Raw genomic sequence first — 72,089 nt, 5'->3', positions numbered from 1 at the left:
GGGTACTGAAGATTATACCACTACGTGGCCTATTGTAGGAGAGGGATTGCATCAGCAGCCTGCTGTTGGTGAAGAAGGATCTTCATTTAGGCAAGACTGTTGCTGAGAGGAGGATGAAGTCTGATGCTGCAGACTGAGAGGCCTGGCAATGAGAGAGAGCTGTTTCTCAGAATGAGGCATGAGCTGGGGCTCATGTTCTGGAGTCTTTTCAATATTCAAAAATACCCTCCAGAGACATTCCTTTTCTACGGAAGGGAGGTAGATAGGAGCCAGGGGAGGGTATTAATATTTGACACTGTTGGTACTGCCACTGAAGTTAAGAGCAGCTATTTGAGGGGAGTGCACAGGGAATAATGGTTGCATTAGTAGTTGTCCTCTTTGGCGGGGAGTAAGGGGAAAGAGAAGATGCTAGCAATTTATACTATAATTGAGTTGGACACACTGTCTGCCAGTGGCTGGGTGTACCATGGAAAAACGCAGCTGGTGAAGGAGCCTGGAAGATGGAGGTGGGCTGTGATATTTTCTGCATCTTTTCAGCAATCGTCATGGTTGTGTCCTTCTGCAGCATCCAGTTTACATTTTGAAGGCTATCTCCCCAAGGAAAAAGGTGAGAGCCAGATTTACTTTCTTTTTAAATAAAAGCTTAGATTCCCATCACTCATTTGATGGACTCATTCTCTTTCAAAATTGGCCCTTTGCACTAGATCTCTCTAAAATTTTTTGAATAAGCCTCATCAGAAGTTTCTAGGAGAAACACTTTTTTGAAATAAGACCTGGGGGGAAAGTGTTAGAAGAATTTTAAAAAACCATGATTAATACTCCTCCCCTCCTCCCTGAGTCCAGAATCAATCATTTTTTTGGCAGAAAGTTATGAACTGGCAACAAACTGCAAAACTTGAAGTGGAAAAGGACCCTTTTGTGAGGATTTGAGAGGGTTAGCCATGGGAGACATTGTGGCTTATAAACTGGAACCATAGTTATATTGGGAAGAAAGTCTCAACCTTAATTATGGAGAGATACAGTCTCTGCATAATAATGTTTTACTTAATTTACCAACTTACTTCAGAGCTCCATAAAATCACCTTGGTTAAAGCACAAATACTTTTGAGTCTATAGGACATGTTACATGGAAAAGCGGCGTCGGCTGCTGTTCACGAACACTTAACATACCCAGATAATTGTACAGGTACTTAATATTCTTTATTCATAAACAGCAAGTCATTAAATCTCCACTCTGGACTTTGGATCCTATGAATCATTTAATATTCACACAGGAGAGCTGAGACGTCTCTCACAAAAAAATAAACATACAAAACGAAAGAGAGTTAAAGGCAGTCTGTAAGATACACAGTGTCTGCAGTTTTGTACAGAAAGTATCTGAACTTTCTATAACTATTTTACGAAAAAGAATTTTCTGTCCTAAAATATAAACTCTTGATTTCCCACCCACCAAGCAGAACACCACAGTAGGATAACAGAAATAATACTTTTCATAGAAGTAATGGAGTTGAAGGCCAGAGTGGACCACATGACCATCTAATCTGCCCTGCATAACACAGGCCATAGAGTTTTACCAACCGATTCCTGCATCAAGATGGTAACATTTTGTTGAGCTAGCGCATATTTTTTAGAAAGAGATCCAGTCTTGATTTAATGACTTCAAATGATGGAGAATCCACCACATCCCAAGGTAAATTGTTTCAATGGTTAATTACGTTCATTGTTAAAAATTGTGCTTTATTTCTAGACTGGATTTGTCTAGCTTCAGCTTCCAATCATCAGCTGCTAAATTACAGAGCCCTCTACTTTATTGATCAGAATATTTTCATTGGAAAAAGGGGCAAATGTTTTTTAACTGTGCATTTTCTTTGCTTTCTTTGGTTTTGTTTTTGATTTCTATAACTATGGGGATGGTAGATCCCTAATAAGGCTTGCTGCTCAAAAATATTGCAACAACTAGATAGTCCAGTGAAAAGTTACATGGACAAAGATGTGAAATAAAGTAGCCTGATGTCTTAAAAATCACCTGGCAGATTCTGAGAGGCGAATGACTTCCATTGAATTCACTGGAAGTCACAGCTGCTCAACATGTTTCAGCACTTAAGCCAATAACTCTAACAGAAATAAACATGAAAATCGAATGCAATGAATCCTCAAGGAAGAGGTGGCTCTGAGGCATAGCAAATACATGCCCTTTTTTACTTTATAGGTCAGTCGTAAAGACAGGTCTCATGGCTGAAAGTGTGTCATTGTTAAATTTTCTATTTTCAGCCTGTTTCAAATAAATGCTCCATTACACTAGTAGCTCACAAGCTGATACTGCAGTGCTTCTCTAGCTTACTTGTTTGCTCCTCTATATTAAATAAAATGGTGATTCTTTAATCTTCTTGTATTAAAAAATACAAAGAGCAATGAATGCAACAATGTATATACTAACTCTTTTGTCTCAACATGTTAGAGACATACCCACACACTAATCCCCTGATGCTGGAGTGAAAGGGCCAAATTCAACCTTGGTGCTGGAGATAAATTTGGCCCAGAACTCTTTTACTGGTTAATTGCAAGATGCAAATGTATTGTGACAAGCAAATAAACCGAATGCATCCGACAATGTGAATCATTAAAATACCCTCACATGCCTTTTGGCTCTCTCTGAGTGAAGAACTTTTCAGACTGGAATAATACATACTTTAAATACTTTAAAAGCTGGAAACAAAGAAACCTGCAAGGTTACTATAGGAATGGAAAATAAAATGGGGCACAGCTTTGAAACTGTCTCTGAATCACTGCAGTTCACCTGTTTCCTTGCAAGCTTGAGCAACAGAACATTAGTTTAGATTTTTATCAGATACTCTAAAGTGAGTTTACCCTTCTCTTTTTGATAACATCAGCGTCACCTCGCTCTTTTCAGAGGAGAATTTGCAAACTTTGAAACCATGACAGTTCAGTATGTCTGAAATTCATATGGAATAGCACATTTAATTAACTAAGTTGGCAGGCTTGGTTTCTGATTTTCTGTTCTGTCCCCTAGTGCATGCAAATATGACAATAGGCTGTTATTATAGGGCTCCTCTAACTTAGCCACACTGATTTCCTAGCTGTGACAGTAGGTCTTGTGCTTAAGGCACAGGTACGGAAGTCAGGAGAGCTGGGGTCAAGCCCTTGGATCCCCTTCTAGCTGCTTTGCATTGCTCATGTAGCACAAAGCAGCCAAAACTGTCCCCTAACAGAATGGCTTTTGTACACTGGCATAAAACGGGTATAGCCAGTTCTGGTACCCAATTTTGGGCTTTTCAGCATAGGTGGCATGCTGGGAGTCAGAGGTGGCATACCTGGAGTGTCTTATACCCTACTGATCCTCGTCTGATGGAATGGTCCCTTCAGAGACCATAATAGAGTAGAACTCAGGCTGGTCTAAGTTACTCCAGGGGCCAGATTGGTCCACAGCTTGTCTCAGACTTAGGTGGCGGTGTGTGGAAATATGGTGGAGAGCCACCTGTGCTTCCCTTCACCCCCGGTGCCCCATGTGCACCACACATACCTCAGGCACACCTGAGGATCTATCAGATTGACTCTATTCTCCATGACTTACTAGGGGATAATGCAATAACTTTATTGAAGATAATGGTGTTTCAATTATGTCATCAGTGAGTTAAGAATTGGGACCCTAGTTTCTATTCCTGGCTCTGTCACAGACTTCCAGCATGATGCTGAGAACTCACCCAAGGTTGGATTTTCAAAAGCACCTCAGGAAGTTAGAAGCCTAACTCCTATTAAAAACTCAGTAGTAGTCGGACACCTAACTCCTTAAGATGCTTTTGAAAACCCCAGCCTTAATATGTGCCTCAGTTTCCCTAGCTGTAAAATGGGAATAATAATAATAATACTTGTCCGGATCAGTAAGAGAGCTAGGTGAATGTTTAAAACAAATCACATAAAGTATTCAATTAAAATGGTGAAATTCACTAAATAATGTATTCAGCCTGCACTACTGATTAATGTTTGTACAGTGCTCTGAGATTCTCCAGTGGTAGGGGCTATCTACATGTAAACGATTGGTATGTTATAGTATATTCCTTGGGAGGAAAATTGCTTAAGAGCATGTCACATTTCACAACAGAGACAGTATCTTTTTGCTTTAATTACATCTACACTTCAGTAGGTGGCACTCTTCCCTCACAGTAAACAAGACCCCAGCATATCAGGCCCTCTGGCTGCCAGAGATGCCATTGTTCAGAGGACACATAAGACCTGGGTCCTGCCCTCTTGTGATCTTTAACAATCCCATGATGCTTAGTGTGTTGGCCAAATTCCAGGGTGGGTCACTACAGTCTGTCCCCCTGCAATTTTAATTTGATACAGTGTTCTTTTTCTCTTCCTGTCCTATATTGTTTTGGATCATTTCTGTGCACTGGGTAACAGCTGCCATACTCCACCCAACATGGCCGCATTTCATCAGTGGGTGAAACGAGCGCTGTCTGTGAAATCTGTGGAATGCTTTTAGATGAAGCTTGTTAGAAAATGGAAGATAGGGTTAGTATGATTATGCCAATATTTATCTGGAGAGACTCCACTTTTTTGGCTCCCTTCTAGTATGATATTCTCATTAGACCTTGTGTTTAATTATCAAAAGAAAAAGTCCAGTTCATGGGCAAACCACCATCCTCTTCCACAAGGTCATAGACTTTGGGTCTGAAGGTTGGAAAGCCTGGTCAGGCAGAACGAAAGGCACTGCCTTCATCTTCAGCCCATGAGTACATGAGTTCCTGCAGTAAGTCTTCAACCTCCTGTTCCCTTGTTACTACTGGGTTCGACTGTAGCATTTAGCCATAGACTTGAATAGATGAAGGGCAGAGCTGCTCTACCCCAGCCGGAGCTCAGAGAGATTGTGTTATGCTGCCTTTGCACCCCTTTTAGGTCAATTTGCACTCCCATGGCAAACAGAGGGAGCAGGCTCTTGGGTCCCTGAGTGTAGAGACTGATTGTCTCGCCTCCTTGTCCAGTCTGTACTGCTGGGGGGGGAGGGCGCAGGAAGGAGTCCTTGTGTACTACTTCCCTGACACACCCATGCACTGACCATGATCAACCTGGCTTATCGTGAGCTAGAAATGAGGTTAATGTTAGTTGGCTGCTGGAGTAGGTTAGGTTATTAAATAACTGGTGAGCTTCTGGTTTGTTTAAGTTTATCTTGGTTCTGTATATTCCCAGCGAGGCATTGCAGAATATTTAATCATATCAGCATAGATGCCAATATTTCTGTAAACATCTGTCTGTGCTGGCTCTTAGTCACTCCTTGTTTAGGGATAGTGGGACTAACATTGTGCAGCCTCCTGTACCCCTGGGGTCCCATCGCTGATGAGAGCTTGAGTCTCATCCTCAGCACTGGAGAGTTGGCTGAGGTGGGATTGGAAGTGGTCATATATGCTGAGTGTGACTTGAAACAGCTCGCTGTTTCCTTGGGGGCTCTGATAAAAAGGAAAATTGATGCAGAAGGCAGGTGCTTTGGAACCATGCCCACCTGAGCTGCTGAGGAGAAGGAGCATCAGAGATATTGGCTAACATTGAAGAAGGAAAAGCAACAACACAACCTGAGAGCTCCTGGTATGCTAGGAGTGCTAGCAGCTCTGGGAGAAGCCAGACAGCAGCAGCACTGAAAGTGAGAGTTGTTGGTTTTGCTGGGGATCCTGGGAAAAGTAGCCAGAATTCATGTGCCAGGGAGTTGCAAGATTCACAATTTCATGACTGAAGAAGAGCTCAGAGAGCCACCAGGGAGATTGTCACCTAATGTGGCCACTGGCATGAAAGAACCACCATAGAAACCCAATCTCCATCTCCTATAGACACAGATCAGGAGGTGCTGCCTATAGCAGCCAGATGTTAGTGACTGTGTATTATGTGAGTGACTGTGGTGCTGTGAGGGGCACCAGTCTGCCCATGGCAACAGAACCCCAAGGTATTTATGACAATTCTGCTGAGTAATAAGAATTTGAGAGGAAGTCTGGTGAGTTGCCCATTGAAAGGGTTTATATAGGAGTTTTTTGGCACCCAGGAGAGCTAGCCTGGTTTAGGCATATAAACAGAGGTGGAACTCTAAACCCTCCTTAAAACACTGTCAGAGATTCATAGCAATGGCTGTAACAAAAGAAAAATATACACTGGTATGCCTTGCTGGTTCACCAATAGTGGCAACTGCTGGTTAGTGAATGACAGAGGTCGCAGAGGTTAAACTTTTCCACAGGCCACTCTTCCCTTGAATATTCTCTTCACTCTGGAAAATAGTTATATATAGGAGACTCTCCTTAACATGGAGCACTTCTCATGCACTTTGTACTGGAGACATGTCATGGGCCATACTCCTGAGCTGGTGTAAATCAGGGTACACTAGTTGGGAGCTGGCCCATATTTGTAGATTTGAAACTAAAAATCTGAGACGCACTCCATGTGTACAAGAAGCAGAGGCAGAAGAGAAGCAGGCTATATATGATGCTTATAGTCTATGGCTTTGAAGTTCTTAAAATCTGTAGCACAGTGAGGATACTCTCATTCAAGCAAAGTCCTGAATTTTAACCTAAAGAAACTATCATGAGCCCAAATCCTCAGCTGGTGTAATTCAGCATAGCTCTGTTGACTTCAGAGTTACATTTGTCCGACTGATCTTAACGGTTAACAAGCTGTTTCCAATGTTTTGTGTCGTCTTTTATCATGTCACTGACTTGGGGCTTTTAGGATTTCCAAAATTTCTGTTTGGTTGCTGCTGTTGCTTTTGTTTTTTTAAGGCATTTTCTAATTGTACATCTGCTCAACCTTAACTCCGCCTTCATGGAGATATTTTGCCTGGGAAAATAACAAGAAGTTTGGACCCTGAACTGCCACTATTTGCTCTTTAATGGTTATATCCAGTCCCATTAACAATGAGAGCCTTTCTTAAACAATCAGTGGGAGCTGAATCATGCCTTCAGTTCGACTTGCCGTGAACTCTGCTCTCATCTTTCTATTAAACATTGGATAATTCCTTTATTCGTCACAGTTAACGTTTCCCAACAGTGTCAAATCAAACATTGACAGACCCTCCATCTTATGGACCATTCCTTTTTACTATATCACTGTTGTTGTTTACCTGGTACATACTAGACTATGTGTGTTCTTTCTTGGCATGCTACTGGATTTGGATCAAATTGCGACTGAAGTCTTATTTGTCAAGTATCTGTGGGGGTTTTGAGCTGCCAAGTACATTGCTGTTTACAGAGCTATCCTTAGTATAACCCTCATCAAAAATCCCTGTGGTACTAGGTTTTGAGGTGGGAAACAAAAAGAATCCGACAGTTTAACAAAAAAACCCAAATAAAACACGATTGGTAGAAAGTGGAGAGTAAATAATTGAAGAAACCTGCCTTGAGTAGTATTAGTAGCAAAAAAAGACACAGATGGGTTTTAAACTTGCATGAAGTTGCTCATAAACTGATGGCCTGAGGGGCTTTGATCGACGAAAATCTCCATTCAAGGAATGGTAAGTGTGAAAGAGAAAAATTGCTAAGGTGACATCCTACCCAGGATGGGTCACTTTGCCCTCTAATGAGGACATGGTAGATCTATTTTCCTTTCACAATGTAGCACAAAGACAGAATTTCTCAACTCCGAGAGTTCACCTCTGAGACTTAGATGTTTTGTTTTTTCTTTACTTCGAAACACTTTTATAATCTCACTGCAACAGTGAAAGGCATCCCCATGTATTATAACAGTCATTTCTGGTTTTAGCCTCACATGCTAAAAATATTTTGCTGGTTTACACTGAGATATATAGCAGGGGTGTCCAACCCCTTCATCTCTAAACTCTGAGATACCAAAAGGTAAAATACAATATATATGAGACTCTAGGCAATTACTGCTCCAGTTTCAAGTGTACTTATATCATGTTAGATAAAATTAAAAAAAAAAACAGGATTCTAACAGATCATAATGCAAGCTATTTCTGATAAAAGTAAATAGTTATTTCTTCTGACAAATTGTTCTAGATTGTATGGTTATGTTTTAGGATCTTTTCTTTTTTATTGTCTATTCTATTCACTACTATAATCCAGCACAGAAGTTTTAGTACTCCAGAACACATGAGCCTGAATGAAAGTGAGCAGGAATTCAAGTGAATGTTCAAAGCTGAGGTTTGACAACACAGAGGTTATGGAATTGTGTCCCACATTCTGAACTCAGTGATACTTCCTAGGGGATCGCAGGAGGCCTGAATCCCATCATAGTGAGATAATGAGTGGTAACATCATCTCATAGACTGCTGCAGGGATAGTAGGCTGACTCTTGCAAGCCTGAGAGGTCACTCAGACTGGATTCAGGAAAACAGCCAAATCTCCTGGACCAGTTTGGCAATTACTTATGCTTGGTTAGCTGAGCAGAATGGGGCTAGTGTGATCCTTACTTTGAAAGGCATGCCATGAACTCTCTTCCATGACAGTGTCTCATAGGATGGTTGCAGCATCCATTCTGGATACAGGCAGGTCAGATAATGCAGCAATCAATGCTCCCTAGTCACAACTGATGGAGTATGAAACCAAACCCTTCTTTTTTGCCCTTTCCCGCAAAGGAAACAGCAGATTATTTCCCACCGCTGCTTCCCAACCTGTCCATTTATGTTGACCCTCCTGATTCTGCCACACGTCAATGACTGGCCAACAAACAATGATTGGTTGATACAGCCTGAAGTCAATAGTAGGTGGGGGAGAGAGGTGCTTAACACATTTGAAAAAAGATCAGGCTATACACTTTTTGCTAGCAAAGTTCATATTGGATTCAGCAACACTCAGTGGGAAAAATGATTCAAGGCACTTTTAGGACAATTCCTATTTTTGCTTTTGTTTATGTGGCCAGTTGCAATAACTGTGTGTTGCAGTTGCACACCTACATTTATTTGGAAATCTTGCCCTTATGGTATCGCCCTTAGGTTCAGAGTTAATACCATTCACGATTAACGGGGCAGTTTACATCTTCCAAAATTGTTGTTTCAGTCTAAGACCGTGCTACATCAATTCACACACAGAAGTTTTTTTCTAGGAAACCATGAAGACTAGATGTTTAAAAAAAAATCTTGCTTTCTGCATAATCTGTACCTTACATGGGGAACGGATACAAGCATCAGAGACTCGATTCCCATGCTGGTTTGGAGCTTCTCTTGCACAATAGAACTTATGGCCTTGTTCATAGGCGTGTGCAGCACATTTCATTAGGGTGTGCACCCAGGGAATTTTATTTATTTTATTTTTTTAAAGGCGAACATTTATTAAATACTTAATCATAAAGGACATTATTTTTATTCATCAAACAAACTAAAGAAACTAAAACTTAACTAAACTTAATTTTTTTTAAATTAACAACTAAACTTTACTTAAAAAATGAGACACAAAATACCAAATATTTGCTGTAGCAATAACCAGGCGTATACAAAGATATAGTCATTTTTCATGATCTTTATCTTTAATCAGATAATGAGCTAACCCAAATTGACCAAAACAGATTAAGGTTTCTTCATCTTCCTGTCCTAGAGAATGAGACGTCGCTCACCAGGTGTAATGGACTTAAATTCCTCAATCATATCATTGTAATTAACTGACAAAAGCCAATTCTTGTTCAATGTACCAAATCTTGAGTGAGTCGAGGCGCTGTTTGGACATTGTACTTCTTAGTTTGGTTTTTACATGTGCTAGTTTCAAAAAGACTCTTTCCCATGACCAGCTTGTAGCAGGTAAGACTGCAAAGCACTGAATAGATTTGTAAAAGGCCTGGAACATGGAAGACCAATCTGATTCCTTTAGCCAATCAAGCCACTCTCTGGTGGTGTTTGTAGTGCTACCTTTAGGAACAGACCCGTCATAACCCCGAAGCAATCTGACTTCAGCTTCCAACTCATCCAAGGACACTTTAAATTTGTTGGCAATCATTCTCATATCGTCCCTGCCAGTGCCTAAGCTCAGCAGTTTTCCCATTGCAGGCACAATTTTACAAGTCTCCTGTTCAAATCGCTGGTCAATGCCGGTAATCATTGAGTCTAGGAGTGGGTAAAATGAAGTTATTCTCTCCTGCTCCTCTTTTGTATCAAAGTGATGCTGGGACTCAAACGCGGCATCAATACGAGTGGACGTTTTTCTCTTCTTAACTGGGAGAATCGATATATCATTCTCTACACACATTTTCACACTGTCATTGAAAATAAATTGAAAATATTATGGACCACTTCTCATCGCAGCCAAAGAGTTATGCAAGCTTTTCACCCCTCTCATTGCAGTAAGTAAGTTGAGATCTGGAGCTTGAAGAGCCTTACTCATTTTTACCACCATCTGGAGAATAGGGTACATCATGTGAAGGGCAAAGACGAACTTGAATGAATTTAGTTCATGGATAAGGCCCCTGCCTTTTATTTTAGCATCAGCAAGGCGAGTTGTTTCAATAAGCTCTTGTAACGCTTGTAAAATGATGGAGTAGCTTTGTTTTACAGCAGCCACTGCTTCTGCTCTGCATGCCCGTCTTGTGTTTGATAGTGACTTCAAAGTCTTCAACTGGGATCCTACTTCTTGTGAAATCTTCTCCATTACTGCATGTTGCACAGGACACTCCTCCATGAAGGCATAAAGAGTCTGAATAACATCAAAAAAATCAAACACAGTTCTGTTTTGTTTACTTGAAGTGCATGCATCTACTAGGACGACGTTCAAACAGTGTGCATAGCAGTGTACATAGGTTATTTCACTGTTTCTTTCTTTACATTTCATTTGAACTCCTGCAGTACATCCAGACACAGTAGATGCACCATCAAAACAGACAGACATCACTGATGACCAGTCAATTTTAAGAATGCCAAGGACGTCATTTAACTGGTCAAAAATAGACTGAGCATCAACTGTTAATAGTCTCTGGACAGACACAAAATGTTCCACTGGACTATGTTTTTCATTGTCAAAATACCCGCACCACAATGGACATCTGTTCCTGGTGTCCACAGTCAGTAGTGTCGCTGGCAATTATTGAGACCATTTTTACATTTAGTGAAGACACAATCTTTTGTTGCATAACATTGTGCAAGGCCACAATTAAATCATTTTGGATGTGATTACTCAGATAGGTATTGTTTCGAGGAGATTGTTGCACATGCTTTGCCATTATGGGATCATATTTTTGGAGCATATTGACAAGATTTAGAAATCTTTCTCAAAACTGTCAGCTTTTTCATTGTGACCCCTGAATGGTCTCCCACCTTTCGCCAAACACAGAACAATGTCAATCAGTCGCTCCATTACACTTCGGTTATGGCATCATTCTTCTTCTTGTTTACACAGATAAGCCTGCTTGCCCTCATCCAACAATACATCAATAGGTTTCCCTTCATTAAAACTTGACCATGAAGAACAGCTCAACACATGAGATTTTGACAGTTGGTGGTTTTTTAAAACATTCGTTAGCCATGTTAGCCTATGCCAATTTCTGAATACCTTATCAATAAATGCTGGATTAGTGTGACCTTTGTTTGCTGCATCATTAGAGGAGAAGAAACGGCAGTAAAGGCAAAATGCTGTGTCCTTTGATGGGCTACATTCTAACCACCTATACTTTTCATACTTGTCGGACTGAAAACTTCTTTGTTTATTCCCTATCTTACTTCTAGGAAACATGCTCAATCTAAGCTGATAAGGACCTCTCGATAATCGAGACTGGTGTTCTAATCTATTTTTTGGAATATCACAGACCGGGCCTCAGATGGAATGTTTGATGGCTTTGAATAGGAACTACACTGATCTGAACTAAGAGACAAAGTCTGTTTCTGTTGGTCATTACTCAGTTTATTGCACGAACTGGAACTGGTGGCTGCATTATCTTCATGCAAGTTCTTAACCGAGGAGTCCGAGGTATTTGCACTACTATCAGCACATTGATTATAATTCAGTTTGTCTGCTCCTTTTCTTATCTTAACAACGAACCGATCCATATTTTAAAATTAAAAGGGGGTATCACATGATTGAATTAAAACATAAAGTCATGGGCTTGTTATGCTATTTCAGTAGAGTACACGCGACAGAGATTACAGACACTGTAGACACTGCGCTGGGCATGCCTGACGCGGCCACTTATGTAGGTCAAAGAATTTTCTAGAATAGTAGTTGGAAGGGGAGGGGAGGACCAATGGTAATGCGGGGCCGCAGTAGTGGGGACTGCAAGCGAACATGGGCTTTCTATACATTTCTACAACATCTATATTTTACAATTTGGTGCTTATTGCATAAGACAACAATCCATACTTTAAAACTAAAAGAGCATATCATACAATTAAATTAAAACGCAAAGCCACTTTTTTTTTTTGAGATATTAGGGCAGGGGTGGGCAAACGTTTTGGCCTGAGAGCCACATCAGGGTTCCAGAACTGTATGGAGGGCCGGGTAGGGAAGGCTGTTCCCCCCCAAACAGCCTGGACCCCACTCCCTATCTGCCCCCTCCCACTTCCTCCCCCCTGACTGCCCCACGCAGAACCCCTGAGCCATCCAACCTCCCCTGCTCCTTGTCCCCTGACCACCCCCCCCTCCAGGGACCCCCTGCCCCTAACCGCCCCACCCCCCGGATCTCACCCCCTATCCAACGCCCCCCCCACACCCCTTTTAGAATGTGGCCCTACGAACATGGGTGGAGGACTCAGGAGGAGCAAGGGCAATCCCGCAGTCAGAGAGAAGTGGCGGTTTCCCTTTCAAAGCGCCGCTTCTCTCCGGCCGGCTGCGCGGCCGCCCTGTGCTCCTCCTGAGTCCTCCGGCTGGCGTTGGGAGCACTCCCGCCACCCACACCTCCCACCTGCTCCCCTGAAGCTGCAGGTGAGTCTCCCTTCCTGCTCTCCCCTGCCCCCTCAGTGCAGCCTCCCCCGTGGGGTGGCGCCAGTCCTGAGCTGCCAGAATGCCTGGCCCTGAGGGCCCCTGTTGCTGGGAGGCCCTGTGCCAGGGCACGCTGTGTTTACTGGTAAATCTGTCCCTGAGCTGCGCTGCCTGGCCGGAGCCAGCCACGCCGCCCAGAGCACTGGCAGCACGGCAAGCTGAGGCTGCGGGGGGGGTGGGGGACGACAGCAGGGGAGGGGCCGGGGGCTAGCCTCCCTGCTGGGAGCTCAAGGGCCGGGCAGGACGGTCCTGCGGGCCAGATGTGGCCCACGGGCCATAGTTTGCCCACCTCTGCATTAGGGTGTGCCTGGGCACAGCCGTACGCATGCCTGTGGCCTTGTTAGCAACTGAGCTGTGAGGGCTCCCACCTAGTGGATGGAGAAAGAGTCTGGCCTACCAGTTAGAGATGAATCCAGACAGGATGGGTCTAGAAGCAAAGCCAAGGGCTGGCACCGGGGGTCAGAAACTAAAGCTTAACCAGAGTCACAGTCAGAAGGTAGAGCCAAAGGTCTGAGCTGGGAGTCAGAGGATAGGAGCAAACTGGGGCACATCTAGAGAAGACAGTGGAGGCAGGGACAGGCCCAAGCATGGCTACAGGCTAGGAATGCATTGAGCAGCCACGGTTCTGCTGCTGCTATTGAGCTTAAGTATCAGCCTGCTGACTCCTCTAGCTAATCAGGTGGCACAGTCAATCAGCTTTGATCAGGGCCAGCTGTGCTCACTAGCGTTGGGGATACTGGGGCATGGCCACTAGGTAACTCGAGGGGATGGAAGACCACGAGTGTCGATGAAGCCCCCCCGCCTGGAGGCACTCACAGCAGTTATGCTGAGGATCTGCAACAATATGTTGCAGAGTCAGACTGCCTGAAACTAAACAAGGCCAAACAGGGCAGATATGGAAGAACAATGCTGAATAAAGCAGCTTTATGTATAGTTTAACAAATGATACAAAAAACAAGGGAACTAGCTGGTAACTGGATTGGCTGGCTATATGGATACTTAGGGCAGCTTGCTATTGGATAAGTATGCTGAAGAAAGGATGTATAAAAGCCTGTGTAACTTCCTGCTCTGTGTGCAGGATTTGAGATTCTAATCTCCCTGTACCTTCTTTGAAGCTTCAAATAAACTTTTCTGCTTCTCCGCCCTGTTGTGATTATTGGGTGAAGCATACCGGGTAGCGAACCCCCCCACCCCCGCTGTTGCTCGCCTCTGGCACTGGGTGCCGGCAACACTAGCTTGCCAGAAGTCTGGCTCTGCTGCAGGCTAGGCCCCTGATGGACCCTTAGCTCCATGAAACACTCTTCAACCACTTGAGCTAAAGAGGACTCTATATTAGGGCCAACTGTACTTTAATCCTCTTTTCAGGCCAAGCAGGGCTTTTATTATTTTTTTCAGACCATCTATTGGAAAGTTAATTGATTGAAACAATGTTCAGGTACTAACAATACATATGATATGACAGACATCGATAACAATGCCTTTTATCCAAAAGAAATGAAAAGTATTCTACAAATCTTACAATCTGATCCTCCCCCCTCAAAGACTTACCTGATTAGCTTTATACATGCAAGCAGTTCCACTGAAGCCAAAGGACTACGCACAGATTTAACGTTAAGCATATGTGTAAATTTTTGCACGATCAGGGCCTATATAGGTCAGTGTATAGGGATCACTCCACTCACTACTGAAATACAAAAGATCTTTATTTATAGCAATATTACACAGCCACTTAGGTCAAAATGAAAAAGAAAAAAAAAAGAAAAAGGCAATTGAAATTGCTGGAGAAATTAGGTAGGGCGTGCAAAATTGTCTGTGTTGGAATTTGCCCAGAACACCAAGACCATCATCCCTCTTCTGGCCAAAAATGTCATGGGATTTTTAATAACAATGAATAAACAGGACATTGGCTTTGTGCCGGACCTCAACAGTGAGGGCCTCTGTTGTTGGGAGGCCCCATGCCAGGACACCCTGTGTTTACTGGTAAAGGCAGAACAGCTGATGGTGGTGCAGTATATGCTAGGGTAAACTGGGTTTATAATGGGCTACTTCACTTTGGAGAAACTTCAAAGAAAGCAGGAGTGGGAGAAAGACAACAATTTATTCAGGAAATCTGAAAAGAGGAGTGTTATGGGTGAGGTACAAGACTGCGAGAAAGAGATAATCAGGGACACCCAACCTTTTGGTGGATCCATGTCCCATTGAGCCTTAGAATCTCCACCATCCTGTAGGCAGAAAACCATTTATTGAATTACACATGAAATTATATCAAAACAACCCATTTAATTAACATGCTGGGTCTCAATATCTGTGCTAATAAAGATGAAAGCACAATAAATATATATACCATTTGTGGTTTTATTAGAAAAGAAAAAAGGTAAATTCTTTTGTAGACAAATTGATAATGAAAGTATTTTGAATCACATTCTCATATAGGTTGTCATTGTTGGATGGACCTGATCATAAAGTTTTAATTCCCTCAAATCGATACCTAAACTTCCAAAATACACAAGTTTCTTGACTGCATTACTTGTCCCATTACAGAGAGGATTTAGATCTGGATCTGAATTTCATCAGAATTCACAGATGCGATAGGATCCAGTGTTTCAGTTTGGGCCTAGCTCTTCTTTTAAATGGAGAAGGGCCAATCCCAAATAGTTCAGAATTCCCATTCATTTTAGATGCTGGTAAGTGCTGCGTATGTAAACTCCTCCCACATACACAAAGAGCATTCCCTCTATGTATGGCAAAGTTGTGGATGCTTTGCAGAAGTGACTGTTTTACATTTGCTGTGATATTGTGAAATCCCATTGGTTCTAGGATACCCAGAGAAGAGATGATACATTAAAATAAGGTAGGGAAAAAGGAACTGGTCTCTTTTGTATACCAGTCTTTTTAGTAAAGGAAGTGACTACCTGAGGAGATTTGCAATGCTCTAGAATTAGGACCTGTAGTGTACCTGTAGGTATCCCAAGAGCAGTGTCCCATCACACCATTTACTGTGGTCTGCCCTTTAACCCATTCTCTAACCCACAACAATCTGTTATCATATTTGTTGTGTTTTCTCTGTAATTTATATTGTAAGTCGAGATAGGTGAAAAACCAAACCCCAGATCTAAACACCTCAGGACTTTGGGGAAGTTCAGTTCTACCTCTTTATTTGAACTTAGTGGTGACCCCTAACTTGGTAAAACTTCATATCCAGGCACCCTGGAGCTTTGGGGAAATCTGGATCCAGATGTAGTTCTGAACTCTGCAATTTGGGCCCTCCTCTGATCGTAACTTAGGGACCTTGTTTTATTGATCTACGCATTAAGCACCATACAGCTGCATAAAAATAATAATAAATACCTTATAAAAATAAGGCTGGCAATGCACAACCTCTTTCTCCTTCCATGCTTGCAACTGACAACCTTGCTTGCCAGAAGCACAAGAAACTTGTAGAGTGCCAGCATGATTTCATACTCAGATTGGTGTGTTACATTCTTTTCAATATAAATCCAAAGGACATTCAGGTATAAAGCTTGTTCTTTATGCTCTGTCCATACATGAGGAGAAGTGCTTGGTAAGACCTCATTTAACCTGCATAAGCATCGCCTGTTAAATGATGCACATCCCTTCCCTAAAGGGAGCCATTTATCAACGTTATCTGGTAACGGCTTATTTTTAGCACTTAGTGGAAATATTGCTGTCTGTGGAGTGGGCTATAGCTCCCATTTTCCAGGGGGGTAGAATGCAGATAATCAAAGTCTGGCGGGAGAGGCCCAGCCTGGGGCACTTTCACATGCCCAAAGAAGACTTTTGATTATGCCATTTAGCACTCCAGTTTATGAGGAGTGGAAGGCAAAAATTCAGCCTTTAAAAGTAACAAAAGAGCTATGGAACAAACCCAAACTCTGCTTTAGCTCATGTATATAGTTTACATACAGAAAACGGGGTGTTTACATGGAGATCAAGATAATGCTTGAACTGCAAAGCTAGCATCCTTAAAACCTAAGCTTAGAAGTATGTACCCATTTTATGAATTACTTAATGACACAATTTACTTTGATTTTAAAGAGCTGGGGCAGGTGAAATGAGTGGGTCATTATTTGATCTTATTCCCGTGTATCTAATTGCTTTTCAGTCGATTAAATGGCATTGTTTTATTTAGCTGACTTTTTCATACTTGTATATAACTCAGAGCTGGCAGTTCAACTCCTGGAGCAGAGCAGGCTAGTGCCCAAAGCAGCTGTAGAGCAGTGAGCGAAGGAGAAGCAAGCTTTTTTACTATGGAATCTTCCAAAGGATGCTTGCCGAAGAGATATCGCTATTATGGTTCTGCCCTAGGGAGACTTGTACACTCCTGTCTTTGCTTGCGAATGGCAATATTGCAAGTAACAACACAAGCACATCAGAAACAGAATGCTGTTTCGTAGGGTTTTGGGCTTGGATTTTCAAAGGCATCTAAGGGAATTAGGCACACAGCTCCTATTGAAATGCAATGGGAAGTGGATGCCTAATAGCACTGTTCAAACATTTTCTGTCTAAATTTAGGTGGAAAATTAAACATTCCTTAAACACCCCAAAACGGAAACATTGTCAGCAAATGTTTTTGCCTGAAAACCAAAAAGTTTTCAGGTTTTTAATGAAGAGTCAAAATTTTCAGTGGGGAAAAACACATTGTCTAACCAGCTCTAGTGCTTAACTCCTTTAGGCCCATTTGAAGATGCCAGCCTAAAAGTTTGGAGTTGACACTCTGTGTACTTGTCTGTACCTTTTGTGGTCCTTTACAAGTGTGCAGAGTCAGTATAAAATATAACCATTCTGATCTGGCAGAATTTTCCACCCACTTTGCACAGGTGACCTCACAAGATACACGGTCCTGGAAAATCAAGTCATTTGTATTTTGTTTCCACTCACCATAAAATCTTTAAAATTGCATGGCTTTTAATAATCTAAATCCCTGTCTTGTGTTCCTCTTTGAGACTTAATTTCTTTGGTAGATAAATGTCTGTCAGAGCGCAAGATGAGCCTTGAGAACTTTTAACAAAATTGATATGAAATATGCTCAGCATTATCAGTGAGCTGGAAAACCTGCTTTGTCTTCTTCCTGGAGAACATGTACATTTTGATTTTCCTTTTAGCTTTCAAAATTATTTCTTGTCTTCTAGTCTTGATGGTTTTACTTTGTCAGCCTGGCTGATGTTACCTGGATGAGAGAAATGTACTTGGGGTGGATGACACTTAGCAAGGAACATGGGAGAGAACTGGAGAAAATTATGGTAATTTTTCATCTCATTGTAAAGACATGACATGGGTATTTGCATATTCTGTCTGGGAAGCAAATGGAGCTATAATCACATGACATGGCAAGAAAGGCTTGAATTGACATGTAAGGTTTAAGATTTTAAGTGTTTATAAAATAACAAATCCTCCCACAAAGGATGGCTCAAAGGAAAACATCATAGTAAGCAACTTGCTTGATAATTCAAACTTATTCTCACATGATGGAAAAGGACAAAATGCTGCACATGCGACATTTTAATACATACATGTATATATTGTTCACCTTGTAGTCAATTTACATATTGATTTAGTACATTGTCCCCTGAAATAAAAAGCCCCCTCCTGGTGAGATGGTAGAGTGCTGAAAATGCTCCTTTCAGAAGGTAGTCCAACACAGGCTGTTCATCTTTGGGCATGAGAATGGAAGGGAAACTCTGAGGTGCAAAGAGACAGAACCACTACAATAACCGCAACAACCATAAAACTAAACTCTTTTCACCCCAAACAGAGTCCTTACAGTCTGCTTGACTTCTTGTGACTCCAGCTGAAGAAGGCTGGAGACTCTAAGTTCTTTACATTTTATAATACAACTGAAACTTTCCCTTCAGCTTGATTTAATGTCTGGACAAACTCCTGGGCATCATACCGGTGGCCCCAATTTAATATAAAATTCTGTTTATGGAGATTCATGGACATGTGCATTACTGCTTTAAAAAGGTTAATAATTTGGCAGAAATCTGTAGAAATCTCCATTAGAATTAGAGATGGACCAGAACAAAAACCATGAATCTGAATAGTTGCAAACTCTGAGGAGTTTTGGATCTTGGTCTGAACTTCGTGGCTCAGGTTCTCCTCTTATTACAGGAGTCTTCCATTGATTCAGAGCCTGATGAAAACCTATGGAAAACACTGAAAAAAGCAGATTTCTTCCATTGAGATTAACAACTAATCTTAATCAGTAGAAGTTTGAGAAACTTTAATATAATAACCTTACCCAATATAATGCCTTTCATCCCACAAGATCTCAAAGTATTTTACCATTTTAATGAAGTGATATACATGGCTCACTTCATTCACTGCTGAACTGCAGCCATCTCTGTGGCGGACTATAAGAACTATTTAATAGTGCCCTGCAACCCTACATAAATGTTTAGGAAAGGAATTGAAGTATATGTTTTCCAGTTGAAATGTCAGGGGAATGTAGGTAGACAGAACATAATTATCTGAACTGCATTGTGACATGGGCATTTTATCACCCTTTCTATTAATGACTGAATTAGTACATCTAGCATACAGTCAGGGCTTAAAATACAACCGAACCTGCACAGTTTCCTGCCTTGCAAAGTGATTTCTACTGAATAATGCTGGAATTCCCATAAAAAGACATTTTTCCTGAAGGGCAGGTGAAATGTGAAAGCTCCAGGACTGTAGGTGAAATGGGTCAGTGGTCTAGGTCCACTTTTCAGTGTCCATATCACAAAATCACTCATATAACTGGCTTTATTTGGCCCCTTCGTTGGCAGCCTCAGAGAAGCCAAGAAGTAAATGGGCATGGAGATTAACTGCATTTGCACTTGCAGAGGGCTCTCTGGATCACAGTTAAGTTACACTGAAGCAAAACTACCATTCCTGTACCTGTTGCAAACAGTGTTCAAAGCTGTCACTCTGGCACCTTTCACAAACACTAATCTCTTTTTTTAAAGCATATCCCAGAAATGCTACTGGAAACATTCCCAGCCAGCAATCGGAACACAGCTATAGTGCTGGTAATTAAATTAGTTATAACATTCCTTTAAGAGGAAGGGGGTGCATAGGATTCCTTGGGACTGGAATTGGGTAGGGGCACAAGTGGGAGAAAGGTTGTGCTCGGAAGGGAGAGCAAGATAGGAGGGTAGCCACTGTGTGTGGCAAAGACATTGAGTCATTTGCAAATGGTGTTTTGTATAGTTAAATGAAGGTGTATTTGTGAGGAGTAAGCCTGGGGAAACCCTGATTAGGGAGGGTGCACTCACTGAGAGTAATAGAGTTGTCTCACAGACTCGATAGGTACAGTTCCCCCTAATATAGTAGCAGTGCCCTCAGGAGGAATGCAATATTGAGTCAGTTCCTCACACACATACTGTTACTTACTGCGTTGTTGCTCCCTGCACAGACACATTGGTGTAACACATACGATTCCTCCAAACACCTTCCCCTACTGCAACAACATGCAACTCCACTACATAAAATATATTTGCAAATACAATGTCCTGAGTCAGCTGAGAGCAGGGTATTATGCAGAAGCTAATGCAGTCTCCTCCGGATGTAACAAGCTGGTATCAGTTGACACAGAGAGGGAAACCAAAGTCATAGGGATGTACAAATGAACAGCCTATGCTACTTAATGATGACACATATCTCCCAGCAGGTGCCAGAGGTAAGTAACCCACTGAACATAGAGCTGAGAGTGCTCATAAAATACAGCCTTTATCTCCTTGCTTCCAGCCCACTTCCAGTGATGTATAATTTAAACAGTATCTGCAGAGACTGGTAGGGCTGGGAGGTGCATTGTGTGCATGTCTTGTGAAATATGGATTCTGCTGCAATAATTTAGATGTGCTATCGTCATGAGAAGGGGAGATCTCCACTGTTGTTAAGAAAACCCCTCAGCTCAGTCAATATGATGTGCTGTCTATGTCACACTTGCTTATTAGCTAGGAAGGGTCAGGTACTCAAAGACTTTCTAAAATTTCTATGTAGACAAACAATCTTCAAATGGGGTTTAATTATTCTTTAACAAGAAGGTGTTCTTTTTAAGTCCACGTGACACTGGCAGACTAGGTGCCAGCTCATGCCAAAGCCCCGGGGCTTACTGAATGCTTACAAATGCATAGCCAGAAGCTAGGCCAATTCACTTGTGTAGCAGTATACAGCAAAGTGATTGTTAAAGGTATGCATGTATTTGGTGTGTAAACTTCATGAAAATGAATGGGATGTTATATGCATTGTTTTCACTTATCTGTATCCCATTATAATGCAGTGGCAAACCTTTAGATTGTTTATACCCCTGTAACTAAATAACCCATCAGATGAGAAAGAAGCCTTGTGGAATGCACATGAAGAACTTGAACAGAAAAGTGATAATTTCAAAGCAAGTAGTCCTTGTGTGTGATGACTGGAAGTCAAAGCCTCTAAGTGCATCCCTCACTCTTCATCATCATAGGAAAAGACTGAGTGGAGACGGACCCTGTCAGTTTATTTTCTGTGAGAAGCTGCTATACGTATGGATTCAGGAAAAGGTCCTTCATCTCTGGACTGTTTGACTTCTTATAGGGAAGAGTACCAGATGCAAAGCAGAGATCCACAGAAACAATCTGGGTACCTTGAAAAGACTTTTGGGAAACTGGCAGTTTATTACATCACTGCCACCACTTGGAATTACAAACTGTGACTCACCTGTATATATATTTTACCTTATTTAACCTCTCAATAACTCTAATTTCCTTTTCTTAGCTAATAAACCTTCAGTTAGTTTACAATAGAATTAGCTACTTGGGTGTAAGATCCAGGATACCAATTGATCTGGGGTAAGTGACTGGTTTCTTGGGACTGGGAGCAACCTGAATGTGGTGTGAATTTTGGCGTACTTGACCTTTTACCACAAAGTCCAGTTTGTTTGGCAAGTTAGACATTCTGAGGTAGTGGTGGGCAACACTAGACAGTGATGGGCAACACTAGACAGTCTAAGGCAGTGGTGGGCAGGGCGGGCTCCAGGCACCAGCAAAACAAGCAGGTGCTTGGGGCAGCACATTTCTAGGGACGGCATTCCGGCGCCGGCCATGCCACCCCTAGAAATGTGCCCCCGCTGACCCAACTCACCTCCACTCTGCCTCCGCCTGCTCGCCTGAGTGCGCCGCTGCCGCTCCGCTTCTCCCCCCTCCCAGGCTTGCCGCACGCCAAACAGCTGTTTCACGCGGCAAGCCTGGGAGAGAGGCAGGGAGGGAGGAGAAGCCAAGCGGCGGCACGCTCGGGGGAGGCAGCGGCGGTAGAGCGGAGGTGAGCTGGGGTGGGGAGCAGTTCCTCTACCCCACCCATTACTTCCTGCGCTCCCCCCCTGCCCTAGCTCACCTTGCTCTGCCTGCTCCCCTGAACGCGCTGCCTCTCCCTCTCCTGAGAGGGACGGGGGAGAAGTGGAGCAGCAGCGTGTTCAGGGGAGCAGGCAGAGCGGAGGTGAGTTAGGGCGGGGGGCTGCGAGGGGAGGAAGCCGCAGGAAGCAATGGGGGGAATGCGGCATACCCAGGGGAGGAGGCGGGGCCAGGGATTTGGGGAAGGGGTTGGGAAGGGGCGGAGTTGGGGTGGAGCCAGGGGCGGGGGGCATACAAAAAAGCAGGGGCAGCCACAAATTTTTTTGCTGGGGGGTGCAAAAATCCCAGAGCCGGCCCTGGTGGTGGGCAAAATAGTCTAAGGCAGTGGTGGGCAACCTACGGCTCGCGGGCTGCAGGTTGCCCACCACTGGTCTAAGGGAACTGTCTGTGACTCCATGGTAAGGCTGTTAGGAGTTCACATTTGTTACAGGCTTGGTGAAATCTAATTATAGAACACACCACCATTTTGAGATGTCTACCATGTTTTCTGACAGTCTGTCCTGAGGTAGGCACTCATGGTTGTGAGCTACTCCAGATAGTGTGACAATAGGTATTTATGTTTCTACATATAAGCATGATTTTGTTGTGCTAGGTCACAGCCATCTTGACACGCGATATCATGTGGCATGCCCTGAAGTAGGCTGACGTGCAAAAAGGTAGTAGTAAAGAATGTGACCAACAGATCAAAATTAGCCTTTGCTGCATGTTTGTCAGTTTCTCACATAAAGACCTATGTGCTTTCTTCCACATGGCCCTTTATACATAGTAGGGCCTCCCTGAGTGTCCACAAGACAGCTATCCTGACCCCGCTGAAGTCTCTCTGCTGTGCTGCCACCAGTGATTTGTATATATAAATTATCTGTTGTTGTTCCCCTTCCCCTAGCCTCCATCTGCTCTTAGTCAGTGAGCTCCTTGTAGGGGCTGTCCTTCTTATTCAGAATGCACTAGCACAACATGAATGCTATTAAGTAAATAACCACATTCTTGATGAAAGGGAATGGAGGAATGGGGGCAAGGGGACAGGCTCTGCAGATGAGGGAAACTTCACCAGAAGAGGAAGATGTTGGGGAGAAACAAGAGCTCATTATACTTTCTAAGGATAAAGTCACACATGAAAATATGAATGAATATAACTCTTTGTTATGTTTTGGCTTTGTTCTTCAAAGACATCTCGGCTTATCAAAATGAGAACAGTGGTGTGCATACGAGACAGTGCTGCAAGTCAAAGAAGCACCAGTTTATGATAAAGTAAATCCAATTTATGGAGATGTTTTAGGTGCATTGAGATAAATCATATTATTGTAGTTTATCAACAGAAGGATATACAGTGTAACGGGCTTACAACTGGCAGCAAAATTGAAAAAGTTCCTATTATCTATAGAGAATCCATTATTTTGTGTCAGCTTTGGAAAGGGCAGAGAGATATGTGCACTGAATACCAAAATGAAGTAAAAGGAGCAGAGCAAAATATTTAAATGGGGAATAGCTGATGGAGTTCAATCAAGAAAATGATCTTTCAATTGGTTGCCATGATTTCTAAGGCTTGTATTTGTAATGGAAATGGAGGTAGTGGGTATGTTCGCCTCTTGCCTTTGAATGCCTTGATTTACATTTTGCTGAGGTCACACATGAAATGAGTTCAGGGATATTGGATCAGTTAGTGTAAGCCACAGTACCTCTGTTTACTTCAGTGATGCTACGCCCAGTTACAACAGTTGAACAACTGGCCCCCTTCTATTTAGTCCGTTTATACGCATCAAAACTCATGAAACAGAGTTTTGTGTTACACACTGAAAATCTTATTTGTAATGGATCAAAACATCACTTCCCATAACCATCTGGGTTTTCCCATGTGATTTTCCATCCAAATACATTCTGTCCCAAAGTGGAATGGTAAATAGCTTGCTGGCTCTTTGATCTATGGTTTACTTACAAGTTAAGATTTTGGTTATGTGACTCCACCGATGAGTAACTAAGAAAGCAGCATAGTTAAATGCCATCTCTAACTATACTTTAATTGATTTTTAGCTGTCTTGCTTCTTGGTATCAGATTGGTTAAAAAGCAAACAGTATGTCATACTAGTATCTGTAAAATTTATACACAGAATTAGACAAGACCAAATGTCAACATATTGGAGAACATAATGAGTTGTTTGGGACACAAACAACTGTTCTAAAATCTATTTATATATCTCTGTTTAAGGTTTTATTGTTCTATGTCTAGGAAAAGAAGGTTAAAATTATAAATGACATAGTGGATTACAAAAGAAGTAGTGTCATCTGATTACCCCATGTGATATGGCAATTACATATCTTAGAGCACTTTTCATATGTAATAATCAAGTGATGGATGAGATCCACACAGATATCATGCCCATTCTAGTCAGAACTGGTAAACATGATAATTTGATCCTTTAAAGCAGAACAAGTTGATTGGAACAGAATACGTATTGATAAGATATTCATGCTAAGCAGAAAGGGAGAAAGGACTAATTAAAAGCATTCAGTACTTACGAGGTCTGTAAAATTCATCTTGCAATTGAACAGGGACTGGATGTCCTAGAGAAAGGGCAGTGGGATAAGAAGTCTTTTGTCCCACATTATTTTTTCGTATCTGACACAAGTGAATAGGGACCTGATGGCTGTTCAACAGTTTATGTGAAATGAAATGCTAATCTCAGTTCAGTTCCTAGTGGACAGGCATCAACATTAAAACCTCCACCCTTATTGGCATTCTGCCAAAATCAGCCGAGAAGCTAAACACTGAAATAGGCATTGGATATGAACAACCCACAAACCCCTAGAGGTGGTCCCTCCAGAAAAGAATTGAGGCTCATTGGTGATGCAGTCCAGGAAACACTTGTACATGTTCTCTGGATATAGGGCTTGAGTTTCCAGGGCTGTCAATTTGGATCCTTTTACTAGCATTATTTTCACTTGTTAAAACTATCTGTAAGCCAACAAAGCTTTCCAGCACCAAGGCCAGCATCTTCTCCCAGGCAGTGTGAACATTAAAAAGGAAATGTCTGAAAGTAAATACCGGTGTCAGCTAGTTAGGCCCTTGCCAAAATATGCTTTCAGTCTTCAGAGAATGCAGAGCATACATTATTGAAAAGCTTTGTTTCTGTATGTTCTTCCAAGTTAGATGTAATGCAAATTTAAAATTTAGAAGCTACTGCTAGGGCCCTGGACAAGAAGACTGTGTGGAAAGGGAGTGTCCCCCCCACACCCTCTTTTTGGAAAGTACAGTATTGAGCTATTTTTCTTTATATGACCATCCTCTCATTTATCTGCCTTCCTTGGCCAGCATACAAGGGGAAGTTGTATTTGTGAATCATCCTTGCAAATAAATATATGTATGCCAGGTAGCATTAGCAGCTATAAATGAGTATTAACTCCCTCCATATTATAAGATGATGCAATAATTTATCTCCCTTCCTGTAGGTGGTCATTGAGCATCTAGTTTCCTCCTCACAAGCCAGGGCCACAGGAATTCAGAGCTCAATAGTACTTTTTTGCTTTTCAGTAGTTTTTGTTCCAAGAGCCAGTACTGAATGTGGAGTTGGGAAAACAGCTTGAACAACCATGCAGTAATCTTCCTACATAGATGAAAGGATCCCTGCATTCCATGTGGTTTTTTTTAATCACTCACCTGGGATCAAGGATTGCATTTTAAACATTCAGGCTGTTTGTAAGGAGAAATGGGAAATGATAGGAGGCATCTTATTTGATTATTTCTTGGCCGAGTGCACATTGACTCAAATTCATCTCTGGGGTGAGTTCACTGAAGTCAAAGGAGTGATGCCAGGGATACATCTGGCCCTCTCTCACCATTCTTATCATATGGGGCTGGATTGTAACCCTACCCCTTTCTGGGGCTGAACTGAAGGATGTAGCTACACTGCCCGGTAGGAGGGCAGGAACCAGATTAGGATATGGGTCTACACTTAAAACACTGCATTGGCGCAGCTGCACTCAGTGTGTGTGGGTTTCTTTGCCTCAGGCATTCCCAGTTACCTAAGTTTAGCCAGCTGGAGTAAACAGTAGGAGGCTTTTTGTTTTTACAGATCTTTATCCAATTTTATTTTCAATTATTAGTTAATATCAGTCTGAAGCCTCCAAAAATACAAGTATAAATTTTATTGGGAAAGGCTTTTTTAAAGTTAAACTGTCAGTCTGTTTTCTTTAAATTTTGTTAAATGTCTAGCTAGTAAGGCTATAAACCAGGACATATATTTGTAATAAACACAATACAATACACACCACATTTTTCAAGATTGATTGGATTATATAATTCTCACACTTCAAATGAAGGAAGAATAAAAAAGAGCCACAACAGTTTGATTAAGAAGAGATGGATCAATTCCAGACATCTACTAATATCCCATGACCTGATGTTTAAGCACCTAATTACATGTTCAGTTTTTGACACATGAAGAGCAAAACTCAAGAAACAGGAAGCGAATTGCCCCAGCATCACTACGATTTCTTTTCTGAATGCTTTCTCACTTGACTGCTCAAGGTCTGGTTGTCTGGATGTGTACCTGAGACAGCCACATTTAAAGGTGTCTCCCAGTACACCTGAAAAGACAGACAAGTGAAATATTAAACAGCTACAGAATCCAAAAGCAAAGCAGCTGTTCAGTTAGCTCTTTTTTTTTTTTTTTAAGCTCTGCTTGTAGGACAAAACTGATGAGAATGTCTGATGACTATGCGGGGGAGCGGGGAGAAGAGAAAAAAAAAGAAACCTGTCCAACAACAGCACAGCTAAAGGCCCAATTTATTTGTGTAGTAAAATACAGGCAAAACTGCTGTTAATATAGAAAGTCTTGGCTGATCTATCACCAGGGGACAAGCTGCTGTTCTGGCACCATGAGTGCCTTTCAAACTAAAGTAGAGCTTCATATCAAACCGCCAGACTGGCACCTGCCTTCTGCTTTTTGTCAAGTGAGCATTCATCAGCATCCTTATCACACACCAACATCTGACACACTGGAGAGGAGCAGTCTCTTTTTTTAAAAGGGACTGAGCTGCTTTACAAGACCATCACCCCCTCTCCCTCTCACTAGTGAGTGGAATGCAAAGTTTATTGTATTATGGAAATACATAGGGATGTGATCATTCCCCTCTATTCGACATTGGTGAGGCCTCATCTGGAGTACTTTGTCCAGTTTTGGGCCCCACACTACAAGAAGGATGTGGAAAAATTGGAAAGAGTCCAGCGGAGGGCAACAAAAATGATTAGGGGACTGGAACACATGACTTATGAGGAGAGGCTGAGGGAACTGGGGATGTTTAGTCTACGGAAGAGAAGAATGAGGGGGGATTTGATAGCTGCTTTCAACTACCTGAAAGGGGGTTCCAAAGAGGATGGCTCTAGACTGTTCTCAGTGGTAGCAGATGACAGAACAAGGAGTAATGGTCTCAAGTTGCAGTGGGGGAGGTTTAGGTTGGATATTAGGAAAAACTTTTTCACTAGGAGGGTGGTGAAACACTGGAATGCGTTACCTAGGGAGGTGGTGGAATCTTCTTCCTTAGAAGTTTTTAAGGTCAGGCTTGACAAAGCCCTGGCTGGGGTGATTTAATTGGGGATCGGTCCTGCTTTGAGCAGGGGGTTGGTCTAGATGACTTCCTGAGGTCCCTTCCAACCCTGATATTCTATGATTCTATGAAATAGGGAAGGGTAAAACAAAACGAAACCCAGAGCAGCATTTCCTTGCCAGTTTGGCTAAGTGATCATATGGTGGAGCTGTACAGCTGGCTGAGATCAAGGCTTATTGTCGCATTGAGCTTGATGGTTCAAGAGGAAATCTTTACAAGGCTTCTCAGCCAGAGAAGATCAAGTCTTTGAGATTCTCACAACCTACTTTTTTGTTGTCCTGTTTTACCCTAGTTGAGTATATGACATTAAGACTCAGACCCACATGCATAACTACACTTAGTTCCACTAAGCAAGAGAGGGGGCTGCCAGGGAACATGTTTTTGGTTTCTGCTTCTGGAGTGATTCCATGTCAGCCCTGGATGCTGCTGTAAGTCACCGGGGCTGGTTCTGGCTCCCAAGGGGCTGTCTACCAGGTGGAGATTGCCAGGGCACACTATATTCCAGACAGGATCACTCCACACCCAACATGCTTCCTAAACCAGGGGTTACAGGTGATGTAAGAACCGGTTAGGAATCCCTCCACACCAGGGTAATCCCCAGCTGGGGAAGTGTCTGCTTTCTGGCCTCTTTATGTTACCTAACTGATGCAAAGTGGGTGGGCCATGCCAGAGAACCCATTCCTCTCTCTTCTGGCTGATCTCTAAAGGAATAAGCATGAAAACAACCCATCAAGCATGGGATGGTTCATGATCCTGTCACTGGAGGCCAGGCCAGCCTCAATCTGTGAGGAATCTACTTTAAAAACAATATCAGAACCAAAGAGCAGTCAGCATTTATGGCAATGGGGTGAAGCACATTTTAGGGAGCCGGCCTATCAGCCTCTCTGCTGCTGACATTGTGGGTAGGTGCACTGTCACATGCAGAAGGGGCATCAAGCTTAAAGACAGCTTTCTAGCTTAGCCTTCATCTTCTGGAGCACTTTGGTGGCTCTCTCCAGGATCTGTAACAGCTGTCATGAGCTGTCACCTGCAGGCCATGGAAGGTTCATGGCCTCTTGGAAGAGGAGGGCAAGGTGAAGGGGGTCCCAGCACAGATGGGGAGATGCTGATGTTGCTGGGTGATCACTGCAGTGGCAGACATTCTGCATCAAGAGAGCTTTTAAAGCGATGGCATCGGACATCTTGTTTCAGTATGTAGCTACTTAACATCTTAAACCCAAAGTGTTTCCAGCTCTTTGCTATGCACTGTTCCAGTTAAACATTTACGTCGGCTGCTCCTTCTTAGTCCCGACAGGCTGTTCCACTTTTTTAAACAGGACATCCTGGGAGTGCTTGAAAAGACTGGATGGCCACCACCTGAAGTCAAGTCTAGCTCTGCACTTCTGTGGAGAAGTGAATGGCTCTCTCCCCTTTCCTTATCACCCCTCCTCTCCCAGGGCTTTATGCTAAAACACAATTACATGCAGTATTTAACAACAGAGCTGATAATTTATGCGCTACTTGAATAGAAAATGTGAAGGATAATAGGGATGAATATCAATGCATTCACAGATGACATGGACTCATTTCCTCACTTACAAATGCTTTTTGGTTGTGCTCAGGAATGAGTTGCATGAGCTAATTCCTCAGTGCATTATCTCAAAAATCCTGGGGCGGGGGTGGGGGGGACCAGACTTTGCATAAAAGCTTTGATTGCTGGGGATTCATTTCAAGGACATGAAAATCTCTTGATTGGGAAGTGGTTGGAAACTGTCTGGTTTCACTGAAACTGAGGTTTAGGCCTAGCTTTCAGATAACAACACATTCCCATCTGACTGAGATTTATGTGCTGCTCAAAGCATTTTCTTATGACTTATCTACAATAATTACAGGTGAAAGCACCTACAGAACAAAACAAGAAGCGTCATTGTCAGTTTTCTATTAAACAAGGAGGCTCAGTGATCTAAAAATTACGATAGACTGCTATTCTAGTAGACACTGTCATTTCTGAAGGAATGACAGCTTGGGCAATTCATATCCCTTTGTTAAAATCTCAAACGTAGCTTTATTGTCATCCTCTTGTATTAAGCCTGTAATTTCCCCTGAGATAACTATAGTGTAAGGAACAGACTGAAATCTGAATGAACTATATATGAGTTCTTAAGGAAAAACCTCAATGAACAAACATACTGGCCTAGGATTCCTCTCTGATCGCAGATCTCATGCTTATAGAGAGGTCTCATCAAAATTTCAAGTTCAGAACTGTGTGCCCTTTGCCTTTGTTTCTGAATGGAGAGCTCTCTCTGATGCTCCTCTGGCTTTCACAGGCTACTCCACTACTCCTCGGGCCCTCAGACGTTATACCAACCCTCTTTGAAATTAGAAGACTAGCAAAGTATCAAAGAGAAGCAGTGCATAACTAGCATCAGAGGTTTCTTTCCAACTTCCTGTGAAGCACTGAGTCTGAGACACTGCCCATGGTAGAATGCCAGAGTTGATGGATCCTTTATACTAACTGCTATGGGCCAGATCTCCCAGTATGTACATGTAAGGGGACTGTTGCCCCTTAATAACATTCAGTTTTAGTTGCTAGCTCCCAGTACTAAAAGGGGGAATGGTCGATGGGGAATCAGGACCGTGAGACTGACAGTTCCTTGGAACAATGGGGAGAGGCCAATGCTCCAGGTCAGCCTGAATGACAGGGTGGGCAGGCTAATCAGGGAGTCAGGAGGCCAGAGAGGTCCCGTCCTCCATGTGACCTGGAATTGCCTGGGTCAGACAGAGTGGGGCCAAGCTAAGGAGAAAGCAGGGTCCCAAGTTGAGCTGGGGAGCAGAGCTGTGCCAGATCCAGAGGGACCAGAAAAGCAGCCCAGAGAGAGCAGACCCTGTCCTGGGAGCAGAGCTGCAGCCTCAAAGCTAGAAGCACAGCCCAGAGAGAGCAGACCCTGTCCTGGGAGCAGAGCTACAGCAACCAGAGCCAGAGGGGCCAGAAAAGCAGCCCACAAAGCAGGTCAGTGCTGGGAGCAGAGTCACAGAAGCAGCCTGCAGAGCAGACCTGTCCTGGGAGCAGAGCTGTAGCAACCAGAGGCAGAGGGGCCAGAGAAGCAGTCCAGGGAGCCGGAGGCAGAGCAGCAGCAGTGCTGAGACAGAGTGGTGGAGCTGGAGCAGTCCGGAGCTGGGTGCGGTGAGCAGCTGGGGAGAGTAAGGGGGACCCTGGGCAGCGGGCCCAGCACAGGGAGACTCCTCAGCCAAGAGGCTCTGCAGGCCAGGCTTGGATCGTAACCCCAACAGGGCGGGGGCAACACTGGGAAGAAGTGTCCTACCACTTAGCGCCTGAGAGCATGTGGTCACCACAAGAGCAAGTGTCCAACCCACAGCATCCCTACAGAACAGCCAGGGCCTGAGAAGGCGGCCTGGGACTTACAAGGAACAGACTGTGAACTGCCCTGACGTTCCAGAGACACTGTTTGTGATGTTCCCTGCCACAGAGCGGGTTGATGTGTTTCCTTTAAGCTTTCCCATTTTTCCTTATTCTTTTTAAAATTAATTGTTGATTAAATAACTCGCATTTGTTTTAAATTGTATGTAATGGTCAGTGGATCAGAGAAGTACCCAGTGCAGAGAGAGTACCCTGGAGTGGGGACATCCTAGCCCCTGTCCTAGGTGATCACAGGGTTGGGGGTCGAGCCCTCCAGGAATCCTGGGCCCAGCCTTGTTGGGGTTATGAGGACTCTGCCAGACAGGAGAGTGGAAGGGGAGTCCTCAAGGGCAGGGAGGCCACTGGGTAAAGGAAGTGGGAGCGAGGACTCAGATCCTTTCGCTAGTTCACTTAACCGGGGTAGTACAGAAGCCAGGAAAGTTCCCCACAATAGAGGGACTATTCCCCCGCTTACATACAGCCCTTTGCACTGTCCTGCTAGAGTAACCTGAGCATACAGATGTCAGTCAGTCAGGGAGGATCACCTCAGTCCATGGATGATCCTTTGATGACACCACGGAATCTTATGTCAGTTGGCCTCCCAGCTGTCAGCAGAGCAGGGAAATGGGATTCATGGTCAGGGGAGATGGGGAAGTCCCTGCACTACATCAATCCTGGTTTGTGTTTTTGTCATTGCCGTAGTCACTGAAGCCACATGTAAGCTAAAGAAGCCCTCAGGCTGTTCTAGTACAGTGAAGGGAGGACCAGCTCCGCACAGAGCAGGTGTACGATCAAGGAAGTGGGAAGATGACCTTTAAGCTATCTTTACATCCTTCCATTCATTTGTGCCCTGCACACTTTGTCTGCACTGCATGATTTGGCTTAATTCTCTTATATGTTGCATGCCCCTTTGTGGCTTCTTTATCCGTTTAGTAGGCCTTTGGATCCTCTGCTACACTTCAGGGCCCCCCAGTAGCCCTGCTTCTTTCTTCCAAGTTCCATTCTGAACTCTGATACTATTCAATACTCCCCTGTGCTTCCTTTTACCATGTGGGACTGGCAGCAGTAGTGGTGAATTAGTGAGAGAGGCGTTCCTAAGGTATTTATGACTCAACCAGATGCAGGCTCTTTACACAGGACTGCAAGCCCAATTGTGCAGTCTCAAGGAATTCAGATAAGACTCCATAGATTTAGATGCACATCTAGACTGAACTGCAAAATCGTTTTAGGTTTACCTATCGCTGGTTTGATGGATCCCTAATCTTGCATGGAAAGTGGAATAAAATGAACAACTATCAGTAGATTGATTTCAAAGGCAGAATCAATCCTTTTATTCTGAGAGATCCCTAGACTTATTCCATAGCTTCTCATTTTCACTGTCTTTCTCTCTCCCCAGGACAAATTCACTGATTGTGAGATGACATTAATTTAGCTCAGAATTTCCTGACTGGTCTATGGCTATTATAAAGTGCTAAAATCTTGGGTTAAAGATAAAACCCAAAGAGAAACAGTATTACTGGTGCCCCACTAATGATCTCACAGAACTATTTTCCTTGGACATGCTTGCTGGGCCTTCTGCCTGGTTCCTCAGCTAGGGCTGAGGCCTCATATAGGGCCAGATTCTCATTCCCTTGCTTCTGCTTAGTAGCACTTTATCGCATGAGAGTCCACGGGGCTCATCATAACTCCATGGAAGTATTTCTTTGTGAGGAAGGGTATCAGAACCTTGCCCAGAGTTACTTGTCTGGGCCCCAAAGTTTCAAAAGTAGTTCATATTTGAATTAGATTCGTGTGTTTTAAATCCAACATTCATAGGGTCAAAATTCCAAGAAATAAAATTGTATTTGGACTCCAATACATAGCTCAGTTCTATAAATAATACTTGGATTCTGAAGGTGCACCAATGATGTAGGAAAGACAGGGTAACTATTCTTCACTCAGCAATAGCACCCAACACTTTTTAGAATGTACAATGAGCTTTTTAATTTTCTCTGTGAAGGCCACTGGATGCAGGAAGAAGGAATCTCTCTTTAACGTCTCAGCCAAGGGGAGCACAACAACCCCATCTCCAATACTGTACTGCAGGGTCAGCAGTTAAAGTCTGTTTGGGACTTGAACCTCCAGGTCCTCTCCTTGTGGAAAAGTCCGGGAGAACAAGGTTGCGGGGGGGGAGGGGGGGGATTTCCAAAGGCACAAAGTGCCATTAAGCACCCAACTCCCACTGAAAGGCAATGGAGCTGGATACTTAACTCCCACTTGTACTTTTGAAAGTCTCCCTCTAACTTTCCTAAAGGCTTTTTTTAAACTCTCCTATTGAGTTTAATAGACAATTATATCCCTGTTATAGAATAAGATATCTGAAAATAGAAACCTATCGAAAGTGTATCCTACTATCCTACAAAGGTATTTTAGAAAAATTTATGTGGAACCTTACAGTTTAATCCTTGTCATAGTTTGGGGTTATTTCAGAAGGAAAAGGATAGAATGCTATTATCTGATCCAGACTATCCCATAAAACAATGGTAAGTGATCAGATAATGTTTGGTTTTAGTTTTCACTGTCTTGTTATTGGGCGATTTCTACTGAAAGTGCACGCATAACGATCACTGTACCAGGAATCCTCTGCTTGTTATAAGACTTTGGAGAGGTGCCTGTGAACATTACAGATTAGACAAGGCCCAACTCAAAAACAGTTCCTCTGCCCTTGAGGCACACCTGCCCTTGAGGCACACCTGAACCAAACATTTCTCATGTTAGAAAAAGTTCATTTAATTCTCTGCAACATACATCCTATTATTTTCAATTTACATGCTCCTTTGTGCCCATTTTAGTTCTGGATGGGACCCTAAAATACCACAACAAAGGCTTTTCACACACACACACACACACACACACAATGGGCCAAGTTCTCCGTTAGTGTGCCTTCAATAATGTTTTGCCCATTTATACTAATAGAGAATTTGGCTCTGTATTTTCAACCAGTGCAGGAGCAGCAATCTGAGCAATCTACATGAGATCTCCAGTCCACTTTTGCAGATGAGAGAGGTTTAAAGAAATATCCAAGGTGAAACCTTAGCTCCACTGAAGTTAAAGGGAGTTTTGTCATTGACTTCAGTGGGGCCAGGATTTCACCCCCAGATTTTAGGCTACTGATCTGAATCAAAGCAAACCGTGAATCTGTTTGAGATTCACCATTCACTAGGAAATACAAGTTTGTGTTCCTCTCATCCATGCCTCTTACAAAATCGTAGTTACGCAGGTACAGGTTTAAAATCCTATTCTGTAAATACTTTAAGCAAGATATGCTGGAATTTAAAACAAAGTAGCTGAGAAATCATGCAAAACACCAGTGTCTTCTCTCATTTTCCAGCTGCTGCATAAGCCATCAGGCAAATGAAACAAACCACGAAGGGTTAAACAGAAATGAACCACATGTCTCATAAGCACCCCAACAAGCAGTCATCTTCCAGGCTCTATATGCAGCCAATTATCTGATTCACCTTCCTGTTCAGGTGCAAGCGGCTTTGATCCAGTTTTTAACAGCTTTACTGTTGCTGTCAGTAGCATGCTTGTAAAGCAAGTGACCCCAGAACCAGCTATGGACAAGATATACAGAAGTAAAGAATGCTTGTGGCTTTTACGAGTTAAGTAATATAGTCAGGCACGGAGCTGGTGATAGTACTTCAGTGAGGAAGATCAGAAAGCAATTATGCATGGGATGAAATTTTTTCAGCAATGATCCATCATGCTGTCTCAGGCTGCTTTATATGCAGAAAGATCATCTGCTTTAATCTCCCTAGTTCCAAAATCCAAGCAGCGCATCATATATTATGCAAAAAGATACTCTGGGTGGCAGCATTGAATTCACCATTGTGGTCTTTTCTTTTTTTTTAGGTCTATGATAGGCATTCCTTTGTAGAAAAAAATCTTTACGCCCCCATATCTCAAAGGGAGAGGTCATTGCTCCTAGCTGCCCTATGCCTGTGTTCGCCTCACACACAGATCCACACAGCTCTACAGTCACATACACAGTCCTGTACAGCATACCTTCTTTGTGAAATGCTGCAGGATCAGCAAGACACTTCTCTGCAGAAAGTCAGCTGGTGTGATGCAAATTTCCCTCCTTGCAGGATTTTATAAATTCTTCCCTGGAGGGACTATCATTTTTTTCTAAAAGCCTCCACTGTATGTATTCCCCCCCCCCTTCCAGCAGAACTTGGAAAAAGCTCTGGGTTACTCACGGTAGACTGGAATGCATTTTGTGTAAGTAATCATGTGCTCCTGGAGACACTCTTGCTGAAAAAAATAAAAATAAATAATGGCAGAGTCTTTGTTAGGAATTGTTCATTAAGGACTCAGCTCTCGTCAACTACAGTGAAGCTATGCCAATTTATACTCACTGAAGATCTCTCAGAGTCTTGTTACCTTGGAAAATCCCTAAAAGGAAGAGCATGGCTGTGAGAGGGAAGGGGAGCGGTGCAGAGACTACTGAGCGTTACCTTGATTTACTTCAATGGAGTCATTCCAGATTTTCACTGATGTATCAGGAATCAGAGTGTAGATCTTCACTGCCTTGACTTTGTTTAGTGCAAAGTGGGTGTGAAATGCTACCACCAGTCTAGTTCTAACTTGATGGCATTTCACACCCACTTTGCACAAGGGGAAGTGACCTAACAAGAGGCAAGGCCATGGAGAATGAACCCCAGGGTCTCCAAGGGGTGGTCTACACTAGGAACTTACATCAGTATAACTTATGTCTCTTGGGTGTGAATAATCCACGCCCCTGAGAGAAGTAGCTATACTGACCTACTCCTCGGTGGAGACAATGCTAGGTCAATGGAAGAATTCTCCAATCGACCTAGCTACTGCCTCTCGGAGAGGTGGAATAACTACTCCGACAGGAGATGCCCTCTCATCAGCATCTTCACTCAAATGCTATAGTGGGTGCTGCTGTAGTGTTTTAAGTGTAGACATACCCTAAGTATGATGCAATCCTCCTGCAAGCTTTCTACCAGCCTCCTTGAACAAGGACAGCCTGACTCAGTAGTTGTATGTTTGATATTCGCAGCAAGTTAAGGGCTCCAGAGAGACTGTTTATAGAAAGTGCTTTGGAATATATGCTTCAATATAGATACATTTCATTTAAAACTGGAGATGGACTTTCTATCAAAAAATGTGACAGGCTATCTTAAGTGTAACTGTCATCTGCTTAGCTATAAAAAGAAGAAAAAAATCCTTCTTTCCATTGTTTTGGAGGTTTTTTTCATAACTTTCCCAGCATTTAGAGGATGAAATAATGTCAAATCTATTTATCTTTGGCATTTCTTAGGCATGTATCACCTTGGTATCAAAGTGCGGGGATGATATGTGATAACACTCAAAAAATACTTCAATTTCCTCTGGTTTCTTGCTCATCCTTCTTTGCCTTCATTTAAAAGAAGTTCAGATTGGCTCAGATTTTTGCATTTTTCCAAATCTGAGGTACAGATGAAAATTCAGCGCCTATAATTCAACCGTTGATAACAATCATACCAGTATAGTTAAACCTGGATTTTATGATCAACACTGATTTAAAAGGCAAGGAATAGAAATCCATTGTTTTGTTAGGATAAAACCTATTCAGACTGTCATTTCCGTGACTCACACTACTCATTTATTTATTTGCATATGCATTTGTATTCTCTATCCATCACTGTAGCAGCATCTGGAAGTTTTACAGTACTTTGAACTATACATAATAACAATTCCATCTGCTTATGGTGATCAAACCCCACTATTGCTTGCTATGAAAAGGTGAAACTACTCACATGAGGAGTCATCCCACTGCTATATGAAAGGGACAGTTAAATGCTTCAGTTAAAAGACAGTTCAAAACCTGCTGGAACAAATGTGCATTACACTGTGCCCTGAAGCCCCCAAAATTCTGGCAATGATGAACTACCAAAGGGAGCAAGTTTTAGAGGTTTAGAGAGGATCCTAACCACATGACACAGCATAGCCGGAGGAGAGGCAGCTTATATTTTAGATGGAGACAGACCAGACCTCAGATACTATAGTGATGAGTGCCATACAAGAGTAGATAAAACAGATGCAATGTTTCAATCCAGATTTGAACTTCCCCCACAAATTTGGGAGTATTTACATTCAAGGCTTTAGATTGGCTGGTTGAGAGACAGGAAGCCACTGGGAAGTTTAGGTTTAGAGCTGAACTATGACAATGTCTAAGGATTGGGATTTTTATTTGGGATTCCTGTCACACTTCAGGGCAACCACACCTGCTATCCCCCTTCATGGTCCAACCAAGACAACCACTCTTAGGTTTCCGGTTCTCCAGCTTTCCCCTCTCTTGGGCAGAGACCTGTGTCTGTCTCTCTTTTGACCAGGATATTTCCAAGGCTGCACAGTTCCCTGCCTTCACTGTGACTTCCCCGCCTTCACTGTGACTTCCCCAGCAAGTCACACTGCCTAAGTAGGCCTGCTTTGCCTTCTCCTCAGTGGCTGTAAACAGCACATTTGTCCACAGTTATGTTTGTGCCCAGCTCTTCCTAACCGAGCAAATTTACTTGTAGGGTAAAAGCATGAAAGAGAAAAAATACTTAAAACAATAGAAGAACCTACGCATATACTAATAAGCTTACTGGAGATGAACCCAGCCCCAACCAGGGCTCTGGCATGTGAACAGTTCTTCAAACCCCATCAAAGGCTTTTTTCTGTGGTTACAAGCTCATAACACCTTTTGCTCAGAATAGGAACTCCCAGGAAGAGGTCAACTCCTTCCAAAACTTCCAACTTCCAAAACTCCCAGGAGGGATTGTGGGGCCTCCTTTGAACAAAAAGTCCTGTCTGTTGCTGGATCAGAAAGCAGGCCCTGAGGCAGTTTAAACTCAGGCTATTTATTCAAAAGTCCTTTATTTGCCATCTGGTCTCTAGACAATCCAGTTTGAACCAGTATATGTGAGCTTCTAGGTGGTGGTAATACAACCTAAGTGAATTTGCCTAATGACCTCCAGTGATGGGTTTGGTCACAGAGACCCCCTTGGGACTGTTACCTGATGTGTGGAGATTACCTCTGAGCCCGTTTTCCCTGCCAGCTTGGGACTCCAGAACCCTGCCTTGTTGAGCCAGACATGCTAGCCTGCTGCAACACAGACCCAGGGTCTGTGCCATGCCCAGAAAGCTGCAGACTTAACAGAAAACAGCTTAGCAGGTTACCTGCCTCCAGCACCCAGACACCCAGCTCCCAGTGGGATCCAAACCCTAAATAAATCTGATATAGGGTAAACTCATAAACTGTCCACCCTCTATAACACTGATAGAGAGATATGCACAGCTGTTTGCTCCTCCGGGTATTAATCACTTATTCTAGGTTCATTAATAAACAAAAGTGATTTTATTAAGTATAAAAAGTAGGATTTAAGTGGTTTCAAGTAATAACAGACAGAACAAAGTAAGTCACCAAGCAAAATAAAACAAAACACGCACGTCTAAGCCTAATACATTAAGAAACTGACTACAGGTAGTGTCTTACCCTCACAGATGTTCCAATAAGCGTCTTTCACAGACTAGAATCCTTCCTAGTCTGGGCCCAGTTCTTTCCCTGGTGCAGTCCTTGTTAGTTCCAGCAGACATCTTAGGTGTAAAGCAGGGGCTCTCTCATGACTGGCTGCCTCAGAGATGTTCCAATAAGCTTCTTTCACAGACTAGACTTCTTCCTAGTCTGGGCCCAATCCTTTCCCCTGGTACGGTCCTTATTAGTTCCAGCAGACATCTTAGGTGGAAAGCAGGGGCTTTCTCATGACTGGCCACCCCCTTTGTTCCGTTCCTCCCCCTTTTATAGCTTTAGCACAAGGTGGGAATCTTTTGTCTCCCTTGGTCTCCACCCCTCCTTCAAATGGGAAAAGTACCAGATTAAAGGTGGATTTCAGTATCATGTGACATGGTCACATGTCCTGTGAGATCTCATTCTTCATTACCCACGGGCTGGCCTGCACCTACACAGGAAGGCTTGCAGGTAAATAAACCATCTACAACCAGTTGTCCTAGTCAATGGGAGCCATCAAGATTCTAAACCACCATTAATGGCCCACACTTTGCATAATTACAATAGGACCTCAGAGTTATACTTCATATTTCTAGCTTCAGATATAAGAATGATACCTGCATACAAATAGGACGAACACACTCAGTAGATTATAAGCTTTGTAATGATACCTTACAAGAGACCTTTTGCATAAAGCATATTCCAGTTACATCATAGTCATAAGCATATTTCCATATGTTTCAGAGTAGCAGCCGTGTTAGTCTGTATTTGCAAAAAGAAAAGGAGTACTTGTGGCACCTTAGAGACTAAAATTTATTTGAGCATAAGCTTTCGTGAGCTACAGCTCACTTCATTGGATGCATTCAGTGGAAAATACAGTGGGGAGATTTATATACATAGAGAACATGAAACAATGGGTGTTACCATACACACTGTAACGAGAGTGATCACTTAAGGTGAGATATTACCACGGGGGCGGACAGGGGACCTTTTGTAGTGATAATCAAGGTGGGCCATTTCCAGCAGTTGACAAGAACGTCTGAGGAACAGTAGGGGGTGGGGGTGGAATAAACATGGGGAAATAGTTTTACTTTGTGTAATGACCCATCCACTCCCAGTCTCTATTCAAGCCTAAGTCAATCCAGTTTGCAAATTAATTCCAATTCAGCAATCTCTCGTTGGACTCTGTTTTTGAAGTTTTTTTCTTGAAGAATTGCAACTTTTAGGTCTGTAATCGAGTGACCAAAGAGATTGAAGTGTTCTCCAACTGTTTTTTCTCGTTACAGTGTGTATGGTAACACCCATTGTTTCATGTTCTCTATGTATATAAATCTCCCCACTGTATTTTCCACTGAATGCATCCGATGAAGTGAGCTGTAGCTCATGAAAGCTTATGCTCAAATAAATTTGTTAGTCTCTAAGGTGCCACAAGTACTCCTTTTCTTTTTGCATATTTCTATAAAGCATATGGAGTGCAACGTCACATCTCCCCACTGTTCTTAATTTTTGGAAGAGCTGCGGTCACCTTCCCCCATGGCATTATATACAATCCCTGACCCACAATGGCACATAAACTTAATTCAATAAGGTTTATTCAGGATATTGTAGGACATTGCCATATCTGTCACAGTTCCACCTAATTGTAAGGCTTCCTCTTATTACGCTTTATGCGGTTACTCGATTATGCTCCAGCACGAAGCTATATATACATATATATTTCATTTCACGCACCCCAGGTGCTTGGTTAATATCCATGGTCTCACCACTTCTTTACTGTTGCTTGATTCACAGGGTTGGAAAAATGGCTGTTTTCATATTGAAGGAATGTTCAAAAATCACACATTTTTTTCACATTTGATGCCAAAGCTATCATCATTTGAATGATGGGCCCATTGTCAACTATTTTTTGCAAACAGATAGCCCTGATTTTATTGTAAAAAATCATACCACTTTATTCTGCAAAGATAGGCCTATTTTTGAGTTTGTAATGAAATGTAAAAATCTCACAATTTTCAGAAGGCACAATTCACCCTCTGCCATCTCCATATTGCTTCACTTCTTTAAAACTGATGAGTGACAGTCCAGAATTTCAAATGGAGTCCTGTATCATAAGGATGCGGGCTGGAGTCAAAGAACTATAATCTATAACAACACTGCATAATCACATATAGTCCATTGGTATGGTTTTGTCTGTCATTCAACATGATGACAATGGGTAGGGGACTGTGTACTATAGAAATGGGAATACAGGAAGGCTTTGATGTTGCATTCAGTTGGACTATGTTATAAATGATACATTGTAAGTTCCTTATTTTATATAGTTCAAACATGCAGGCAGGTACATTTAAAAGGAGTCACAAGACATGAAAATGTGTAACAAGATACATCTCAAAATCCTGAGTACCTCCCTGCAGGGAGCAAATCAAACTTAAAAAAATCAGAAAGAGTGCAATAAAAGCATATTCTAATGAGGGGAAAGTCACCATATCATTAAAGAAGTGAAATCCCAGCTACAATATCATGCAAATTTAAAAATTAATATACACTGTGCCTGGAGACTGCTCGTGCAGTGGGCTAATGCATGAGCTGTCACCTTGGGAGGGACAGATTCATAGTTTCAGCTCATCACATCTATATTTGAAGTGGAAATTCTTATCTAGTTCCCATGTGTTTACAAACTGCAACACTAACTGGCTAGCCTGGCAATGTCTACTTCAGAGGAGCCCATGGGGGGAGGGATAGCTCAGTGGTTTGAGCATTGGCCTGCTAAACCCTGGGTTGTGAGTTCAATCCTTGAGGGGGCCATTTAGGGATCTGGGGCAAAAATTGGGGGATTGGTCCTGCTTTGAGCAGGGGGTTGGACTAGATGACCTCCTGAGGTTCTTTCCAATCCTGATATTCTGTGATTCTATGATGGCTGCAATACAGAGGGGTCACAGGTCAGGAGTGAGAATCACTGGCAAAGCTGTGTGGGTGGATTTTGCAGGCATAGTACAAGTATATATTTTGCCTCAATCCAGCCTCTTTACATTGGCTTGATACATTTAAAAGGGGGAGGGGGGGGACAAACAAAAGACTTGACTATCTTGCAGGGGGAATTATGTCTAAGTTCTTTCAGTATCTGGACTAATGTGTTGCCATCAGTATGGGTCAATTCCTATTGACAAGCTGTAATAAATGTATACTCCCTTAAACAATTCATCAGTGATTAATAGGAATTAATGACCCATAGTGAGTTAATAACCCACTTAATATAAAGGATATAGCATAGCGTTCAGTATTATAGAAAAAAATTGGTTACTAAACAGCTTGTGATTTATGTCCAGTACCACTGGAAGAAGAAAATATAGTTATGTGTTACATACATGGGCCCTGATTTTGATCTCAGGTACCCCAATTTGACACCATTAGACCTCTGACTTAGTGGAGTTACTCCTGATTTAGAGGCTGGAGCAAGAGAGATCAGAATCTAGCTGGGAAATACATGAACCTAGAGTAACACAGAATTATTAAACCTTGTGTTTGTTTAGAGAGCCATGCAGGTTCCATTTGCAGTGCAATAAAAAACAGCAATGAGTAGGCTTGTGTTTAACTGAATGGCTGTTTGTAAATATTATTTTTGCAATATTTACTTTGCTGCAATTAATGGAGTACAGATAAGCATATCCTGTCTCCTATCTGACACCCTGTTGGAAGTTGTTCTCCTTAGGGTCAATTGGCAAGATTATTTCTCCATCTTACAGTTTTTGAACATACAGAGGCAGCTGTTACCTCATGTTGTGGAATTAGGCTCACACAGCACATTCCTTATGGATACCAGGTGTTAACCTATGATCAACTGAACATGTTGGTGGAAAGCTAGTTACGCTTACGAACACTTTGTTGTTTCTCTTTACTACCTAGAGTTACTTCAGACACAGAGTTTTACAACAGAGTCATTTATCTTGAGATGCAATACTTTATTTGCTAGGAGGCTGGAACTCTCCTTCAGTACTATAGCTCTGCAAATCCATCTTTATTGTGAAGAGAGAAAACATGCTACTGGTAAAGCACCACATTTCCCCACATAGGACCTGATCCAAAGCCCATTAAACCCAATGGGGAATCTCCCAGTGATTGCAGCAGGCTTTGGAGCAGGTTCATAGTGCAGCTGAGCATTGCATTTTGAGGTACAATATAAAAAAATAAATGCAGTAATCTAAATTGTAAAAATAAAAACATAAGAGTTGAAACATAAGAGTGATTTATGAGAGCCAATATTTAAAAATAATCACCTTACTAGGACAACAAAATCCCCCAACTGGATCCTCAGATTGCTAGTTAGGTCCATTAATCCCCATTTCGTGTATATCAGTGCTGATTTAATTCTCCAGATGTGGTCTGTGGGTGCCCTATTAAGGTGCCCAGATTTGAAAATATAGATAATTTTCTGTTTTAATTAAAGAACAGCTTACATACAAAGGACCCCTTTTCAAATAGTGGACTCTATTTGCACATAAATCTACACCCACACAAATCTGTACTTTTCAAGCATGTTCGCTTGTGCACCCAGATGAAGAGATTTGCACATGCAAATTCTATTTAGACAATCACTGATGCACACAAGTGTCAGAATCTATCATCTGTATGCACAAGTGACAGTGCTTTAAAGGTACTCGTACAAAGTAATGCTCATGTATCTGGCCCCATTCGGGCCTTCGGCAGGTACTGAACTAAGGATCTCTTACACTGAAAATATTTCTCTCCACTTCTTGAGGTGATGGCCCAGATCCTCAAATATATATAGGTGCCCAATTCCCATTGATTTCAGAGGGAGTTAGAAACCTAAATACCTTTGAGTACCTGGGCCTAAGCCCTTAGTGTGGCAGCTCAGTAGACTCTTTAAAATCCTCTTATATGGCATGGTCCATAGAGGGCAACAAAGACCTGGAATCCTAGCAAGGGTTACACATGCATGGGTAGAAGTTAGATCAGCATATGAAGGTCAATATTCAAGTTAATTATAAAATAATAATATATTGTAAAATAGTGTTATGAATTTTGTAAACCCTTGTTATGGATCCGGCATAATTGCAACCTTACATTTGGGGTAAGTGTAAAGAAACCATTGTAATCAGGTGACTGAAACAGTCCGACAGCCTGCACATTCCCTCCTCCCGCCACCCCACTTGCCCATGTCTTTGGTCAAAACAAAGGCCACTCAGAGATGGGAACAACATGGACAGGGGTTTGGCAGGGCATTATTTGGGAAAGGGTATGCGTTATATATAATATATAAAAATAAAAAGAGAGAAGCAGCCAACAAGCGAAGCAGACAGCAAGGGAAGTACTGGAAATGTGGCCCCTGAGCTGCCTACTAATTTCATTTGGTGACTTCTTGTTCTTGTGTTATGAGGAGTAAATGACACTTCCTTATTTACTTTTTCCACACCCAGTCATGATTTTATAGACCTCTATCATATCCCACCTTAGTTGTCTCTTTTTCAGGTTGAAAAGTCACAGTCTTATCAATCTCTCCTCATATGGAAGCTGATCCATACCCCTAATCATTTTTGTTGCCCCTTTCTGTACCTTTTCCAATTCCAGTGTATCTTTTTTGAGATAGGTGACCAGATCTGCACACAGTATTCAAGATGTGGACGTACCATGGATTAATATAGAGGCAGTATGGTGTTTTCTATCTTATTATCTATCCCCTTCCTAATGATTACCAACATTCTGTTGGCTTTTTTGACTGCCGCTGCACAATGAGTGGATGTTTTCAGAGAAATAGCCACAAGGACTCCAACATCTCTTTCTTGAGTGATAACAGCTAATTTAGACCCCATCATTTTATATTTATAGTTGGGATTATGTTTTCCAATGCGCATTACTTTGTATTTATCAACATTTCATCTGCTATTCTGTTGCCCAGTCACCCAGTGTTGTGAGGTCCCTTTGTAACTCTTTGCAGTTTGCTTTGGACTTAACTATCTTGAGTAGTTTTGTATCCTCTGCAAATTTTGCCACCTCGCTGTTTACCCCTTTTTTCCAGATCATTTATCAAACATGTTGTCACGGAGTGTGGGGGAGTCCAGGCCCTGCACCCCTCTTCCTGGGATTCACTGAGACTCTCAGCCAGCCAGTAAAACAGAAGGTTTATTGGACAACAGGAACACAGTCCAAAACAGAGCTTGTGGGTACACCCAGGACCCCTCAGTGAAGTCCTTCTGGGGGAGCAGGGAGCTTAGACCCCAGCCCTGGGGTTCCCTGTGTTCCTCCACCCAGCCCCAACCTGAAACTAAACCCACCCAGCAGGTTCCCTGCTGCAGCCTCCGTCCACATTCCTGGGCAGAGGTGTTACCTCCCCCTCCCCCTCCTGGCTCAGGTGACAGGCTCTCAGGTCTCCCGTCCCCAGGGCTCATTCCCAGGTCAACACTCCCCCCTCCCTGCTGCGTCACATCGTCACATCTCTCCCCCCTTCGAGACTGAACTGAGCGGGGTCACTGTGACCAGTGACCTGGGGAAGTTCGGGGCCCCCTCTCCGGGACAGCGCATCCGCTATCAGGTTGGCACTTCCCTTCACATGGACCACGTCCATGTCGTAATCCTGCAGGAGCAGGCTCCACCTCAGGAGCTTGGCATTGGCTCCTTTCATCTGGTGCAGCCAGGTCAGGGGAGAGTGGTCGGTGTACACGGTGAAGTGTCGCCCGAAGAGATAGGGCTCTAGTTTCTTGAGGGCCCACACCATGGCCAGGCACTCCTTCTCGATGGCCGCGTAGTGTTGCTCCCGGGGTAGCAACTTCTTGCTCAGGTACACGATGGGGTGTCTCTCCCCCTTTTCATCCTCCTGCATTAACACCGCCCCCAGTCCCGTGTCGGAGGCGTCGGTGAACACCACAAAGGGCTTGTCAAAGTCTGGGTTTGCCAGAACTGGGCCACTGACCAGAGCCTCCTTCAGCGCCCGGAAAGCCTCCTGGCACTGCTCGGTCCAGACCACCTTGTCTGGCTTCCCCTTCTTGCATAGCTCAGTGATGGGGGTGGCTATGGCGCTAAAGTGGGGCACAAATCTTCGGTAGTATCCTGCCATCCCAATAAAGGCTTGGACCTGCTTTTTGGTGTGGGGAGTGGGCCAGTCTCTGATCACCTCCACCTTGGCCGGTTCCGGCTTTAGGCGGCTGCTCCCCACCCGATGGCCCAGGTAAGATACTTCAGCCATCCCCACCTTGCACTTCTCCGCTTTGACAGTCAGCCCAGCCCCCTGGAGTCGGTCCAGCACTTGTCTAACCTGGGACACGTGGTCCTCCCAGGTCTGGCTAAAGACACAGATGTCGTCAATATACGCCACGGCAAAACTCTCCATCCCCCTCAGGAGCTGGTCCACCAGGCGCTGGAAGGTGGCCGGCGCTCCCTTGAGGCCGAAAGGCAGGGTCAGAAACTCATAGAGCCCCAGAGGGGTGATAAAGGCCGATTTCAGCCGGGCATCTGCATCCAGCGGCACTTGCCAGTAGCCCTTTGTAAGGTCCATGGTGGTAAGGTACCGAGCTCCTCCCAGCTTGTCTAGGAGCTCGTCCGGCCTGGGCATGGGGTAGGCATCCGATACAGTGATGGCATTGAGCTTCCGATAGTCCACACAGAACCGGACTGACCCATCCTTTTTGGGGACCAGCACCACCGGCGAGGCCCAAGGGCTGGCCGATGGCTGGATCACCCCCAAAGCCAGCATGTCCCGGACCTCTCTTTCCAGGTCCTGAGCAGTTTTCCCTGTGACTCGGAAGGGGGAGCATCTTATCGGCGGGTGCGACCCTGTCTGCACCCGGTGGACAGTCAGATTAGTGCGTCCAGGCTGGTTGGAAAACAGCTGTCGGTACGGATGCAGCACCCCCCTGACCTCAGCTTGCTGGGCAGGGGTGAGCTGATCCGAGAGGGGAATTGTTTCCAGGGGGGAACCAGCTCTGGTCCCAGGGAACAGGTCTACTAAAGGGTCATCTCCCTGCTCCTCCCACTGACCACACACAGCTAACACCACATTCCCCCTGGCATAATATGGCTTCATCATATTCACATGGTACACCCGGCGGTGGTGGGCCCGGTTCGACAGCTCCACCACATAGTTTACCTCATTGAGCTGCTTGACGACCTTGAACGGGCCCTCCCAGGCGGCCTGTAGTTTGTTCTTTCTCACGGGGATGAGAACCATCACCTGATCCCCGGTGGCGTAGGCACGGGCCTGCGCCGTGCGGTCATACCAGACCTTCTGCTTCCTCTGGGCTCTGGCCAGATTCTCCCTGGCCAGGCCCATGAGTTCAGCCAGTCTCTCTCGGAAGGTCAGGACATACTCCACCACTGACTCTCCATCGGGAGTGGCCTTCCCCTCCCACTCGTCTCTCATCAGGTCCAGGGGGCCCCTCACCCTCCTTCCATATAACAGTTCGAAAGGCGAAAATCCGGTAGACTCCTGGGGCACCTCCCTGTACGCGAACAGCAGGTGAGGTAAGTACTTGTCCCAATCCTGCGGGTGCTGGTTCATAAAGGTTTTCAGCATCATCTTTAGCGTCCCGTTAAACCTCTCCACCAGCCCATTGGACTGGGGGTGATACGCTGAGGCCCAGTCGTGCCGGACCCCACATTTCTCCCACAAGCACCGGAGCAGGGCCGACATGAAGTTGGAGCCTTGGTCTGTCAAGACTTCCCTGGGGAACCCCACTCAGCTGAAAATGGTCAGGAGCGCATCTGCCACGGTGTCTGCTTCAATGGAAGCTAAGGGCACTGCCTCGGGGTAGCGGGTGGCGAAATCTACCACCACCAGAATGTATTTCTTCCCCGACCGGGTCGTCTTGCTGAGTGGCCCCACGATGTCCATGGCCACCTTCTGGAAAGGCTCCTCTATGATGGGCAAAGGTCTCAACGCCGCTTTCCCCTTGTCCCGGGCCTTCCCCACCCTCTGACAGGGGTCACAGGATCGGCAATACTGCCGGACCGTGGTAAAGACCCCGGGCCAGTAAAAGTTCTGTAGCAACCTCTGCCGGGTGCGCCGGATTCCCTGGTGCCCTGCGAGGGGGATGTCATGGGCCAGGGACAGGAGCTTGCGGCGGTACTTCTGGGGGACCACCAGCTGCCTCCTGATCCCACAGGACTCCCCTTCCCCTGGGGGAGCCCATTCTCGGTACAGGAACCCCTTCTCCCACAGGAACCTCTCCTGGCAGCCTCTCCTCATGGTCCGTCCCACACTGAGGTCGGCCAGGTCCCTGAGCTTCTGCAAGGAGGGATCTTTCCTCAACTCGGCCTGGAACTCAGTGGTTGGGGAAGGGATGGGGCCCGGTTCCCCCTCAGTGGTCAGGTCTGAGGCCTCAGCCTCTCTGAGCCGTGCCCCTCGGCGCTCCCTCCCCACCAGGGTAGGGTCCTGTGCCTCCGGTGTGGTACCCTCCCCAGGGTCAGGTCGCAGTGCCCCTCGCCGGCTCTGGCTACGGGTCACAACCAGGGCGGTCTGGGGGTCGCTTGGCCAGTCCTCTAGGTCTCCCCCCATCAAAACTTCAGTGGGCAAATGGTGGTGTACCCCCACATCCTTGGGGCCCTCCTTGGCCCCCCATTTCAGGTGTACCCTTGCCACGGGCACCTTAAATGGGGTCCCGCCCACCCCCGTCAGGGTCAGGTAGGTGTTGGGCACCACCCGATCTGGGGCCACCACCTCGGGCCGGGCCAGCGTCACCTCCGCGCCCGTATCCCAGTATCCATTGACCTTCCTCCCATCCACCTCCAGGGGAACAAGGCACTCTCTCCGGAGGGACAGCCCCGCACCCACCCTGTAAACTGAGCACCCTGAGTCCGGAGCATCCGGCCCTCTGGCGGGGCTGGCTGGGGGTACTCTTCCCTCCTGAGCAGGTGGCAAACTGGTAGCCCCCCTTTCCTGGGTCGCCTGCCCCTCGTCCAGCTGAGTCCCTACCCAGTTAACCCTGGGTAGGTTGGGTCTGCTCAGTTTGTCCCTGAGCCCGGGGCACTGGGCCCGTACGTGGCCTCTCTGGCCACAGTGATAGCAGCTCAGGTCATGTTGGTCCCCTCGAGCGGGTCGGAGGGGCCCGACACCAGGCGTTCCCCTTTGGAGGGGGTTCTCCCTATTTCCCCGCTGGGAGGCCCCATGGTGACTCTCTCTCTGCATCGGGGGGGGCCTGTTCTTTTGGGACTCCTCCCGGCTACCCCCTGACCGACTGTTCACAAACTCGTCGGCCAGCTGCCCTGCGTGCTGGGGGTTCGCGAGCTTTTTGTCCACCAGCCACAGCCTCAGGTCAGAAGGGCACTGTTCATACAGGTGCTCCAGTACGAACAGGTCAAGCAGGTCCTCTTTAGTTTGGGCCCCCGCTGTCCACTTGCGGGCATATCCCTGCATCCTGTTGACCAGTTGTAGGTAGGTGACCTCAGGCGTTTTACGCTGACCCCGGAACCTTCTCCGGTACATCTCGGGGGTCAGCCCAAACTCACGGAGCAGGGCCTGTTTGAACAGTTCATAGTCCCCTGCCTCTGCCCCTGTCATCCGGCTGTAGACCTCTACGGCTTTGGGGTCCAGTAAGGGGGTGAGGAACTGGAGCCTGTCTGCAGGGTCAACCCTGTGCAGCTCGCAGGCATTCTCAAAGGCCGTCAGGAAGCTATCTATGTCCTCCCCCTCCTTCCGCTGGGCCAGGAAGCACTTATCAAAGCTCCTTGCAGTCTTGGGTCCCCCCTCACTCACCGCAGCCGGGGCCCCACTGCTCCTCAGCCTGGCCAGCTCCAGTTCATGCTGTCTTTGTTTCTCCTTCTCCTGCTGCTCATGTTGACGTTCCCTCTCCTTCTCCTGACGCTCCCTCTCCTTCTCCTCCTGCTCATGTTGACGTTGTTTCTCCTTCTCCTCCTGCTCACGTTGACATTGTTTCTCCTTCTCCTGACGCTCCCTCTCCTTCTCCTGACGCTCCCTCTCCTTCTCCTGACGCTCCCTCTCCTTCTCCTCCTGCTCATGTTGACGTTGTTTCTCCTCATGTTGACGTTGTTTTTCATGATCCTCCAGCTCCCTCATTTTCCTCTCCCTCTCCCATTCCAGCCGCATCCGCTCCAGGGATGGGGAGCTCCGCCGGGAGGATCCCCTGCTGGCTGCTGGGGTCAGGGTGCCCTCGGTATTCGCTGGGCTTCCCCCAACCCCTCCCCCAGGCATAGGTAGGAAGGGTCTCGGGGTGTCCTGGGCAGCAGTCTGACCCCTCCCAGCCTGGTCAGGCCCCAGGGCCCACGCTGGGTCCGCCGGGCGGCTTCCCTCAGGGACAGGGATCGGGTCATCCAAGCGATCCCTCTCCTCCAGCTGGGCAATCAGCTGTTCCTTGGTGGACCTCCCGATGCGCAGCCCCCTCTGCCTGCACAGCTCCACCAGGTCGCTCTTAAGGCGTTTAGCGTACATCTCCCTGCTGGCCACTCGCAGGCCGGGCAGCTGTCCACGGTTTCCAGGAAAAGCCCCTAGTGTGCCAGTCCTTCTTGAGGTCACCACCTCTTTGCCAGGGTCGAGCTGCAGACTCCTCCGCCCCTGGGACCGCTCGCTGCAATCCCCCGGGGGACCCTGTTACTGCAAAAGTCCTTCTCTCTGGTCACACACTCCCAGGGGTTAACCGCCCCCTGAAACCGTCTCTCTCTGAATCTTCAGCACACCTGGTCCCCGTCAATCCCCCTTCGTTTTACTGTTCCCCAGTCACTTACTGCAGGAAGCGCCGTTCACGGGGTGCAGTACATCCCACCGCTGCCACCAGTTGTCACGGAGTGTGGGGGAGTCCAGGCCCTGCACCCCTCTTCCTGGGATTCACTGAGACTCTCAGCCAGCCAGTAAAACAGAAGGTTTATTGGACAACAGGAACACAGTCCAAAACAGAGCTTGTGGGTACACCCAGGACCCCTCAGTGAAGTCCTTCTGGGGGAGCAGGGAGCTTAGACCCCAGCCCTGGGGTTCCCTGTGTTCCTCCACCCAGCCCCAACCTGAAACTAAACCCACCCAGCAGGTTCCCTGCTGCAGCCTCCGTCCACATTCCTGGGCAGAGGTGTTACCTCCCCCTCCCCCTCCTGGCTCAGGTGACAGGCTCTCAGGTCTCCCGTCCCCAGGGCACATTCCCAGGTCAACACTCCCCCCTCCCTGCTGCGTCACATCGTCACACATGTTGAACAGTTCTGGTCCCAGTACTATTTACCACTATTTAACCCCTCTCCATTCTGAAAACTGCCGACCGTTGTTTCCTATCTTTTAACCAGTTACTGATCCATGAGAGAACCTTCCCTCTTATCCCATGACAGTTTAGGAACTTTGTTTATCAGGGCAGTACAACTAATGTGCTTCAGAGCTGTAGGAGGAGAAAGGAAGACTAAAGCTGAGATAAAATAAGGCTGATGTTATAATGGCTCTCTGACAGCAATGTTTGGAGGTTAATTATCTTTCCTAAAGAGTAACTATTACTCTTTTCTCCCCTACCATAGTATTCCATAATACTAATTCTCATTTTTAAGACAGGAAAATTAATAGCAGAGAAAAGGTCTAATATACCAAACTCAAAGAAGGAGTCAAATTTACCACAGTGGTACAGTAGGCACCATCAATAAAACCCCCATACCAAAAGATCACTCTCTCACAGTGTTTCCAGAACATAAATATTTTTTGGGATGTACTCAGTAGCAGACACCATCAAGCTTTTGTTTCATTTGAACACACACTAGCCATCTTGAATTGCTTCACTGGAATAGGCTTTATGATATGAAATTCTGTCTTGCATTTATTGAAGGGACAACATTCTGGGCTGGTGTCTATTAAAGCTTAAAATTTTTGTCACTTTTTAAGAAACAAAAATTGGTTTTGTCTCTTAAAAGATTGTTTAAAACGTTACTCTCAAAGTAACAGGTGTTATATGAAAGCACTTGTGCCCTGGTCCTATTTTATGCCATAAAGAACTAGACATTTTAATAAGGTCACCACATCACACCTGACTTTGAATTTGTTTTGGCTTTAGACATGGAAGCCAAAGCTAATGGTCCTATTTTCAAAGAACTGTCCTCGTTTTTTAAAATTAAAGGTGCTAATAAATGTAAGGACCTTTGCAAGAGCCAGATGGAACAGATCCTGGAGTTTGAAGTCCTGTCTTTATCTGCGGAGCAGGTACATTGCAGACATGAGCAGTGCAGGTGTAACCCACACACCTCCTGGGTGTGGTGTTCTGTACCATCTAGTGGCACCGAGACCATTTAGAGAGAGAGAGAGAAAAAATGAGTCTGCTCTACAGCTGTAGCTAACAGTCAGAAGGCTTTTAGCTCATGTAGTAGAGGCTCATGCACTAAGCTCCAGAGGTCCCCGCTTCGATCCTGCCCACCGACGACTGGGGTCTGTTGGTGTTACACAGGTCTCTCTGCTCTGCCCCATTCTTGTTCTATCAGGACCACCTTTAAAAATAGTGGGAGCATAGTTCAGTCTCCATGTCTATTCAAACCCTTGGCCTCTTTCCTGAGTCTGCTGACAAGGGGGATGCTAGCCAGCCAGAAAGGTAGTTTTGTGATGTGGGCACCTTCCCCACTAGAAGGTGAACAAAGCATGTGACCTCATTGTAGGCCACTAAGGATACATCTACACTGCAAATAAAATCTCGTGGCTGGCACATTCCAGCTGACTTGGCTTCCCGGGTCTGTGCCCCACACTGGAATCTGTTGAAGGTCGAGAGTTATGTTCAGAGCTACATTGTCGTTGCGCTGTGCAGCATGATGAGTGAAATGTGTGTTTTTAAAGATATGGCTGAGGGAGAAAGTTATCTTTCAAGCACCTTTGACATACTATCCACAGCTAACTGAAACCAGATTGGAATTGGTATTTGAGAACTACAAGCCAAGTGCTTTACCTTTTCAGATGCTGGAATAGCAGGAACAAAATGCCCCACAATTCATGTTGAAAGTGATAGAAAAATCAATGCTAACTCAGTGCAGAGAAGACAGTCCCATTACAAGAAAGTCATTTTCAGACTCCATTGTGAGGTTGCACCAGAAAGGCTAGCCGCAGTGGTTGGGTGACACTCTGCCTACTGGGAGATGTTATGCCAAACATCCCTCAGGGTGCATAGTCTATGGCACAATTTTATTTTAAGTGAGACATGTAGGAGGGGTAATAATCTTCAGATTCAAGCACCTTTATCTAGAGCTCAGTCTGCCTTTTCTTAACATGCAGATTACACCTCACTCCTGCCTGTGAGGTGAGTATGATACCCTTTTGCAAATGCAAAAATGGAGCTACAGAGAAGCTGAGCCAAACATTTCTGAAGTGGACACTAATTTTGTGTGCCTCTGTTTTTGGGGTGTAATCTGAGACATTTTGGCCTGAAAGACAATGGGAGCTGTGGGTGCTCAGCACCTTTGGGAAAAAAATTAGGCTCACAACCTCTCTGAAGTAAGGCACACAACATTTGTGGCCACTTTTAGAAAACTGGGCTAAAATTTACTGGTGCCAGGTCACACAGGGAGTTAGTGGCAGAGTTATAAATAGAGCCCATGTGTCCAGACTATAAATAACCTTTACTAGCCACTGGGTCACATTTCCTCCCACAGCTGCTGCATTGGTTCTTTCTCTGAGTCTCTCCCTCAAAGCACTTCCTTTGCAGAACACGCTTACCTCAGCGTAGTGACTGACTCTGCCTCAGATACTGCTTCCACAAAACTGCAGGATGACTTCACCCCTTCTGTGGGCTGAGCGAAGCTAATGCCCTGGCTTTCAAATTCTCTGTTCAGTGGCTTGGGGACTGACAAGCCCAGTTACCCATCAACCATCCAGCTTTAACTCTTCCAGACTTCAGACTCACTCTCCAAGGATAATGGATAGGGCCTTTCAGCCAGCACTGCAAATGGACCTTGCATGTAGCAGCTACTGAATATTTTAAAGCAATGGGATTAAACTCAGGTTAAACTCATCCCTGAAGCAAAAGCCAATAAAGATTCCTTCCTCCCTCCCCATTTCTTATTTAATTCTTCCCTTCATTCCATATTTGCCCCCTCTGTGACTGTTTCAGGCATACCGACTGGAGTTGGCAGTATAGCCTCATTTATGGATGTGCTCCTGAACTATTGCTTTTCCCTCCTATCTTCTCTTCCCTCCTTTCTCTGGAACAGAATATTGAGATATTCTACAGCTCTAGTTCAGAGTATAGCTGTTAAACAGCTGAGGAAGATGAGGCTGGTGTGGCAAACAGTGTATTGCTGAATTACTATGGAACAAGGCAGTGAGAAAACAAACCTGCTTTGAAGGGAATAGCCGTCAAGAGCTCTTGCCTGTTAACCAGGCTGGCCCAGTGACGAAGTATTGGATGCTGTGTACGGTAATTTGTAGGCCACATGGAGGGCAACAGTTTATGCCTGGAAGCTGTCACATACCTCCCTTGGTGGATTGCAGCGTGTGTTTATGTAAGAACTGAGCACATGCCGAAGAATTTACAGGCTGCATTTCTCTGGGGTTTGTTGTTTGCCTTTATTTTCTGTTAGTAAGGCAAAGCAAGCATACAGAAATGGGTCTGATTCTGCAGTTCTTCCTTGTGCTGAATCTTTGAAGTCCACAGGAGTCCTGGGTGTGAAAAGGTGGCAGGATCATTTGGCCTATTGTGTTTGTAATTGTCAGGAGCACCACTACCTCGGAAGGAGTTTGGCTACATTCCTTTGCTGGAAAGGCAAGAGTCTTGCACCTTGTGGCATGTTCAACTAGCAACGGTCAGACCTCAGAAAGTGGAACGTTCAATCTGGATAAAACACCCTGAAGTTAGGGTGCTAGCCACGCTTGCCAAACCTTCCGAGGAGACCCAAACCCCTTCTCATGCCCCCTCCTGCCTTGCAGTAGGGTAAACCTCTCTCTCTCTGGCAGCAGCATTCTGTTAGGGAAGCTTGGGGAGGCTCTGTTGTCTCTCTCCCTAATAAAACCAGGCTTAGAGAAAGATACATGCCTTTCTCTGTGATGGATGATGCCAGCTCAGGGGAATCTCTGTGACCCATCTCAACAGAAACAGTTGGCAATGGTGGGTCTTCAGTTACACACATTATTACCTGGAAGCGAAGCCTGAGGTGTCCACAAGCATGAACACCTGGTGCTTTCTACATTCAATCTGCCTGCCAGGTCATCACTGCCAGAGGTGTCTGTGTCTATGCCGAGTACCACATAGAATCATAGAATAGAATATCAGGGTTGGAAGGGACCTCAGGAGGTCATCTAGTCCAATCCTCTTCTCAAAGCAGGACCAATCCCCAAGTTTTGCCCCAGATCCCTAAGTGGGCCACTCAAGGATTGAACTCACAACCCTGGGTTTAGCAGGCCAATGCTTAAATCACTGAGTTATCCCTCCCCCCCTCCCCCATGGGCCTCCTTAAGCCCCTACAACATGCTGTCTTCCCCTGTCTCCCTATCAGCTACTGCATCCTGTGGCCCAGCAGTCAGTCAGTAGTGAGTGTCCCCCCACCACTCACATCATGTATTTAGGATGTTCCATGGCCTCTGCTAATTTCTTCATTAGCCATGGGGGTAGGAAGTGGGGGAAGGCAGTCAGAAGATTTCATCTCTTCTTTGGGCCTCTGGCACCATCAGACAAGACCAAGGGTGGGAATCAGACATTGTACTCTAGCTGAACTGCCTGATCACACACTTCCCTACAGAGCCTCCCAACCTGCAAGCAGGACTAGTAAGTCCCTCCATTCTTAAAGTGATACCTTGCAATTCCAGTACAGTCCTCAGTACATCATACCATTGACATCAATGGACTCTGGATCAGTCCCTTAGTGAAAAGTAAGTGATGTTTTAAAAATAGTTTCTTTTTCAGTAAATGGATTTTACTAGCAATGTAGAAAAGGGTTGGAGACTATCAGTGACTTTTTTATGGTGACAGTGTTCCTTTAACAGTACTGTCAACCCCCTAAGCATTCAAAAATCATGACTCAGCCCCCATAAAAATCACGAGACTAGCTTAAATATAAAGACTTTTAAAAAAATACTGGGTTCTTTTTATTGGCTGTCTGGTTTCTGGAGCCTTTAGAGTGCACTCAGGTTATGGTTTCAGGTTCTTCTATGCAACCATGAGGACTAGAAACTTACATTTTAAAAACCGTAAACTGAGATTCTCACAGAATCATCCAAGAACAGGAGCTTCAAAAAAACCAATAAGTATCATGAGATGGCTGTGTTTCTTTAAAACTAGAGTTCTTGGTGATGAAACTAGAGATGAATGAATAAGTTGAACTGGATATATTTCAACTTCATTTTTAAAAATCCTCATTCTGTACTCCTGCCCCTAACCCTCCCTCCTTCCAAAAAGTCTCAGTTGTAACAGTTTCTGGTTTATAGATGAATGCAGTAGAACAAGGTTCATGTTCTCTAGTGATGGCCCATTTAAAGTCTGCAACATTAATACAATTTAAACCCAACATGATCTCTGCTGACTGATGTCACAATTTCCTTCTGGCAAGAAGAAAAGGACTCTGGGGTCAGCTGGCAAAGGGTTATAAAAGAACCAGAAGGAATGGGAAAATACCTCTGAACTACACTGCCTAATGACCACAAAATGAAGTCTTGGTATTTGACTTGCCATTCAGCTAGATAAGCTTTTTAAGTATAAAAGAACAAACAAAAGGCCAACAGCCACACTCTGCCCCAGACCAGAGAATGGGTCCGGAGTCTGAAGATGCTATCTGTAGCAATGAGCAAAAGAAAAGCATGTTAATCCTTTGCCTTGGGGTGGGCTGAGATTTTCATGTTGATAGTGTATTTTGGTCAATAATCAATGGCTTCTATGTATAGTACTGTGCACGAGTACCACATTTACTGTACCACGACATCATGGTGTTGCTTCTGGTTCTTGTGCTAGTTCTAAGTTTATGGTTTATTCTGAGAACTGTGGGGACCCTGAAGAAGGATCTCCACTGATCTAGGCTCCTTCCACTTGCACTACAATTAGGAGCAGTGAGACATCTTCCTTTAGAACTTTTAACTCTCATTTCAGGATTGGCCCATGAGGGTCACTACATAGTAATAGGGCTGAGGATTTCTGCAGCACTACCTCTGTGTAGAACTGGGCCGCAGTCCTGATCCACAGCCCTTTAAAGCCAATACAAAAGTTCATATTGATTTTAATGAGCTTCGGATCAGGACTTTAATAAATGCTGAACTTTGAATCTGGCCCCTAGTAAATGCTGGACTCTGGATCCAGAGTTGATTGTACCCATAGTTTTCCAGTCATGACTAATTACCAGTGAAAATTAGAGGCAGTTTTTAAAAAACAGACTCCTGACCTGTAATGTCAGGTAGATTCTAGGGATTCAGTAGGCAGGGAAGAAAGGATCAGCTATTGTGTAGTTTTTAATTGTTAGCTAACCTCATAATTCTGAGGTTGCCATTCAATTCCCAGGAAATAAGCCAACCATTATTTTACTACACTACCGTGTTAATAGGGCACTTTGTACTTGTTACCATCCATCACACTGCCTGGGATAAGGGTTAATGTGGTATATTTCTTGAGAGGATAAGAGAGGAATTAATGTTCTGTATTTTTTTCTCTGCAGTCTAAATAAATCAATGTCCAGGTGAATTGCTAAGTGCATCTAAAAGCCTTGCAAGAATCACAGGAACCTCAAGGGTAATTTTTAAAATAAAATTTAAAATTTCATTTTCAGCAGTAGCTGGGTGTTTGAGGGAGGTCACTGCTGGAGAGATTTGCTAGAGAGGTCACTGATAGACCCTTCCTAACATCGTTGCATTCCTCTTTTTCTCTGCTTTGGACTCTTGGGAATAGCAAATACAGTATATATGGGAAAAAATAACACTTTGCAATTCTATACAGCTCCTTGCATCTGAGGATCTCAAAGCACTTGACAGACTAGTTAATTCTCACCTGGGTGGTACAGGTGTCAAGTGTTACTATACTCATTTAACAGATGGACACAGTGAGGCATGGAAAGTTTAAGTGGGTTGTCTGAGGTCATGCAGGAAGTCAGAGGCAGAAATGGAACCTGACTCCCAGTCTCTTGCTGTAATCACTAGACAAGACTCTTTCTCACTACATTATTGTTAGATTAAGAGCTAAATCATTGTTTTTCTGATTTCCACTTCCTTAGTTTGATTACATTAACTCCGCTTGTTTTTTTTACGTACAGTAATTGGGTCCTGCATGGGTTTCACTCCATGACTTAATAGCATGCCAGTTAGGGAACCGAATGGTGCTCTAGCCTTCATTTTCTTTTGCTGTGTACCTTAATTAAACTAGGTTCAGTGAGAGTCTAGATAAGTGCTACATATTCTTTGGTAATTAGCAATTTATAACTGCATTAGAGGTGGCCTAAAAGATTCAGGAAGAGTGCAGGTGCTAACCCACAGTAGTTGTAAGTATAAGCTATTGAAGCATTGCCTCCAGAGACTGGATCTAGCCTGGTAGACCTCTCTAAAGGCCCAGATCCAGTCTAGATGAACTGCTCCTAACACAGGACCAGAGAGGAGGTACAGGTGTTTTTATGCCCTGGGCCCCAGGACTCAAATTTGCACCCTGTAGCCTCAAAGAGCTGTTACAGCAGCACAATATATATCCATAGCACAGCAGTGCTCCATCCACAACCCTTTTCCCTGGTCACCCATCCTATGCTAGGGCCAGTCAAAGTGCGGCATGGAGCTGCTATATTAGCTCCAAACCACTTAGGGTTTCCTCTGTAGAGGGGGATTTCTGTCTATCTATCAAGGAAGAGAGATGAACAAGCAGATATGTATGGAGTTGGTTTTAAGCAGAATGTGTAAAGTTGTATGCATGTTTGTTATGTCCCTCAGACTCTTGGCTAGTTTCTAACCTGGGACCCAACGTATCACTGTATTATTCTAGTATTACACAGTGTAGTTCAACTGATTACAATTACAGGAATAGGACCTAAATAAAAAAGTTCCTTTCTTTTAAAAGAGGCTTGAAGCATGATTATGTATTCTTCAATAACGAGGCAATTATTTGATAGAGGACCAATCCCCCAATCTCAAAAACCCAGCTCAAAAACGTTATCTATAAGCATGCAGTAACAGACTGAGAAATACTAACTAATGCTTCACTGAACTCAGTGCTGTGATTTTTCTTAATGTTAGAGCCTACCATTGTTATTTGCCCATCCTTGTGGGTACCAGATTCTTATTAATCTGTACCCAACATTTTAAATTGAAGAATTACCTTAAATCATCAACTGGCGCCAAGACATAGCATGCAAGTTCAAGCATGTTTTGGAAAGGCGTATCTATTTTCTCATAGTGATTCTCTTCTGGGTGACCTCTGACTGTCCACCTGAGAAGTGTTGGTTGGCTGTAGGGTGGGAAATAAAGCAACATTAATGTTCATACATGAGTGTATTCATCTGCCTCTTTGAATTATATCAGGTGGGTGGAGCTAACTTTTGCACTGACACTAAAGTCAAGTCATATTCCCTTTCTGTTCTAGCAAGCTCATCTTCTCATCTTCACTCAGGTCTGATGCCAAAGATTAATGCCCTTAAATAGTCCCTATCCTAAAATATCTACAGTGCTGTTCTCTCCCTAATTCTGTCCCCCAATCTTCTACACCACCTCACAGACTTCCTCTGTATCTCAGAATGTCATTTTTGACCCATCCTCCACATATGGCCACTCCTATAATATACCTCAGCAGGAGCCAGCAGGTAAGAGTCCAGCTTCCATTGGTGCAAAAGGTACTTCATTTCTGTGGCTATCCCAAGCTACTCCTTTCCCTGCTCAGAAAGGCTTTATGTGGTATATTAAACACTGGCACTAGTGCAGAACCCTGTGACACTTACTATTAACCTTTTTGCCATGCTGAAAATGACCACTCCTTGTTTCTGTCTCCTTCCACTGACCATAAGGAGGAGAGGGGAGGGCTCCTTGCTCCCTTTTCATCTCCCTTGAATACCTAGACTGGTTCCTAGACTGTAAAGTCATTGGGGACAGGGACAATGTCTTAGTTTAGGAATATGAATTGTTTATTTGTTCATAGTGCTGAATAAGTGATTGCAAAATACTTGTATTATTTTGTGACATCTCTTTTGTGACACACCTGATATTGAGCATGCCCTTCCCTCAAAGATATCAGTGCTTCTTCAGAAATAAGCCTTATCATGCTTTTGTGATGAGGTGGCTACTATAGTGCCATAGTCATTTTCAGATAGGTAAAGTGAGGCCTAGAGCACCCAAGTAACTAAGCCAAGGTCACACAGTGAGCCAACAACTCACACAGAATAGACTCCAAGTGCCTGAGTCTAATCTTGCTTATACTTACTGCATGTAAATCAGGAATAATTCCACTAACGCCAATTGAGTTACATGAATATGAATTGAGAGGAGCGGCTGGCACCAGGAGTCCAGCCTTTAACTTACTTGCTTGAATCACTCACCCACATAGCCTTTCAACCCAAATTGTTGGCTTCAGCTGGTTGATAGTGTCCCTTTGAATAATTTAAAACTGGCTCTGGTAAAACACTCAGGGAACAAACCTGCTTTGTGAAAGGGACAGATAACGTGTAGCCTAATAGGTCATTCCCATCTAATTTCTATGATGACATGGGAAACAGAGCAAAAGTGTATTATCTGGTGCAAAGGAAAAACAAAACACAAGCTATCCAGGAATGTGACTAGAATGCTCTAGTGAGGACAACAGACAAGAGCCTGTTGTATCTCCCTAAGCGCGACTTTACTGCAGAACATCTCACTGCATATAGAGCTTGTATTCTCTATGGGTAATCAATCAGGCAGCTCCACTCCCACCTCAGTGAGGATCAGCTGCTCTCGCTTCAATATCTGTCACCTCCAACAATGAATGAGAAGAGACCTCGGGAAGAAGCACTCAGGGGCATGAATGCTAGGGGTTTAATGGACCTGACAGCAAGCAGCTGCTCAAGTTGGATTCATATATTTTAATAGTAAGTAAAGCACAGCGTGTACTCTCTGGGAGGCATTTTACCAGCCAGCCATCTAACTGAGCATGGAGCCTGGGGAAAGGAAAGAGAAACAACCAGAATAGAATACACAATGGAATAGCATTTTTTAAAAGTTTTATAATACCTCTAAAAATACTAAAGACACAAGGTGGATGAGGTGATATCTTTTACTGGACCAGCTTCTGTTGGTGAGAGAGAGAAGCTTTCAAGCTTACACAGAGCTCTTCTTGCATCTAAAAATACTGTCCAATATCACTCTTCCTCCTATTAGTTAGCCTCCATTCTTTTGTTACCCATAGCAATTTTTGTGCCAGACACTTTGGCATGTTCAGAATGAGCAGCAAAGGAACAAGAAGTGCTCTTTCTTGGGCTTCTGTATGATCTATGAAGGTGGCTTGAATTTCTCCTCCTGCCCCTCCTTAGTACGTAGGAATTGGCAGTATGCCTTTAAACACTTTGTGAGCCCTCTAATGGTTCTCACTGCCTTGTATGTTTCAAATGCCACCAAATCCCAGAAACTGTGTGTGTGTGTGTGTGTGTGTATGTATGTTTAGCTAAGCCTTGCATGTTGTAGTTAATAAACAGTCAGTTGGACTCTTCTCTGCCATGTGGTTCCTTTCTGCTGGACTTGTTTTTTACATTTTTTCCAGGCTACCTAAGCCATAGGACAATAGCCACAAGAAAAATGTTGCATCACAAGCAAAACTGTTGATGTTTTGCTTTTGCTGATTTCATAACCAGGGTGTGGGAAAGACACCATCCCAATGTTTATGCAAAATTTGGTAAAAAAATTGTTTGTTAACAAAATGAAACCTATACTCCCCCAGACAAGCATTTCACCCCCCCCCCCAAAAAAAACCAAAACAAAACCAAAACAAAGCAAAACCTTAGACATTATGATGCACTGTCGAGCAATTTAGCTTGTTGCATTACTGGAGCATCTTAATCTGGGTCTTACTTGTGTGAGCAGTGAGGACTGCAAAACCCCCTTAAAATTATTGTTATAGCACAAACATCAAACAACATATTTAATACACTTCCCCCTCCACCTGCACCTAGACTACAAAATCCAACACTTTCATATCTCTGTTCTGTGTGTGCACATCTGTGTTTTTTAAATGATAAATTTTCCCTTGCCTTTTATTGGCAGAAAAGGGACAGAGGGGGAGGGAAAGTGTAGGCTGTGGGAACTAGGAAAGAGAAGATGAAGACAGAGTGGAAAAAATAATGCCCCTCATCTTAGCTCCTTTGCTTTGAACCCACAAGCTCTTCCAGAGCCACAGAGAGGAAGAACCTTTGAAAATAATGGTCTTGAAATTAAATTTCCTCCCAGATATTTAAAGATGGTTAAAAATAGAAAGGCAATGAACACAGGGAAGCAACTGTCATTCAGAATAAAAATAACTAACTAAATAATAGGTAAGAGCTTTGTGAAGAGGTTACTCAGACAGGGCCAAACTGATTGAAGTCTATGGGAGTCTTGCCACTGATTTCAAAGGGCTTTGGATCAGGCCACCCTCTGCCGCTTTCTGTCTCTGTAGCTGCACTTTGGATTCTCCCTCCCAGTTCCTTCTTCCATGGGGCAGTCCTTCCCTTATGCAGAAGGAGCTCTAAGGCTCTACACTTGCTTCCACCCAGCATACTGCTCCAACTGAGTTACAATCCTCTATCCTTCAAGAATCAACCAGATTCAGAGGAGCCATTGTCCTAAAACGTTTTTCCCCTTTAAAACACTCCAGGCCCAGTAAGGGATCCCTAGGGGAGTAAAGAGCTAGGATGAAATGGATAGTACTATACCCTCTACATTCCTCCCTCCTGATTTATAGACCAAGGAAGAGGAATAGAGGAGGAATGGAGGAAAGGGAAAGAAAGGAAGAGGCTTACAACAAGTAGAGATAATAGAAGTTACATTATATGAGAGTCTCTTAAGTACTGATATTTTTAGAATTAAAAGAGAGGTACCGGTAGGGCAAGAGGGGAAGAGCTGACAGCACAGGACTGGACCTCAATAGGGGAAAGCAAGGCCTGAGAGAGTTCTAAGGAGGGATTTGGAGCAGAAAAGAGGGCTATTGTTCTAGGATGGGAAGCGGTGTGGAAAGGGGGATGAAGGTGAAGGAGTGAGAATGAGACAAAGGTAGTAATAAAGTGAGAAGAGTGGGTTAACTGTAGAGGGGGTGAGATGAAGCTCTAGGTAGGGCAGATCCTTAAAAGAGGGGACAGTTACTTTGAAGAACATTATACAGAAAGAGATAGAAAGTAGTGAAGGGACTTGAAAGGAGGGACAGGAAGATCATTTCAGCTACTGAGGGTTAGTTAGATTGAAAAGGAGAGAGAGAAGTGTCTGAGTGGGGAGAGGAGACGCCATAGCCCAAGGCACCAGGAGAACCTGGTGGGAGCTGTACATTTGGGGAATGTAACAGGGCAGTGTTTCTAAAGCAACTGAAGCTGGTTCCAGTTCCAGCACAGCGAAGTCCACAATGAAATCTTCTAAAGGAGCATTCACCTTCATCCACTAGGCAAGAGGCACCGATTAAGCTGCTACACATAGCCTGTCAACCTCTATCTTGTACTACCTATCATGTCCTTGGAATTCAAAGCGACTTCCAAAGTCAAGTTTGGCTTTAAATATCTCACCCCACATTAGGGTGAAATCCTGGCCCCATTGAAGTCAATGACAGTTCTGCCACTGCAATGGGGTCAGGATTCCATCCTTAGTGCACAGTTGCCAGATTTCACTTTCAGGTTGATAGTCCTGACTACCTGATACTCATTTATGAGGTAGTTTATAATCTTTCTTCTGTCCCTACTGTTTACGTAAATCCATACATTCCTGCATTAATAGAATTTTCATTCCTCTATTATGTCAGAAGTAAAATTGCATTTTGAGAGAGAGAGAGTGAGAGAGAGAGAGAGATCTTTCTGATGTGGGTGTCTTATCTTCTCTAGAGAGTCTTTCATCTAACTATATTATTCACACATTATGTGAGTTGAGTTAACCTGGCACCATCAGCGATTCTGATTTAGTCTTTTCAGTCATATTTCTCTGTGGGAAATCCATTCCCAGATCCATGGATTCTTCAATTCATAAAGCTTTGTTAGTTTATGAGCCACTCTTGAAGATCTGTGCCATAACAGAGACATTTCCATTCCTCTTCATCAGCTCATGGACTCACCCAAATGCAAGAGACAAACCTGAGGAACTGTTCTTTTAGTAAATGTCAAGTTGCATTTGAGATGCTGACGAGAAGATTGACATCAGGATATGCTAGCAGGGGAGCATGAATCAATCATCCTTTTATTGTAACAACAGAAGGCAGTTTCCATGGAACTTGGAGACATTTAAGTCAGGAACAAGAGTATCAAGAGCACATTATTGCTGATGCCATCTGAGCATTAAGACTGTGAAAATGAAATAGACTCATAGACTCTAAGGCCAGAAGGGACCATCATGACCATCTAGTCCCTCACATTTTAGGCCACAGAAGATAACCCACCCACTCCTGTAATAGACCAATAACCTCTGAATGAGTTACTGAAGTTCTCAAAACATGATTTAAAGACTTCAAAGTACAGAGAATCCATCATTTACACTAGTTTAAACCTGCAAGTGACTTATGCTCCATGGTTCAGAGGAAGGCGAAACCCCCCCAGCATCTCTGCCAATCTGACCCATGGGAAAAAGCAAATGAGAACAGATATAGGGCTTTCAAATTAGCACTGAAACAGGCCACCTACAGTTTAAAAGATTCATAGTATACACTGATCACAGCTCTTTTAGACACCAAAGCCAGATCAGGAGCAGAACCCTCATGTCAGGTTCCTAGAATTTTCAAAGATATCATCCTGTCTAAGCAAAGAGGTCTGAGAAACTTTGGGACATTTTTATGCATGCAATTCTTGACAAATGCTTTCATTAATATGAGTAATATGTAAATATATTATTAAATTTCTTCTTTATAGTAAAATCTGCTAACCGCAATAGTATTTGGGCTAAATGGTTGCTGTATGAATCTTTTTATAGCCAAATATAGATGCTGGAGATGGGAGCATACTTTTCCCAACAGAGATAGACTCAGACTGTTGAGGGCAGATAGGGATATGAATTCAGACTTATCAGAGTTCAGGAGTGTTCAGATTTGGTGTTCTACTTCAGCTCCCTTACAGAGGGAGATCTGAGCCACAAACTTCTATCTGGAGTAAGATTTGAACTTCCCAGAGTTGAGGGATTAGATATCCTAATCCAATATTCTGTCTGATTTTTACTGATCAAAACAATACATGGAGAATTATATACAGCACCCAGCCACCATTTTTATTACTTGTAGAGAGAACTCTACAGATCCCATTTACAATAGTCACCACAAGCTTTCTAGGGTAGAAAACAATGAGTTAAATAACTGGAAGTTTGCTTCACTTTAAATAATGTTCTCAAATGTGGAACGCTTACCCAAATGTTTTCCCTTGTACCTCTTTTGGTCTATGTCATCAGGACCAAGCCTCACAAATTCTGAGAAAATAGCTTTCACATCTAACCTGGGGAAGAAATACTTCCTGTCTGTCATATGGACTGAGTTATCTAGATGGTTTCTGCACTGTTCTACACTGGTCCAGTTTGGTGTTTAAGAAGTCTATAACATTTTAACCAACTAAGGTACTGTTGGTGAATACCAGTGGTGCTTGGTTGACAATACCTGGAGAGTGAAGTCTTCCATTTTTCTACAGGCGGCGCACAGAACGGACTCCAGGCGACGCACAGAATGGACTCCAGGCATGAAACTTTCCCCACTGTCCTCCAGTGTGCCTCAACCTTGTATTGGAAGGACCACTGTATCTACCAGGTAGTCACTCATCTTTCTTGCTTTCAGTCCTTGATATATCTGCCAACAAGATTTCTAATTAGCATAGGTTATTGCACTGGAGTTTTAAAACTTTAAGTGTTTCATAGGATTCTGCAGGCTAAGAGACGTGTTCAATGTTATTGTTAGCTGTCAGCCAACCTGCCCTTTCTCTGTTGCCATGCAGGCAGCTTTCCCACAAGTTGTTCTTAAATTCCATACCTTGCTTTGTGCTATCTAAATAACCAATCACTTATACTTCTCTCCTTGCTCATGAGCAACTCAGTCTCCCTCTCTGGCAGCAAAGCTAAGAGCGTCACTTAACACCTTTGTCTCAGTCTCCAAATGAAATGTCCGAATGTCCTCTTCAAAACCTCAGATCACCTTTTTCTCTTGTTATTTTTAACCACAGGTTCAGTGACAACCGTCTCATCCCCCCTGCATCTTGAATACACCTAGCCACATTCTCCTTGCACAGTCCTTAACAAATTAATCATTGCCCTGTCCTGTTGGCACAAATGACTGTCAACATAGCAGATGGTGTCTAGCCCTTACAAAGCTCTGTCTCCTCCATCTCCCTCCCTGTCTGTGACTCTGTCCTCCAGCATCGTGAAATAGGGTGCATGTTGGGTGATTTTTTACACCTGCCTCATTTTTTCACTTCAGGATAACAGGCTGTTGTCACAGTTCCAGGACATCACTCACCTTGACAAAAGGATGACAATAAACCTTACCTAACAGAAGCACGCAAGTGAACAGAAGTTCATCAGTATTTTCCTCAACCCTCTTGCAAAGACCTTAGTAAAGCCCCACCAGACTCTCAATCTGCAAACCAAAAATGCCCTTTCAGGAACCATGACACTATACAAAAAATGTACTGAAGACTCTTGTGAGCCTGTGACCCTAAGCACTCCTCTATTCACACCTTACCTGCTATTGGAATGATCTTTGTACAAAATATGGCTTGTGAGATATAATTTGAAAGCTAGTAACTCAGTGATCATTAATAATCTTGCATCATGTATGTACGTGGTGGGTATTAAGCGTTATGGACCTCTATGTAAATTAATCATGGTGGAATCAAACAATGGAAGCCCCTTTTACATAGAAATCATACAGGGGGATGGGGAACCCACAGGAAGGGAAGAACAGAATGAGGTTCAATGAACTTTGGAAGATACAACCAAGGACAGAAGCTGTCGCTGGCATCCATCACTAGACAAGACACAAGGGAACAGAGTCCTTGCAAGCTGAGAAAGATGGATCCTTCAATCAAGGAGGGGCAGCGTTGAAGTCTCTGGAAATGAAATAGGTGAAAAACCTGTGTAGGTAAAGATCTTTCACTCAAGAAGCCAGAGCCCGGTACTTTGTGGAAGGTCCTGACTGAGGGAAAGACAGCCAAGGCTGGGAAGAAAAGTGACTGGTAAGAGAAACCATCTTGAACAAAGCCCGCATCTTGCTAGATTAAATTTTAGATCTTTAGAAGCATGTTTTGTTTTGTTTGACTTGTAACTCTTTATTTTCATTCCTTATACTACAACTCACTTAATCCGATGTATATTTTGTTAATAAATTTTTCATTTTTACCAGAAACCAACTCAGTGCTGCATTTAAAGTGAACTTAAGTTAATAACACGTGGTGTGTTTTTTTGTCTTTAAAAGGAAAAAACAAACAGTATTATTTCTTTGATCTGCCCAGGAGAGGTCTGGGTATTCCAGAGCTCACAGTTTTGGCAAAATTCATGACTTGGTGTGTGTTGGAGTCACTATGCAAGTAGTAACCAAGGGTGGTGGAAGCCAGAGTGGAGCTGTAGACAGGTTGCTGGGGTCAGAGCTGCTGAACCAGGGCTGTTTAGCACACAGACACTCAGGGTCTGCTAGAGGCCCAGGTTGGGAGCTACAACAGCAAAGCCACACAAGGCACCCAAGGTTATAGAACAGGTGGTGACACAATCCTTCACTGGTCTGAATTGTACCCCAGAATGTGACACATACCTTGGGAATCTAATGGTTATGCATTAGATTAGAATCGGAATCACAGAACTCAAAACCTACTCAATCCCCACCCTTATGGCACAAAGAAATATCACCCAATTTAAAAAAGCTCTGAGGAGACAACCCACCTTGCGTCAGAGAACTGCAGCATATCCCACTGATCTCAGATACCACAATCATCGAAAGGACTGTATTGGAAAACCCATAATGAGAATTTCAACTCAGACTGCTGAATCAATGTCAGTGATAAAAATCCATGCTACCAGGAAAGAGTCTCCTAATGTAGCATGCATCAGCAAGTCTTGGTTAGGGGTTGTTGCAAACCCAGTACTAACCTTTATAGTGCCAATGGGATACCTATTCAGTAACATCTCTGAGTGGGCATGGAAGTTGGAGTGGTCATATTACTCACTCATTACACGTACTCATTTATGAGCTTGCCTCATAAATTAAGACACCTGAGTACATCCCACCTGAAATGCTGATCCAGCTATGGGGACGCTGCTGATCTACAGGGGCTCTCAGACATGTCCATCACTGAGTTCAGTTGCCTTTTTAGCAACTCTATTAGTTCTTCTATCAGTCCTAGGAATGGGCCCCCCTAAGTTCTGTGATCCAGAGAAACATAAAAACCCATGTAGCCTGGGATTGTGGGTGGAAAGCAGTATTTTCCATGAACAATTTCAACTGAAACGAAACATTTTCCCCCCTTAAAATTCACTGAAATTCTCCAGTACTTTTCTGAAAAGTTAGAAAATAAATGAAAAAAAAATCATTTTGACAAAAAGGACATTTTTCAATTGATTCCCCCTCCCCAAACAGAAAAGACCAGCTCTAATTATGGATAAACACTGAAATTCTTCAATTTTCAATGTATTTTTTTTAGATTCATCTTATATTCTATTTATCAATCTTTGGTTTGAAGGATCTGAGTCTATCAGTGTTAGTTTGAATAAAGTCAATTTGTTTCTGGGGGAAAATTTAAATCTGTATACTCTTTACCTATGTGTAATCTGAGACTTTTTCCCCATTATAATAAGTCTTTCAGTTCATTTGACTCTGTATGATTCAGTACATTTTATTTCTGAATGCAGCTTCATTTAAGGGTTTATGCAATCTTAACCACACAGGTTAGCAGATGTGCTGCATTTCTTATTATGACTAATTGACACTCCTGAGATATTTACTGGTTTATTTTAAAGGTGTCATTATGTCAAGAATTAAATAAAACAGGAAGACAGGGACGAGTAACACCCAAACTCTGGTTCCATAGTGCATTCATTTCAGTTTAATATTTAATTAAGCACATTTGGGGCTAGCCCAAGATTAGAAGGGCCCTGTAATGGCATGGAAGTCACCATGGTGTGACCCCTGTGGTTAGGTGTGGCACTGCCAGTGGGCTCCTGGCTCAGTTTCCTCTCACCCAGGGTATAAGTGAGTCCAAGCAGGCCTTTCTAGTATCTTCGGAGCCTCATTTAACAGAAAAGAACAAAACAAAGATGTAAATGAACCCTTTAGCTCATCTTACTCCATCAGAAACTCTGCACCCCAGGTTAATCAGTCCTATGTCTTGCCCTCCTAGCCCCTCTGAGCACTCTTAGACCAAATTATCTTCCTGGAGCTTGGGCCTCTGCCAGGCATTCAGCCAGCTGCCAGTCTTTCCCTGACAACTTGTTACTCTTTACTGAACCAGTCCCTAGTAGCTGCCCAGGAAATCCCATAACCAGTTCATTCTCCTGTGCTGCTCTGGTCTTTTGTCTAGGAGCATTTCGCTCTGGCCTGCTCCTGCTCTCCAGGGAAACACCAGGGTAGCAGCTGCCTATCAAGCTCCCCTGAGAAATCTCTCTCCTCAAGTACTTCATCTGTTCTGGGGCTTCCCTGACTGACTCCTCATAAGCTCTTATTAGGCCAGGTGCTCCTTACCTCATTAACTGCCACTAAGTTACTTAGGCATTTAACTATCCACAGGTGGATCTAGATTGGCTCATTCTCCTTAGCCTATCACAAGTAGGCTGGGTGCCTGACTTCCTGAAGTAAATCCTGAAATCCTGATTTCAGAGTAAATCCTGAAATCAACTGAGTTACTGTTGATTTACACCAGCGTAACTGAGAGGCCTTCCTTATACAAATATTGGAGATGGATAAGCAAGGACAAGATCCAAACATCCCTTATTTCTGAGCACAACAGCAGCTCACCATCAGAGCAACGAATCCACTTCATAGGTACACGCTTAAATTCTCAAGTGGTCATCTAGCACCCACAATGCTGGATATGATAGGTTCGTTTGGGAGGAATAATTTCAAGAGGCCCTTTTTTGATTTTCAAGTGTAAGAAAAGGCTAAACATTTCTCAGTGCACATCAGGCTACGATGAAATCATCTAGGGACCGATGACAAGTACAAGCTGTGCAAGAGAAAAATGCTATGGGGTTAAGTGCGGGTAAGTAAATGCAGTTTCCACTGTTCATTACAGGTGTTAATCCAAACTTCACAGTTACTTTTGGCTGGGATTCATTAAAAAGCTCCCCTTTTACAGGAGATTTCTAGTCCTTCCACCCGCTTAGGCCAGAAATATTAATGCTGGATCATCTTGTCTGTGCCTGTTATATCTCCCGGGGAAGTCCAAGCTGGCATGATCGGTGTCCTGACTGTGCCTAGTTACTATAGTAGCTGTTTCTCTGTAAATACCTCTGTTAGGTATTGTCATGAAGAAATGCCATCAGAAAAACCTTGCATGCAATATTTTGGCATTTCTGCTTATGTACCCTGCTGGAACGAGGGTCTATGCAGGTGCAGGTAAATAAAGCATTGCCAAACCTAAGTATTCAAAATCATGAGTTAAGCCCCTCAGAATCAGATTGGCTCAAAAATCATGCTCTCTCCCCCACCCCGAAAGCATAGGGGAGTGAAAAAGGAGGAGCAGGGAACTGGTGGAGCTTCAGCTCAGCCCTCAAAGTGCTGGCTAGCCGTGCTCCACTGGCACAAGGACAGGAGGGGAAGGGTAATAGTTTGTTTGTTGAGGCCAGAAGCAAATTTCTACTCACACCACGATCAAAAGAAGTGCGGAGGGAGGTAGTTGTCCTTTTCTGTGCCCCAGTTCTCTGTCGGATGCTGAGAAATCAGCAGCAGTGCTGCAATGTGCCTTCCCTTAATACAGCTGTGACATTGGGTTGGAACCTGCGCCTTGCTCCCTGGACCTCTCAGCCATTGGCTAATCTTGAAAGGTTTTATTTTTGCAGCATCTGCTCTCCCAGGGTGAGAACATATCTTTAAAAAAAAAAAAAAAAGCCGAGTGTTGCTACTCTGCATTTTAACATTTCTTTAAACTTGTGTCAGAGGGCGGAGCTGGTGGCTCAATGGCATCACAACATGCTGACAGACAGGAGTCCCTGAGCTTTGGAAGAGATGTTATGAATATTGGAAGCGTGTTGTTCAAACCTCACAATTAGGGTGCTGGCTAAAGCTGGTTGGAAAGTGGGTGGGTTTCTGTGGAAAATTTTGACTTTATGCCCAAACACACACACACAAATAACTTTCATCTGAAAACCTACGGTTTTGGGCCAAAATGTTTTCAGGTTTGTTGGGCTTTTTTTCCACAAAGTCAAAGTTTTCCATGTAGAGCAGACGGACACTTTCAAAAAAATTTGGTTTAGCTGAAAACTCAATTTTTCTACCAAACAGTTTTGACGGGAATTTTTTGACCAGCCGTATTGCTGGCATCAGCCTGCCAGCAGCCTCTGGCACACTGATTCATGGAGCAGGGATGAGGGTATATCATGGCCTGGAAAGACCCTAATCATTTTCCAAACCAGGACTTTGGAACAGCCAAAGCAGAGCCAGCTCCACTTTGTGTGTCTGATTACATTTTTTCATGTTGATGCCAGGCCATGCTGCAGAGATCCAATTAGCGGACATGCTTTTTATTTTCACCCTTCAAGAGTACTAGCCCCAGCTCTTCATCCCCCCTTCTCTTACCAAATCAGGCCCACTGCCTATACCATCTTTCAACCTGAAAACAATCTGGTATATGTGTAAGCTATGGGCCTGATCCTGCAAACACAGTATTACTTTTTATTTTTATTACCATACAGCCTCAGAGCCCTAGGCATGGACCAAGACCCATTGTGCTAGGTGCTGAATAAACAGAACAAAACAAATCCCAGTCCCCAACCCAAAGAGTTTAAAATCCATGTGACTAGTCCCACCATACCCAATGGGGCTACCCACCTGAGTGAAATGACTCACCTTTGTGTTTGCAGTATTGGGAATTATATATCTCCAGCAATTGCCTGTGAAGTGGTAAGTGGCAGCCATTAAAACTTCATTACGGTGGGGCAGGTGCTATATTTTAGCCAGGGACAATTAAGCACAGCTCACTGCTTATAAAGAGTACAAAAAGCCCCTGTGGTACCATCTATGCAGAGGAGAGGAAACCTCCATTTTTTAAAGTTTAAATTTTGTATACTTTTATTTTAATTTTGAACCAGGCAGCAAACA

The 72,089-nt window shown here is 44.0% G+C and overlaps 1 long non-coding RNA gene across 1 annotated transcript; it reads left to right on the top strand.

Annotated features, from left to right (window-relative positions):
- The first annotated feature begins 20,476 nt into the window (after window positions 1-20,476).
- LOC122466528 lies at window positions 20,477-67,192 on the top strand. Its single transcript, XR_006292125.1, has 3 exons — window positions 20,477-20,589; window positions 65,508-65,600; window positions 66,264-67,192. It is a non-coding gene; the product is annotated as an uncharacterized LOC122466528 (long non-coding RNA).
- Window positions 67,193-72,089: the final 4,897 nt, after the last annotated feature.

The sequence above is a fragment of the Chelonia mydas genome, chromosome 7 (genome assembly GCF_015237465.2).
Source record: "Chelonia mydas isolate rCheMyd1 chromosome 7, rCheMyd1.pri.v2, whole genome shotgun sequence".
NCBI classification, from domain to species: Eukaryota; Metazoa; Chordata; order Testudines; family Cheloniidae; genus Chelonia; species Chelonia mydas.
The sequence above is the reverse complement of the archived record's forward strand: the minus strand, read 5'-3'. Positions and strand labels throughout refer to the sequence as shown.